The 72089-nt window shown below is 43.3% G+C and overlaps 2 protein-coding genes and 1 pseudogene across 4 annotated transcripts; 1 reads left to right on the forward strand and 2 right to left on the reverse strand.

Moving 5' to 3' along the window:
* The first annotated feature begins 6448 nt into the window (after positions 1 to 6448).
* Positions 6449 to 45995, forward strand: LOC147880412 (ankyrin repeat domain-containing protein, chloroplastic-like). Its single transcript, XM_087370720.1, has 8 exons — positions 6449 to 6671; positions 6797 to 7475; positions 7597 to 7679; positions 19243 to 19341; positions 19454 to 19552; positions 45047 to 45145; positions 45257 to 45355; positions 45534 to 45995. Exons 1-8 carry the CDS (start codon positions 6651 to 6653, stop codon positions 45672 to 45674), a joined length of 1320 nt encoding a protein of 439 aa, XP_087226846.1. The 5' UTR covers positions 6449 to 6650; the 3' UTR covers positions 45675 to 45995.
* LOC147880413 (uncharacterized) lies at positions 35342 to 36504 on the reverse strand. Its single transcript, XM_087370721.1, has 3 exons — positions 36151 to 36504; positions 35859 to 36020; positions 35342 to 35770 (listed from the first exon to the last, which is right to left on the reverse strand). The coding sequence occupies exons 1-3, from the start codon at positions 36439 to 36441 to the stop codon at positions 35342 to 35344; spliced, it is 882 nt and encodes a 293-aa protein (XP_087226847.1). The 5' UTR covers positions 36442 to 36504.
* A 20445-nt stretch (positions 45996 to 66440) lies between the features above and the next one.
* On the reverse strand, positions 66441 to 69784 carry LOC147880414 (putative polyamine oxidase 5 pseudogene; annotated as a pseudogene). Of its 2 annotated transcripts, none has more exons than XR_015540565.1 (2): positions 69654 to 69784; positions 66441 to 69354 (listed from the first exon to the last, which is right to left on the reverse strand). The product of XR_015540565.1 is annotated as a putative polyamine oxidase 5 pseudogene, transcript variant X2 (transcript). The 2 variants fall into 2 exon arrangements; XR_015540564.1 differs by having other exon boundaries at positions 69543 to 69784.
* Positions 69785 to 72089: the final 2305 nt, after the last annotated feature.

Below are 72089 nucleotides of genomic sequence, written 5' to 3' on the forward strand. Positions count from 1 at the left end.
ACTAAGAAAATTACAACAAGAAAATAGGAGTTGTCAATGCCATGCGGTGTCCACTGAATTCTACACAAGTCGACATAGCAAATGAACCACTTGTTCCCTAGGCAACGTAGCATAAGGTCGATTGTCATTAGACAATTATCATCGAAAGTTTGAATTCGCCTTAAAAATGTCCATTTTCATTGATAGGAAAATTTCCAATGACAAGGTTGAGGTAGGAAGTGACATACAAGAAACATATTGTCTTGTTTTTCTCCTTGCTCCAAAAAGATGATATTATGTTTTGAATTTCACATAATTAAGACACATATATGTTCAAAACTTTAAACGTTATGCACTTAAATTTTTTTTTTTTTGAATTGATAATTATTTTTTAAAATTATGATGCTCAAAGAAAATAACACAATGTGCTTTGAATTCAAATAAACAAGATTTGTATTTGTTACTTTTCGGCCCAATGCCAAGTCGATGAAGATGCCTCTCCATCAAGTCTCTTCCAAGAGCCTTCGTGAAGATGTCCGCAGCATTCTCTATAGCGGACAATATACCAAGTCGACCTCTCCATCCATGATGAGCTCGCGTACAAAGTGATATTGAATCTCAATGTGTTTTGTGCGAACGTGGAACACAAGGTTCTTTGCAATCGCCATGCAACTCTGATTGTCACATGATAACTGCGTAGGCTTGTTCTGCATTGCACCCATGTCCCCTAAAATCCTCCTCAACCACACTGCCTCACAAGAAGCAAAAAATGCTGATTTGTACTTAGCCTCGGTAGAAGAAAGAGCAACTGTAGGTTGCTTCATACTGACCCATGACACAGCTCCAGATCCAAGTGAGAAACAGTAACCTCTCACTGATCTCCTGCTGTCCATGTCTCCAACCCAATCCGAGTCACAGAATCTGGTCAAGATGTCGCCCTTGGTATAGGTGATGCCATAATCAAGTGTGCCTTTGATGTATTTCAGCACATGCATCCCTGCCCTCCAATGGTTCTCTTGGGGCTTATTGGAAAACCTGCTTAGTACACCAGTCGCAAAGCTGATGTCCGGCCGCGTGTTGCACAAGTAAATCAGGCTGCCCACAAGACTTTTGTACTTTGCTTCGTCCACCAGTGGTGATGAATCCTCATTTGAGAGCTTCATGTCAACCTCTATAGGGGTGCCAACTGTCTTGCACTCAGCCATGCCAAATGCCTTCAGTATCTCTCCAGCATACTTCAGCTCATACTTCAGCTGTGAGATGAAGATTTGTTTTGGCTCTTGCCAAACTTCAATCCCCAAACAGAAATGCATCAGTTCTGTCATTTCAAACTCTCTTCCTAGCAACTACTTTGTTTGCAAGATCTTTTTTTCATGATTCCTTGTTATGACAAGGTCGTCCACATAAAGGACCACGATCATACTCCTGCCTCCTTCTGTGAAGATATACAAATTTGCATCAGATGGGCTCCTCCTGAACCTGTTTTGTAGAAACTAGGCATCAATCCACTGGTACCATGCTCATGGGGCCTGTTTTAGCCCGTAAAGTACCTTCTTCAGTTTACAGACTTTACCTTCTAAATCAGGGATCAGAAAACCTGGTGGTTGTTCCATGTATACCTCCTCCTTGAGATCCCCATTCAGAAAGGCGGATTTTACATCCATCTGAAACACGGGCCAACTTCCCTGTGCTGCTAAAGCCAAAACACTACGAATTGTGGTTAGTCGAGCTGTGGGAGCAAAAGTATCTTGACAATCAAAACCATGTATCTGTGCGAATACTTTTGCCATGAGCCGAGCCTTGTACTTATCCAACGTGCCGTCGGACTTGTACTTGGTCTTATACACCCACTTGGTGCCGATGACCTTGCGTTTTGGTGGTCGATCCACAAGGTCCTAAGTGTTGTTCTTCATTATGGAGCCATACTCCGACTGCATAGCCTCCATCCACATATCATCACCCTGTGCATCTTCAAGACACTTGGGTTCTTCAGCACGAATCACCTCTGTCATCAAAGCATATTTGACCAAGTGTTCCTGCGCTTTTCTTTGCTCCTCTAATCTCTTGGACCGGCGGTGTTCAGATGGTTCCTCCTTAATGGCTGGAGGTTCTCTGCCATCCAAAAGCTACTTTACCCACTTCGAGAATGGCTGTTGCTCTTGTGGTTCTGCAAGCTTTGCCGTTGCTATTGTGGTTCTGCAGGCTCTTCTTCCTCTTCTTTATCTTGAATCCTCTCAAGCACCATTGGGGGAGTTCGGTTTGCTGTTTGTGGTTGTACTGGATGGATATCATGGTCCTGGTTGTCTGGGAAGGAAGCATCCTCCTCCAATTGACGTGGCTATTCTGAGAAGACCACATCACGACTTACTATTACCTTCTTGGTAACATGGTTATAGAGATGGTAACCCTTCGCCTCTTCACTGTAGCCCAAGAAAATACACTTCCGGCTCTTCGATTCTGATTTGGTCCTGTTAGCATCAGGAACATGCACAAAACCGTTCACATCCAAAAACTCTAAAATATGCAGCTGAAGGTTTCTTACCAGAAAAGGCCTACAGTGGAGTCATCTTGTTCACAGCCTTCCTGTAGCTACGATTTAGAATGTAAACTGCCGTGTTACATGCTTCAGTCCAGAAAGTCTTTGGCAAATCTTTCCCTTTCATCATACTCCTGCCCATTTCACAGATGACGCACATCTTGTGCTCTGCTACTCCATTTTGCTGTGATGTATGTGGCGGGGGTTTTTGCCTCTTAATCCCGTGACTTTTGTAGTAACTTTCGAATTCACTTGATGTGAACTCTCCATCTCTGTCTGATCTCAACTTCTTCACCTTCCTCCCCGTTTCTTTCTCGACCATTACATGCCATTCTTTGAACTTACTAAAAGCCTCATCTTTAGTCTTTAGAAAGTATATCCATATCCTTCTACTGTAGTCATCGATCAGCGTCATGAAGTAGTAGGAACCACCCAAAGCTTCCATCTCCATCTTTCTGCAAAGTTCCGTGTGAACGAGCTCTAGAGGAGCCTTTGCCCTACTGGCCTCTTTAGGAAAGGGATGCCGATGTTGCTTGCCCATCATGCAAGCTTCACATACATCGGGCATATCTATAATTTCTGATAGGCCTGCAATCATTCCAATTTTTTGCATCTCCTTTAAAGAACTAAGGTTTAGATGACCAAACCTCTCATGCCACAGCTTAGTGTTCTTCACATCGGCTCGAGCACTGAAAGCTGAGAGGTCGTAGATGTTGTTGCGTCGTGTACCTTTACCAACAACCTTCCCTTGAAGATCCAAAATCTGTGCGCCATTCTTATCGAATTGAACTTTGAGGTCCCGATCCATGATCGCAAAAACGGACAATAACTTCCTCTTAATATTTGGCACATAAAGAACATCGGACAACTGTTTTACAACTCCATCTGACTTGAGAGCAATCGTACCTTTTCCTTTTGCTGGACATTTTGCATCATTGCCGACTGCTACCAGGATGTCATTCCCTAGCGGATGTAGAGAGGTATACCAATCCTTCCCATTGGTGATGTGGTGCGATGCACCACTGTCAATAATCCAAGGTTCATCTGTAAGTACATGAACTGCCTCCGTGCAAATCTCCTCAATTGCTACGAACAGCTCTACTGGTATTGCCTGCGCGCTGTTGCTGGACTCTTTCTTTACTCCATTCTTCTCATTTTCAATCTTCTTCAGGCACTCATTCTGCTTGTGCCTTGCCTTGTTGCAATAGAAGCACTTGATCTTCTTCTTTATCTTTTTATCATCAGAAGAAGATGGGTTACCATAGTCCTTACCCTTACCTTTCTTTGATCCAGCATAGAAAGCCGAATCTTCTCCATGACGCATCTCCTCCTCCAGAAGCATTGCGCTAAAATCCTGAAAGTTGAGGGGTGGATTTCTGTTCTGTGTATTTAGCGCTGTAACAAGACCATTGTACTTTGGTGGGAGAATCCGTATGCACCTTTGTGCTAGATTCTCGCTAGTGATGGTGATGCCAATCGCAGTCATCTGATCGCGCAGATTCTTCACCCTGGCCTTAATCAAGCGCCTAGAGAATGGTATCAAAAGTTTGATGCTTTCATTCGGTCCCAAGGTTTCAGAAGAAGTAAGATTGATCACTGCCTCTACTTTAAAAGGGCTAAGGATAATAGCCTGATACTCTGGCACTTTATGTAGATGATATGCTATTGGCTAGCAAGAACACTTATGAGTTAGATGCATTAAAGGCCAAGTTGCATGAGGCCTTTGACATGAAGGATTTGGGACCTGTAGGTCATATTCTTGGTATCCGAGTAGGAAAATTTTTTGGATTTCACAGAAGGAGTATGTTTAAAAATGTTGTAGCATTGGTGCAGTGAGCATTTCAATATGGATGGGGAAAGACAATAAGTACTCCATTTCCTTCATATGTGAAACTGGTTAGGGAGATAGTTCTAGATCAAATGAGGAGAGGGCCATGATGGCCAAGGTTCCTTATGAATCAGTGGTTGGGAGTCTTATGTATGCTATGATAGCTACTAGACCGGACATTGCATTTTGTAGTGGGAGTTGTTAGCCAGTATATGGCTAATCTAGGAAAGAGGCATTGGGAGGAAGAAAGTGCATCATGAGCTACATGAAGGGTACCAAGGAGATTATCTGCTTTGGCAGATGAGAGATGCGTGTACTTGGATACACAGATTTAGACTATGCAGGGCATGTGGATAGCAGGAGATCCACTTTTGGTTATGTATTCACCTTTACAAGTGGTGCAGTATCATGGATGTCTCGTGCATAAAAGTGTGTTACTTTGTCTACCACAGAGGCCGAGTATGTTGCAGCCACAAAGGGTTGTCAGGAGGCTATATGGCATGATCGGCTAGTGGGAGATTTGGGGATTCATACAGGTGTACCAACATTGCATAGTGATTCCATGAGTGCTATTCACTAGCATGGAATCCGGTTTTTCATTCAAAGACCAAATACATTGAGGTCAGGTACCATTTCGTAAGGGAGGTACTTGAGGACAAGCACATAGAGCTTGTCAAGGTTCATACAGATGATAACCCTGCAGATACACTGACGAAGAGTCTATCTAGTCATCAGTTTGAGTATTGTCGCATATATTAATGGGCATTGGATTGTATGCTCACTGGTTGTTCTTCCTTAAAGGCACATTGGTCTTTAAATGGGAGGTTGTGGGGGTTAAAGGCAACTGTACCTTAGTCTCAGTTATGTACAATACTCAAACACATATATAATTGATTGACAAAAAAGATTAGGGTGTTTAGCGCCCTCAAAAACTAGTGTGGCTCTCTCTTCTGGTTCTCCCTCTCTCTCACCTTCTTCTGTTCTGCTTCCGTTATTGAGATCTCTCAAAAACATGGAAGGATGACAAGTGTCCTTCTCCCCATGTGGTCTCGAAAACACATGAAATGATGCCATGTGTCCTCTCCCACCTAAACCCATTCCTAGTTCTTTTTTTTGTTAACATGTGGTGGGATGGGAATAGGATAGAAATATCCATGGGGGTTTACCTTTTCCTAATTCTTCCCTGGGACCACATTTGGATAGATGTTAACGGCAGCGAAACAACTATCTTAGGAATAAATAATTGCTATTGGTCGGATGAGTCAAGAAGTTACATTCTTCTTTGAAAAGAAATACACCAAATGCAAATATCTATCCCTTACTAAAATCACTAAACCTAACACCCATATTTGGAAGGCCTAGTGAGAATTTCACCTTGTTTTCACAGCCACTAACACTTATCTACATTGTTTTCACGGTTTTTTTATGTGCATTGTACTGAAATTGAAAGTTCCAATAATGCCCCCATACAGGGTGACCAAGATAGAATCTTGAGCTACCCTTGGGGCTTGAATTCAGGACCCGCATGTTTTAGCCGGTTGGTCTAAATGCTATTGGCTTGTTTTCACTGTCGTATTCATTGTCAATTCCTTGTGAACCATCTTGTTTTCAGTGTCATTTAGGGGCTTATGTCATGGAGGGGAAAGGAGGGAAATAATGATGGCTATTTTGAATGTTTTTCCCTTGCAAGAGCCTCATTTGGATGTCTTTCCCATGATGCGTCACATAGGGAAAATAAGAGAGGGCTATAAGGAAATGTCACATTAATAGTAGAGAAATGCCACATCAATGGTTCTGGGGAAATAGCACCATGAGGTCTATTTCCCCCCTATTTCCCCTTGTGCATTTGCAGGGCATTACAAAAATAGCTATTTCCCCTCTTTTTCCCCTCCATGACATAAGGCCCTTATCTACATTGTTTTCACTTCCTTGTGAACCACCTTGTTCTACATTGTTTTCACTTCCTTGTGAACCACGTTGTTTTCAATGTCAGTTTAGCCCTTATGACATGGTGGGAAAAAGGCTTTAGTGGCAAAGGTCAATTCCCCATGATGAATATCATCATATTGTTTGGTGGAAAACTGGAGTAGATGTAATTTTCAACCTTTAAAAGCTTCACTAATTCCCTTTCCCCACAAGTCCCCTAAGCTCAAGAGCTCCACATGCCACTTGGCATCAAAGTTCCCATTTCCCACAAAACTCCTTTCATGTCATAAGGCCTTATCTTGTGAACCCATTTGCTCTTCCTTGCTGAAGCTCGCTTTCTTATAGTAAGTTGAAGACTGTGCTCTTCCGGGTGGCAGCATAATGCTTTCGAGCATGGCCTTGGTTAGTGCCTCTCGTCTTTTCCTTATTGGATCTCGATGAACATCTCACACATCTCTAGATTGGGCGCGCGCAAACGACAGAGTTCATTTGAGTGCTATTTTAACAGCCCTTGATTATTATTGCAGGACATCACATTACGACCAATGAAGCATCTCTTAGACAATTGTAGTTTGACACATTGGGACAGCTGTGCTAAAGAAATGTCTTGCTCAGTTTGGAGCTTGCAGTCAACAGGTTTTTCTCAATTAAGGCTCCCCTATAGGAAATATTATGGGCGTTTATATTGCAGGTCTAAATTGAGCCTTGGTGATTCTTTAAGTGGTATTATAATTGAGGAAGGGATATTTGAGGATAATTTCAACTCAAAAGGACCGGAAGTATCGGAAGGTGGTCCTAGTGAAGCTGATAGCAATATGGAGAGAGATGGTTTGATTCCTGAAGGATGGAGATCCTTGCAGCAGGAACTTTACAAAACAAAAGCTGATAAAAAACAGGAGTTGCGTCTACAAGAACTGGAGAATGCCCAGCTGAAAGAATTTAGAGCTCATTTGAGGAGACAGAAAATTGAAAACGAACCAGAGTCCTGGGATGAGAACAGTAATGTGCCAGGTCAGCCATCTACTGATTTGCGTGGCAACGTCAGGTTCAAATATCAGTCTCAGTATCTCTATGAAAATGACCAGCAGGAGTCAGATCTTGATAGCATCACACCCAGCTATCTTGACTTTCAAGTGCACAAAGGACATCTAAAAGAGACACAGAAGCAAGAACAAAGGTCTCAGACTGTCCCAAGAAGCGATTCTGGTAAAATAATCTTTTGTATTTTCTGTTGGGTTTGAACAGATATCACAAGCTTTGTGCCTTGCTTTGTGATAAAAGCTTATTGACAGTTATTCTAAAACTTGGCTTGTGTTCTCGTAGGAAGACTCAAGACTTGATTTGTGGTTCACACAGGAAGAAAAGTTCTGTCTAAAAAGGAGTACGCCAGATTTCAATAAAATCTATTCTGTGAGTCGTGATTGCAAAGATTTTTCAGCTTAGGCATCAAAGCTTAGCATTGGCTATTTTCATGGTGTGCTTTTCATAGTTTTTTTAAAATAAATGAATAAAATCATTTGTAAATAAATAGATAAATAAAATACTGTAAATACAAATTTAAATAAATAAATAAATAATAGATAGATAAATAAATATAAATATAAATGAATGAATGAATGACCCTCTCTCTCTGTATATATAGATCTCTCTCTCTCTCTCTCTATGTATGTATGTATGTATGTTTGTTTGTTTTTATGTATGTATGCATGTATAACTTGTCCACATGGTTGCTACCTGTCCATGTTGTAGTCCAGATGGCACACAGTGCCATATTATCACACAGTGCCACCTGAGCACAGTTTTCACTTTGCATATGACACATTGCCATGTGACACTGTACTCTATTAGCAGAGTGCTTTATAGCTACACACTTTGCATGTGCACCTGATTACCACATCATCCTTAAAAGAAATAAATGAAGATATCTTTTCTTAAGTTATGAGATACTTGAATCCCAAGTCATGAGTGTCCCTTATCTTGCTATCTTTTAAGCACAGAAACCAAGCACTACTCCCAAACCAGGCTCTTCTTCTGTGTATGAAAGGATACGACTACATTACATCTTGCATGCCAACTACAAAAGCATATGCATATCACAACATTAAACTTTCAATCATCCCAATTGCCTCGAATTCATGGAGTCTAGTTGAGAAAAGCACTCTCAAACAAGCTCCTAGAACTTGGTATGAGAAGGCACACGCCTACTTGGTCAGTCTTGGCTCCTTGGTGTATTGGATCTGAGCCATCAAAGCGAAGCTCACGATGGGTATCCTTTCTAGGCATTGAGACCCCCTCATCTCCAAAAGTACTTGAGCGGATCTCCATTGCTATTGAATCCTTGAAGATCTTGATGTACCATCTTGGTAACTTTCGTCACGGCCTTCGTAGGTGGCTCGGGCACCTTTGGTTATAACTCTGACTCTTCTTTATCTTGAACAGGCACTCCTCCTTTTGCATTATGGATAACCTAGATGCATTTGAGGGTGTTGCTAGAGCTTCTAGGGCAACTCATTTTGGTGGGAGTTTGTTTCCCGAAAAATAGTATCTCTACTCACCACCAGCTTTCCTAGGTCATATATCCAAGCCTTTTACTCCTGACTATAACCAATGAACCACCTGAAAATTCCTCTGGATAAAAGCTTATGGCTTGCCAAATTTTGATGGAAAAGAGCAATATACATATGCATTTTGTAGTTTGACATATGGGGGTTGGATCTTGTATGAGGGGAGTTAAGCCTCTTGCTCTAAGGTATGCGTGCTTTTTATACATACATACATATATGTATGTATGTATGTATGTAGAGAGGTAGAGGTAGAGAGAGAGAGGGAGAGAGAGAGAGAGAGAGAGAGTTTATTAACGTCTACGAAAGACCAAAGGGTCTATAAGACTGAAAGAAACCATATATAATGAGACCTGAGGGTAGGGCCACTAAAAAGAGCTCCTCTACCCAAGGCTGATGCCTGTGATGGGAAATAAAAGTAGCACCTTGTGCTATCTTTGCAAGAGAAACCCACGAAAGGGGAGCAAACATTGAGGTGAATCCCCTGATCGTCGTCTATAGCCGGTCACCCTCCCCCGAGTGACTGGACGTGTATATGTTGTCTGTGGGATCAACACGATTGGACTACTGAGGATAGACAAAAGAGCTCATCTGATAGTGGCTCAGGATTTGGCGAGGGCTGGCATCCATAGGGAAATAAGTGATAGTATGCTGTTGTCGCTTGGCTATCTAGGTCCATCTCTCCTTCTTTGTAGTGTTCGTGATATGGCCCCCTGTCTGACAAGTACTATCGTCACTCCAGTGGTCTATCGCCCCCACTTCGAAGAGAGAGGAAATGTTTGTGGCTCTCATGTGAGTGCCACTCGAGGTCGGATCTGACGGGCCGTGTCCTCTGGGTCTCTCCAATGTTTGATCCCGTGCTGTCTCTGGCGCGGATCACTGGTGAAAAGTCCATGATCGTGCTCTAATTGGGATCGGCCAGCCCTCAGGTGCTCTCCTTTGTGCCTGCATGAGCTAATCTATACCGGTCGAAGGTAAACTGCTCTCTATGTGTGGCCGCCCGAGATGTGTTGAAGATCACACCCTTGGTTTTACCCAAGTTGACCTTCAAATCATGTGTATCGCAGAAAGATTGGAGCGCATCTAAATGTGGCTGGAGACCCTCAATTGAGGAGGAGCAGGACCATGTCATCTACGCATAATAGGATCGGAATCAAGGAGCAAACATCTGCCTCCTAGAGTCTTGATGAAGGACTCGACCTCATCTATGCACATGCCAAACAAGGTCAGTGATAGCGGACAACCTTGTTTGACTTTGATTGTGCTCATGATCTCCTTTGTTCACCTCGTCATAGTCCTGACTCTACTTGATACCTGCTCGTAAAGTGCTCGGACTGCCCAAGTAATGTCCTGACTTTACCTGTCACTCATCTTCAACCTATATCCACTTGCTTGAGGAGAAGGCTAATCAAAAAGTAGTCCACATTCTCTTCAGTCAAGCTAGCACTGCTTGTGAAGACTAAAAGATTTCATTTTAGTCTCTCCCAAATGAGCATCAAAGCAAATAAAAAGTGCTTAGACAATCTAGCTGATAGGGCAACACACCACTTAAGATAGAAAGAATTCATCGCAATATCAGCAAGCCGCAACATGGACGAAAACTTCACAAGGTGAAATTTGCACATCCGCTAATACGTCAGAAGGGACACATCACTTGACATATGTATGTGCCTTCTGGTGTATCCTTACAATTATCTACAAATCAGAAATTTTGACTATTCATAAAGAATGTAGAAAAGCATATGATTACACTTAAGGGTGTCCCAAGTGAGACTTCCCATTTAAGCAAAGCTACCCAAAGGAGCACATCTGTCCACACACAACTCTTTCAAGCATTTATGTCTGTTTTCATTCATGTATTTTCACACCCTATTTGATGGGTTCTTCTCGGCTATATTTAACTTGCCTTTCTTATATTTACAAGATCAGATAGCTGTACAGCCACCTACAGGACGGTCGAGTCTTAAAAGCTTCTGCTCTTGCTGGCTGGCTAAGGACATTGTTTGAAGCAAAAGCCCTTGCCATTCGCATGTGCAGAAGAGAAAACAGCGGGACTGTTGGAATGGTCGCCTCCCCACATCTGGGAGCCCCCAAACGAGGAGTGCATCGGGGGGGGGGGGCGGGACCATAGGTGGAATGGCCTGCCACATGGCCAGCATCTTTGCTGTCATGTGGGCAGGAGACTCATGGTGGAGAGGCACATGGGCAGCACCTCACAGGGAAAGGGCTGAAGGGGCTGCCACATGTGCAGCACACAGGCTGCCAGATGGGCAGCTAGCAAGGCAGGTAGTCTCAAGGAAGAGTCGCCTACATGGTGGGCCAGGAGGCAGGGGCTACGGACAAGTATGTGCCCTGCAACAGGAGCATGGTGTGTATGTACGGGCTGGAACAGGCGCCTGGCAGAGGCGCAGCATGGCGTGTATGTACGGGCTGGAACAGGCCCCTGACAGAGACGCACAGGAGGCAGAACAGAGTCTGCATGGCCTGCAAAGGGCAGCACATGGGCTGCAAAAGAGCCTCAACAGGGCAGCAATATGCCTACACCAGTGGCGCGCTGCCACATGGCAAGGCGGGCCAGAAAGGGGCAGCCAATGGGCTGCCCACTGGTCGGTTTGCAGACCCATTGGGTCGGTGGGTAGGGGCAGTTTGGGTCGGCCCAAATCTCCCTACCAAGTCGGTCCATATGGAGAGCCTTGGGCCCTATAAAAGGAGGGGCCTTGGTCCTCCTCACTCATTCTCTGCAGCAGCAAAAGACAAGCAGCAAGGACCAGCAGAAAACCTACTCTTGGAGCCTATTCCTGAAGAACCAGGAGAGCAGGAAGAGCTGCAGACTAAGCTGCCTACCTAGGCTGAGTATAGGCAGTAAGGTAGAGAGAACCATTCTGGACAGAGAGTCTACTACGCTCGAGGTGGACCACGCGGGCTCAGTGTACTAGAGATATCCGGCAGATAGTAGAAGTACCTTGTGGTAAGATCAAAGGACCATGCTCTGCGGGACTGTGGATCTCTCTCTTTTGTATTGTGTCCATAGCTTTGGACGGCAATATATTCTTTTGGTGGTTTCTATATCTCGTTGGATCATTGTCTATTTACTAGTCTGCACATCTATTTGATGCACATAAGTTAAAGAAGTTTGTGATTCCACTCCCCACACAAACTGTGTGAGCTCCTGGGCTATTCTATCAATCTTCCGTTGTGCGTACCCTCTGCTGGTCGATTTCTAATATGGTATCAGAGCCCAAGTAGGAGGCTCACAGGTGTGGGAGCCTGAAAGCATGGACCTTGCTAAAGGACGACCCTGATTCAGAAGCTCTTGGGAAGCAACTTCCCACGACTGGAGGACAGTGCCCTTGCGAGAAGGAGGGTGACTCAGTTTCAGTTAGGTGCATACAGAGTTCTGGTCTACAGAAGGTTGAAATTGTTCGACTTTGTTGTATGGTTAAGCAGCAGAGACGTCGATTTCAGAAGCCTCTTCAGCCCCTTCTCTCCCTTCCTCCTCTCCCAGATTTCTTTCTTTCACCATCCCTAACATTGGAGAGTCTGGGAAACTGGATGGTGTTGGAAAGGTCACCTCCCCATTTATAAGCCCCCATATGAGGAGAGCATGGGGGGGGGGGGGGGGGGGGAACCTTGGTCTTGAGAGACTGACACATGGGCAGGGTAATGTCTGCCATGTGGACAAGAATCAAAGAATGAAGAAAAGAGAGGTACCTGGAGGAGCCATGGGAGGGCTGCAACAAATGGAGCTTATGGACAGAAAGTCGGCTATGGCTGCTCAGCTTGGATCAGGCCTGGCAGAAGCATATTTGGAGCAGCACCAGATGGCAGGGTATTCCCAGAATATGGGCGCCTGTGTGGCAAGCCAGGTGACGGGGTACGTGGGCAGGAAAGCAACCTACAACAGGCCCTGGATATGGCACAGCATCGCAGGCAAGAGAGAGCCTGCAGAGGGCTGCAAAATGCAGGGGCAGAGGGCAGGCGAAAAGGCCTGCAAGAGGCTCCTACAATGGCAGAAGCAACAGCCCAAAAAGGGCCTGACAAAAGCCCTTTTATAGGGCTGGTTGGACCAGCCAACCTGGTCGGATTTTTACAGACCAGTCTGATCAGCCAAACTGGTCAATTTTTGCAGCAGCCCTTGGGGGCTATAAAAGGAGGGCCTCCAGGCCCTCATTTCTCATCTTCTGGAGCAGCCTTTCATAAGCAGTTTGGAGCAGTGGAGCAGCTGTCTTGGGGCCTACATTCAGGAGGACCAAGAGGACCTGTGTGCTGCAGACAAAGCTTGACAGAGGCTGCCTACCTAGGCTGACACGCAGGGCAGCAAGGTTGAGAAGATCATTCTGGACGGGAAGTCTACAGACGCTCGAGGTGGAGCAGGCGGGCTCAAGTCTAGTGATAGCCGGCAGATAGGAGGAGTACCTTGTGGTAAGATCAGAGGACCACACCATTGGTGGGACTCTGGACCTATCTCTTCTGTATTGTGTCCATAGCTTTGGACAGAAATATATTATTTTGGTGGTTTCTCTATCTGGCTGGTTCATTGTCTATTGATGAGTCTGCACACCTATGCTATGCACATAAGTATAAGAAGTTTGTGATTCCACACCCCACACCACACTGTGTGAGCTCCTGGGCTATTCTATCAGTCTTCCGCTGTGCGTACCCTCTGTTGGGTGATTTCTAACATGGTATCAAAGCCCAAGTAGGAGGCTCACATGTGTGGGAGCTTGAAGGCAAGGACCTTGCTGAAGGACAACACTAATTCAGAAGCTCTTGGGAATCGACTTCCACGACTGGAGGACAGTGCCCTTGCGAGAAGGAGAGTGACTCACGTTCAGTCAAGTGCGTTCAGAGTTCCGGTCTATTGAAGGTTGAGTTTTGTTCGACTTTGCTGTGTGGTTTAGCAACAGAGAGGTCGATCTCTTCATCCTCTTCAGCCCCTTCTCTCCCTTCCTCCTCCCCCAGATTTCTTTCTTTCACCATCCCTAACTTTGGAGAGTCTGGGAAACTGGACGGGACAAATTACCCGATCTGGAAGGTGAAGATCCGGAGTCATTTAGTGGCTCGGAAGCTGTGGAAACTGACAAAAGGAGTGGAGGCCAGCCAGAGGATATGGTGAACAAGGAGGGGAAGATACTCATGCTGCTAGACGGAGAGGAGCTCGAAGCTTGGGAAGACAGAGATGCCCATGCCCTGGCATTGATCATAGGGACTACAGTGGACTTTGTGCTTCCTCACATCCAGATGGTCGAGACGTCAGTAGAGGTGTGGGTCATTCTGAAGGATCTGTACGAGACAGACAACACATCCTGGAACTTGCTTCTTCAGCATCAGCTCTACAATTTGGATATGGATGAGGGAGATTCGGTACATGACTACTTGACGAAGGTCAAGGTGGTGAGGGATCAACTGGTATCAGTTGGTCAAAAGGTGGACTCGTGCCATTTGGCCTTGATGGTACTGAGGAGGCTAACTCGGAGTTTCAAAAGCTTTGTTACGATTGTGACAGCAGGACACAAGATCAAACCTCTAGCTTTTGAGGAGTTGGGTTCATTACTGCTACAGGAATAAGCTAGGGAGAAGCTCTACAACAACGACAAAGATGACAAGCGTTGTTGGCAAAGGATTACACTGGCAAAGTAAAGGGCAAGCATGACGGTGGCCAGACGACTCTGATGATGAGGACACTTCCAAGAGGAAGCAAAAGAAGATGTGCTTCTATTGTGACACGCCAGGTCATTTTACGAAGGACTGCAGAAAGAAGAAGGCAGATCAGAAAAACAAAAGGAAGGAGTCCACCAACTCAGATTCAGAGGGTGACACAAAAGCCAAAGCAAATGTGGTAATCGAAGAGTTGTTCCTGGTAACATCTCCGTGTGTTACTGATGTCAGATATGCAGAGCTACAAACCACAGTGATGATGTCTGACATTGAGATGTGGGTCAACGAGGAGTCAGATGCCTTTGTGAAGGCGACCTAAGGCTGAGAGACTGACTTACATAGCTTGTGCCTGATTGTCCCTAGACAAGGGGTCACAACATACGACAAAATCTCCTATTAGGGAACTATTAAGCACTTGTCGATGTAGCCAGTGTGTCACTTTGCACCTAAGTGCACGAGTGCATGTGACAGCAGATTGTGGCAGTTTGTTGATGCATGCAATTGTGGTTGATTGGTCTCTCCTTGTTTATAGGGAACGAAGATAGTTCTGGCATACTACAAGTGCCCAGACTAGTGTTTTGTTCCGTTCTGATTTGGAGGTGAGAATTTTCGAGTTCAATTGATTCTTTAACATCCTTTTCATGAACTCCACTTTGTTCGAGGGATATAGGACAATACAGGGTATTTTCAACCGTATAGTAGCAACATGAAGATCAATAATCTTTTGAGGATTACTGGACAGAGACTTACCAAAACAAATCAAGATTTCCTTATTTTGTGAACACACAAGAAACACAGGAGGTACAACCGAAAGAAGAAGGAATTTGCACTCAAAGTGCGCACTGTGCTTGAAGGATGATATGTGCTGATGGAGATCGTGTTGAGGGGTCGTGCCCTGCGTGGGTAACTCGTTTTTTATGCCATGCCCTGTGTGGGTGGCATCTTGTTATCATGCCTTGCGTAGGTGGTAACTTTAGTATTTTTTGTCTCTGTCAGTGTTGTTAATTGCAACATCTCATCAATTATTTTGGCATGTTTTTCACTTCAGTATTCCAGTATGAGTTTCCCTGTTCAGATTTCGGGGGGGGATTGTTGGGGAAATCCTCTCATGGAGGGGTGGTTTAGCAATTGGATAATTGGCCAGAGAATGTAGCAACTAGATTATGATTGGTCCATGCAATGGAAAGCATGGATGGTTGGCAGTAATTGGTCGACTGGTGCATGCATGGCCACTTGGCACAAGGTGATGCAATTCTTTACATCAGCATGGCGGTTCTGAGCAAAGGCATGGCAGTTTGAACAGCCATGATAGTTGCTGAGGCGGTGACACAAAAGAGTATAAACATGCGAAAGGAGGATCAATGCACTCTCTTTGTCTAGCCTGTCTCCATCTTGATGAGAGTCGCATTTAGGGTCTTCTCCTAATGCTATGTAATGTCAAGAGCAGTTGCTCATAGAGTCTATGTTAGTCCTTTAGATTTTAGTGTCGAGTCAATCAGAATTGTATGCAGCAACAAGCCAGGTATGGATGAGCTGCAGTCCCTGAGTCGTAGCAGCCTCATGGTGTATAAGAATCATTGTGTCAACAGATGAGTCGCCTATTCAGTGTCAAATAAAAGAGCCTTCTCCTTTCAAACGTTGTCATTATCACGTCCTTTCTTGCAATGCGTGGAAGAATAGTTATCATGAGATTTCTGATTAAAGCTGTGATAAATAATATTCAATGTGATCATCTTCTTCATTATATGCATCTTGTATCTCTAAAGATAACACCAGCTCCCCTTTTGGTAAGGAAGAAAAGTTGTGCCGCTTTTTGGTATGAGAGCAAGAGCTATGTCCTATTTTAGAAGAAAAAGTGTTGGCCTCATTTGGAATGCATGGAAAAGTCTCTGCCACCTCATGGATGGTAAGTCAACCTGCCACATCAGCCTGCCAAGTCAGCGTGATTCACCCTAAGACTAGAATCGAAAAATTGTGATAACTTAGAGGCAGGCTGCAGCTGTATGGTGACCACTGATGTTTGGAGCAGGTAGAGGCTGCACAAGAGCTAGAGATGAAAGGTGAAGGGCTGAGGGGAACTAAGTGTTGAAGAATAGGGCGAAGGGCTGCTTATATAGGCCCTTGAGACAACAAAGTCGGCAAGAAAAGGGAAGATACGGACGAGTCGGGTGTATGGTCAAGTTCGGGAGCATGACAATATGGCGTACGGAATAAAAAATGCGTCGAAATCGTTTTTTATAAGGTTTGGGATCCCAATTTCCCCCCCCAAAAAAGTCACGTGCAGATGGCCGTACGGAATACCATCCATCCATACGCATACGGACCTAACTATGGTCATAACTTCACCCCAAATCAAATGCATGTTCTAGATTTCTAGAAAAGAGAAAATTTCAATGCCAAAATGTACAGCAAACAAACAATGCTCAGACTCAAACTCCCCTTCCACTTGTGCTCCCTTGAAGATGGAACCCTTGGTGCACTTGCATCCCCTCTTGCTTATGCGGGTGAAATCTTGGGGCTGGAGAAAGAAAAACTCTGAAAGGAGTGATCCAAGGAGGAGAGAGAAAGCCTTAGAGTGGAGTAATGGTGTGGGAAGACGGTGTTGTAGCTGCTCCAAGGTAGGGGGGGGAAGAGAAAGAGATGTGGCTGCTGATCTAGGGATGAGAAGAAAGAGAGATTTCTGTAGGAAGAGAGGGCTGAAACTGTAGAGAGAGAAATTTTGCACAGTATAGAGAGAAGACTGCACAGTAGAGAGAGAAATACTGGCAGAAGAGGAAGAAGGCCTGCTGCACCACCAAGAGGGAGCTTGTCTGCACCAAGAGGAAGAGGAGAGGCTGCTGCACCAAGAGTAGGGGAGGAGCTGCTAAATGCGTGGGAGAATGTGTAGGAATGGGGTTAGGAGACTCTTCTTTAGATGTAGGAGGGGCCAGCTCCCATTTTGGTAAGGGAGAAAAGTTGTGCCCCTTTTTGGTAAAGGAGAAAGAGCTATGCCTTGTTTTAGAAAACAAGAAAAACTGTTGGCCTCATTTGGAATCCATGAAAAAGTCCATGCCACCTCATAGATGGCCAAGTCAGCCTACCACATCAGCCTGCCACGTCAGCATGATTCACCCTAAGACAAGAATAAAAAATTGCAATAACTTTGTTAATATAACTCCGATTTCACTTCGGATTTCACCATTGGAATCTTGACAACTAGCTCTACAACTTGACATAGTCCAAAATCAATTTGGTTGGCTTTCTCGGACAACCTATAAGCCATTAGTTTGTCGTCTTATCTTGTATCTCCATGCCTCTTGGCATGTTTCCTGGCTCACCCCCAAGGCCTTGAAACATTCTCTTGGCTGGTTGTTAGGTCGGTCTGCAATCTATGCATTTGATTGGTTCCAAAATGGATACTCAGGTGGAGTGTGATTTCTGATGTCCCTCTTGAAAGAGGGCATCTCTCTTGTGGGTCATTAATGCCCATAACACCCTTCAAATGCTAGACCTAGCCCCCATGACCTAACTGAGATAATAGGAATAATTTTTTTTTTCATTCTTGCAAAACATGCTATTTAAAAAAAGAAAAATTACCATGCTAGCCTTTGTCACGTTTGAGTCTGCCCTTCACCTTTGGAGTGCCAACAGAAACTCAGTACGAAGACCTTTGTATTGATGGAAGCTCAAGTATGTGTGGGTATGTGGATTTGTATTTGTGAGAGCATGCGTTTATACTATGGTCTACACCCACTGTTGGGCGCTGATGACATCAGTGGTGATGTCATAGTAGCTAGTCCTTGCTCTGCGTGATGGAGTTTGTGGTTTTCAACCTTATGAGTGACTATCATGAGATTGAAACGCACTATGTGTTGTGTTTTTAGAGGATGAGTTCGGGTATGTTGTGGGATATATCTAGATATGTCCCTTGTGATGAGGTACGTACTTTTATTGTCTCTTGGCTGATTACAGTTGTGTTTGCATGAAGATAGGAAGGAAGAGGTCACAGCATGACACACAATGTACACATGAATATCTGCTTGTATCTTTCTGTAATATATTAGACATTTCCTAACTCTCCCAAGCAGCCAATCTTAGATAGGGATTTGTGATCTGACATTTAGAGTGCAGGTTTTTTTAAGTGATGATGATTGGTTTTATATTCTGTGCTCATGTATCTCATTCTATGTTATTTTGGTGTCTGTATGTGCACTACACACGCATACACACACGCCCGCGCACGCACGCACACACACACACACACATACACACGCGTGTGCCTGTGTGGTAATGTGTTTGGATTGCTTATTTATTTGTCCTCGTGGTATTTTGTGTTTTCAAGGTGGCCAACGTTACAGGATGGTTGGATTTTGCACATGCACGGCATGTGTTCTCTCCCTCTGTTACCAGTGACCATTCACCCACTTTTTCTTATTTTATACATCCAACTTCCCCTCCACCCTCAATCTCAGTGGTTGTCAATCAGAGTCACTCGTCCTCTTTTCAATTTCATATTCTTTTTAGCTCTCTGGGTAATCTTGCAATCTCATGCAAAACTCACATCCACTTATTGGAGTCACACGTATATTCATACTCACACTCCTATTCATATTTATATTGCAGCCACAGTGTTGGGCTTGTAAAATTATTTATGGCAATGTGGAAATCATGGGATGCTTGCTTTAATTTGCTATTTAAGGAATTTTTTTGTTAAGCAGGCGACTGTTCGTTGGGCTGTTATTCTGATTGCTTCAATTTTATCAATGGGTCTGCAGGAGAAATGGCCGGCACTGCATGTGTTGGTAGCATCAGGCCAGTTTTTCTTCTTGGATCAGTTTCTCAAAATGGACATTGATGTCAATGCTCTTGATGAGGTATATGTCTCATATGAACTGGAAGCAGAGCTCTTTGAACCTCTCTAACAGCAGAAGGATTTGATGCTAATTATTGCCAGTCTGACCTTCCTTTTGGTGCCAATTCTAACAGGATGGATACACTGCCTTACAGAGGGCAGTGCTAGGAAGGAAAGAGACTGCTGTAACCCAGCTTTTGAGGGCAGGGGCTGATGTGAATGTATGTGACAGGGTAAGTCAACATACATTACCAGTATAAAGGCTCCAATCAACGTTTTCAAGAAGCAAGATCTTGTGTAGCTTTTTAATAAATGCTAAAGCTTTACATTAATTCCAAATAATACACAAGCGCAGGGAAAATGCCCCTTCATAAGGTATCCATAATCATAGTTTTCAGTAATCTGGCCTGTTACATTCAACGAGGATAAGTATCACTTTTGATTTTTCCGATATTGGCCCAAGAAATCATCATTTCGAATAACCCACTCCCTGTAACATCACAAATTTGCTATGATGGGGTCACTTTCATTCCTATACGTCTGTCCATCCAAAATGAAGCACTTGCAGGAATGAATTGTTAAGGTAGCTTTTGACAGTCTGCCACTACAAAATTTTCAGATCCTCGAGTCAGTTGCTTCTCAAGTCAAGCATCCTGTTTAGCAACCAGACTCAGAAAATGCATGTCAGCACAAACGGATCCTGAAGGATGAAACAACATGATGGTTGGTTACTGGAGGCCCACCGGAAGTCCCAGGATTTTACTTATCTTTGCCATTATAACATTCACATATGTCAAAAGAGATTCCAAGGTTGGTTACTGTACATGACCATTGGCTACATCCAAAAGTACCAATTATGTTCGCGGAACGTTTTGTTACTTGCATATGGATCATCGAATCTTCCAGATGTCTCACTGGCAGGGATTTTCTATTGAGCCTTGAAGAGGAGCTCCTTAGACACTCTTTTTGCAAGTATTTAGATGACTTCACTTCTCTAACAAGCTTCATTACAAAACCTAAAGACTTAGCAAATTGTCTATGTCTTGTGTGTAGATTGAGGAGGTTAGCCAAGTCATGCATACCCATTCAGAGAATGATGAAGACATAATAGGAAAAATGAATAAGGTACCTTCAAGGATGGGGGACTCTTCTCACAGGAGAGAAAAATGAAGAAGAAAAAGAATTTAGTGATATGCCTGGTCCTTGTGAGAAATTGCAGGAAGTAAAATACAGATCAAAAGGAAAAGAGGAGGAGAAGGAAAAGTATGAACAAGAGTCAGCTGATGTGTGAGAGCATATGTTTATACTACGGTCTACACATGCTGATGATGTCAGTGGGGATTCATAGTAGCTAGTCCCTGCTATGCGTGATGAAGTTATGGTTTCAACCTTATGAGTGACTATCATGAGGTTGAAACTGCAATATGTTTTGTGTTCTTAGAGGATGAGTTTGGGCATGTTCCTCGATTCATCTAGATATATATAATGTGACTAAGAAGAGCTGAGGATGAATTTGGGCATGTTCCTGGATTCATCTAGATATATATAATGCGACAAAAAAAAAGCTGTTCTTGGTGGTGATGCGTAGTAGCCCTGAAATAAGATATGCAGAGCAGGTTGTGACAGTGCCTACGACCGACATTGAGCTGTTGCTAAAAGATCCAAATCCTTTTGTGAGGGGGAAGGACAGCAAAGGTTACTCAGATTGTGCGGAGAATGAGGATGTCTCCACTAGGGGGGATTATGACCTCTCTAGGTGGAGTCTGACGACATTGTTGACAATGGCAGGAGCATCAGCTCAGAGGTTCACTTAGTATTGATGTGGAGGGTGCTTCTGGGAGGTACCTGCCTTGCTGCAACTTAATAGAATATAAGATAATGCTCACGCAAGGTCCGTATACCAGCCAAACAAGAGAGCTTGCAGCGAACATCCCCTAGATCACACAACTTAACATGAAACAGTAACTCACTCCATGTGCATGCATGTAATGAAATAACACTTCAGATCTGAAAGAAGTACACTCAGATGTACAGCCAAAAGAATAAAGATAGATGTACAAATACAGGTACGCTGCACCTACTGAAGTAGACTCCTCTCAACCACATGCCTTCAGTAGGCTTCAGTAGTTACAAGCATCATCACTCCTACTCCCCTTTAGTGCACCACCCACGGTGACATACGGCTCTTCTACCTTGCTGTAGATCTTTCACTGTAGTAGGCACCTGCAAGGTTATGCTGTTTATCACTAGAGCTCTCTGCCCTTCACCCTTGAAGGTGATCTCAGGATGAGATGCTGGATCTGCCTCTACTCTTCACCCTAGAAAGTTATATGCAGGCTGAAATCCTGAATGGGTGGAACCCTCAGGTGGGGCTCCTTATGTAGGGGATAAACACCCCATATCTGGCCGACCTGCAGTTTGCAGCCAGCCTAGCCCAGCCGACCTCTAACGGTCGACTGGCATGATCTGCTGCTGACTGAGCCTGGCCCACCGTGACCTGCCATGTGGCAGGCTGACCGGTCTGTGGCCTGCTCTCTGCCCTAATCACTCCTGCAGCTGCCGACCAGGATGTTAGGCCTATAAACGGCCCCTCATAGGCGCCTCTGTTGCTGGCCTTTTCCCAGCCTATCAACTAATGGGCCAACCAAATATTTTTGGCCTCCCAGGGCATCTGTTTTGTGTGCAATCTCTATGACACTCTTCTACATGATGTCCCTCTACGATTGTGAGAACTTTATCAATGAAAGCTGGGTGTCCTCCCCTGTTTGCATTCATTTGCTCTACAATGCATTTCAACAGGGTATCAAAAGTTTATTGGGATAAGAGAGAACTTCAACAGCGAACAATTTTCACATTAAGAACCTGCTTCTCATAATGGATTGCAAAGGGAAGTCAAGAGCATCCAGATGTTTTTTGCAGAGTAGAGGCATGTCCTCTGCAATTCCTTGCCTGACAAGAAGGGTTTTGCAGGTTTGAAGCAATTTTCAGCTTGCAGGAGATGGAAGTAGTAGTCAGGGACATGCTGCTTTCACACGTGAAAATTTGCTTGCCTCACGGATTTGTGAGAGGTTGTTGGTGGTTTAAAGAGGAAAGAAAAAAAGAGCAATTGTTATCATCAATCTCTTAGAATGAAAGCATGTGGTTGCTCAGATTGAGAAGATAGATATTGCAGGATGTAGCTTGGAATACATCACATATTCTAGCCTTGAAAAATAAGCTTGGCTCAATGAAACACAGAAACAGAAGGAATAGAGATTTTAGTTCCAGAATCAAGGAGATTCAGCATTAGATGTGAAAACTAAAAGAGTTACATTTGGTTTGGGTAGTTCTTAATTAGCCCGAGCCACTTCAGTTTTATGTAAGTAGCCATGCTGCATCCTATGAGGATAAGAAGAAAAAGGGATTTGCTGGAAGCTAGGTTATTGAGCATCTAAATACTGGAAAAAGAAGGGAGACATGGGTGAAGGCACTTTCACAAGAGTAGGCACAAGAAAAACCAATGGTAGAGGGAGTAGTAGAGGAGCATTTGCAGGAAGAGACAGACACAAACATGGTTATGCTCGATGATATGCAGGTGATTAGATCCAAGATATCCAGGGTTCAATTGACATGGATGGGTATGATTTTAAGTATGGCATGGAGTTGCTTGTACTAACATTTCATTTTATTTAATTGCTCATTTACTCATAATTTTGTTTAAATTTGCTTACAACTCCCTTCTTTCCTTTGTTCTAAAAATTTTAATTTGTCAAATTGGATATATTCTAGTCTTATGAAGGTAAATATGATCCTGAATTCCCATGTGGAAATGGTCAGACGTTTTTAATCAAGGGAACCGGTGATATCCCTACATAGTTTATTGTAGTCTGTATTTTACATAATATATTATGGTCTTAAGATCCCATATATCAAACATGTTTCTAGGCAGAACTTCTCTTAAGATTTTGAAATGTTTTTATTCAAAACCTACCAAACACGTTTCTAGAAACGTCTGTGGTAGCATTGACCTTGTTTAGTAGCCTAAAATCTTGGAGGTTGTTCCACATGCATCTTCTCCTCTAGGTGTCTATTAAAAGCTGATCGCATTTCCATATGAAGTACTGGCCAGTTGGTATTTGCACCTAAATATGTGGAACCATCCCGATGGTTGTCATCCTTGCGATTGGAGCAAGTGTTATTTATGGGTTGAATTTTTATGCATACGTGTAGCCTTTGGCTACCAATCTAGCCTTGCACTTACCTTGAGAGCTGCTTTGGAATTTTAGTTGACTTTGATCTCAATTGTCATGGCCTCCTCCCAATGTGTTTTCTTTTGTAGCTGTAAATGTCTTCGTTTCCAAAATGTCATTCAGGACAGTCATTAATTTGGCTTGGTCTTCATGAGTTTGGAGTCTCTAAGATCTCTTGGCAGCATCTGAACTAGACTTACAGTCATCAACCAATGCATTGCACTCCTCCAAAGTCCTCTTGTACCATCATGAAGTTTGTCTGTTTTTGCTAGAGGTGCCCCTTGTGAGGTTGTGTTGGCTTTACCTCGTTGGCTTTCTTCTTTTCCACTTCTGTATCTTTGTGGCCTGCCTCTATGAGAGTTGGAATGTCTTCTTGGAATCCACCACTGTAGGCAGGCTGCCAACTCAGCATTTGTACAGCCAAATGATGGCCTGGACTTGTCAGCTATTTATGTGGCAGTCGGTTGTATGTAGCAAACTGCATGTGTGGCTGCAAGTCAGTGTTGATGTAGCAGTCGGGTCACATGGCAGGTCAGCCTTTTACTGGTCGGGCTGTTCCTAAACCTGGTTGGCCTGTTCAGGGCCTTCCCAAGGTCTATATAAATTGAGGGTTTCTCCCCCCACTCCATTGCAACCACCACTCCACTCCTTCCATCACTGGAGAACTGAAATGACCTTAAGCATTGTGCCCATATTGTCCATGACAACTCCTGTGTTAGGAGGGTGCTTGGAGGCTACTGACATCCAATAGAAAGGAGAGCGTGGCTACTTGATATTATAATAGGAGATGGAGCTTCTAATTCCTCAATCTCTGGTTGGATCTCATTAGGCATATCCTCTGGCACATCACCCTTGAAAGGTTTAAAGAGACTCACATGGAAAGCATTGTGAATTCTCCAGTGATCTGGTAGCTTCAACTTGTAAGCTACATCACTTAGTTTCAACCTGTAAGCTACATCCGGTAGCTTCAACCTGTAAGCTACATCACTTAGCTTCTCTGAAATCTGAAAAGGCCCATAATATCTCATGCTGAGTTCGGTCTTTGCCCCTTTCAAAACCCAATCACCTTCATTAAATATCAATTCACGACGGTGATGATTAGTTGCCTTCTTTTGCTTTGCTTGAGTCTTCTGGAGAGGCTGCTTCACCTTCTTATATGCCAGATCCATGTTTTCAACATACCTATCAGCTTCAAAAATCTTATCTTTTGTATGCAAGATAGGTGGAACTTTCTTGCCTCCTTCCACTATCTCAAAAGGAGCTTTCCCAGTGGAAGTATGCATAGTATTGTTGTAAGCAAATTCTACTGAGGGTAGAAACTCCTCCCATTGTGTCTTATGCTCAGACACATAGCATTTCAGCAAATCAAGAGCATCAAATTAGCCTCTTCGGACTGCCCATTTGACTGAGGATGGAAAGAAGATCTTAGCGTAGTGCCCATATTTTCGAAGAGCCCTCTCCAAAAGACGTCGTGCGCGGCTCTGTGTAACTTACGATAGACTAAGGCATCCCCATGGTATTTGAAAATGTTCTGCTTGAACAACTTTGCCATATGATCCGCTGTAATTTTCTTCCTTACTAGAATGAAGTGTGCCTGCTTACTGAACTGGCATATAATAGTTCAAAGACCATCATTCCTTGTAGGTGTCCTAGGAAGATCAAATATAAAATCCATGGCAATGATTTCCCACGGTCTATCTGGGATTGGCAATGGCTGCAACAATCCAGGTGTCTTCTGCCTGCCTTTGACCTTAGCTGCTTTGTGACACAAAGGTGTCCATGCATCATAATGAAGCCATCTCTGAGAGTATAATGGTCATGCCGCTAATCATTAGATAGCTGGTCATAAATCCGTGAGAAATCCTGTGCATATCGGTCCTTCATTGCATCCAACTCACTGTGGTAAGCAATGGTTAATGCGGAAACCTGAGGCTTCCTTGACAATGCATCAGCCACCACATTCTTTTTACCTTTCAGATGCATTATCTGAAAGTGAAATATGGATAAGAAATTGTCCCATCGCATATGCGTCTCAGATGACTTCGTATGAGTGAGGAAGTATCTCAAAGATTGATGATCTGTTTGCACTGTGAAATCAACCCCAAGCAAATAGTGCTTCCATGTAGCAAGGGAATGAATTACAGCCAGCAATTCCTTCTCATAAATGCCTAGATGTCTCTCATCATCCTGCAAAAATCTACTCTCATAGGCCACTACCCGTCCATCCTGCATAATGACCGCTCCAAAGCCATTTTTTCCACATGCATTAGCTTGGACGTGAAAAGCTTTCCGAAGATTTGGTAAGATCAATACTGGGTCTGTGGTTAGCTTTTCTTTTAGCAATGCTGCAATTTGTTTTTCAGCCCACACGAAGGATGCTCCCTTCTTCCGCATAGCATAGAGTGGTGAAGCAATTTCAGCAAAATGGCATATAAATCGCTTGTAGTACGAGCATAAGCCCAAAAAGCTTCGTACTTCATGCAAATTCTGAAGCTGTGGCCAGCTACAAATTGCTTTAATCTTCGCGGGATCCATGCGCACCCCATCCTTTGAGATAATGTGCCCCAGAAAGTGAATCTCAGGCATAAAGAATTCACTTTTCTTTGCATTTACAATCAGCCTATGCTTGCTGAGCTCTGCAAACACAATTGCTAGATGCTTCCTATGCTTTGCCTCATCTTTTGAGTACACATTTAAGTACACAATACATCTCTGCCCTCGCCTAGTACCCAGACCACACAAATGTTGAGATATCGAGCTCCACTCGCAATATGCCAGGGTGACCGTTGTGTATTTATGTCACCGACTTGTTAGCTGGAGATGCGGTTGGTACACCGCCCATGAATAATAGGTGGATGACAGCTATCCTTATCTACACTAGTTCGTGGCTCAGTTAGTATGCCACCTTAGTTAGTTGAGTTTGGTTTGAGACCCACATATAGGGTTCTTCTATTTCTTTGTACAAGAGTTCTTTTGGCTTTCACAACTAAGAAGAGGAAAACTGTTTTCAGCCTCCACCTTTGTGTGTATTCTCCCATTGTGCTTGTGAGAAAGCCTTAAGTGAGACTCCTTCTCTCTCTCCCACTATCTTCACATGGTATCAGAGCCTTGTTCGTGGTAAGGAGCTCAAGAAAGCAAACCAAGTTCACGGTGTCTTGGTAAGAGGACCAGTGTTGCTTTCCTATTTCAAGTTTGGGAGCAAATCTCTGCAGGTAGCACAGCCAGAAGTGCAAGAGTGCATTGTCTCAGATTGAGACGCCCTTCGCGGTGTGGCGAGAGCGCAGTATATGCTACGGGAGTAGGCGAAGCCCTTAGTGACTTTATTTTTCTGATTCGAGGCTATCTCGGGGCCCGTTTTGAAGGCGGAAGTTCTTCGCAGGCACTCAGAAAAAGGCCCTGTTTTGGCTGTGCGACCACTGCTCGGCTAGTCTGTGAAAAGTTGCCGCAGAAATTGCATCGTATGCCTGTGTGCAGAGATATTGGGAGTTGCAGATTCATGCTTGTTGCCTGTCGATGCAAAATCGTCACTAGGAAGTGACTGTGTGGTGAAATACCACTTTCGTCAGTTTTGCAGATCTGTCCGTGTGAGGCAAAAGCTGTGTTTTTTGCAGTGACAGAATATTTTGCGGTGTTTTGAAATGGCATCTGATTTTCTTTCACAGATTGTCATTGAAAAGCTTGACAAGAACAACTTCCAGGCATGGAAGTTTAGAATGACGAATTTCCTGACGAATTTCCTTATGGGAAAAGGCTATTGGGAGTTCATTACAGGAAATGAAGAAGAACCTGTTCTTCCTAATGTTCCCAATCAACAGGAAATGCAGGCATTTAAAGGATAGCATGAGAGAGCCAGGAAAGTTATGTACTGGCTGTCTATCAGTATTTCGGACTCCATGATTGTGCATATTCAGGATGCAAGTACGTCGATGCAAGTACGTCAGAGGAGGCATGGGATACTTTGGCAAAAATGTACAGCACAAATACGCAAGCCAGGAAAATGCAACTCAAGCAGGAGCTGCACAAGTGCAGAGAGAAAATATGAGCATCAATGACTACCACATGAAGGTGAAGAAAATTGCAGATGCACTTGCTTCCATTGGGTCGCCAGGGGATGATGACGATTTAGTTTCTGTGACCTTGAATGGTCTAGGAAAGGATTATGCACAGTTCCGGACATCCATTGCCGTCCGTGAAAAATTTCCTGATTTTGAGGAGTTGATTGCTCTTCTAATTTCTGAAGAGCAGAGAAATGGTGGTGCATCTTCTTCAGCAGGAACTTCAAAAGAAACTGTCTTCTACTCAAATGCTGGCAGAGGTAGAGGCAGAGGTAGAAGAGGCCGATCTGTAGGCCGTGGTAGAAATCAGAATATGCAGCAAATGCAAGAAAACCAGTCCTATGCAGGAGGACGTGGTAACTCTAGAGGCAGGGGGAGCCAAGCCAAAATGCAAACAGCAGTGTTGAATGCTACTACTAAATGGGGCATATGGCTAAAGACTGCTACAAAAAGCAGAATGACATTATGAATGGAAAATTGCAGCAAGGCAATTATGCATCCTCTAGTAGACAGGGTGATGACAGAAATGAGCATTTGTTTATGGTGCAGCATATGACAAATTCTGTGACAAGTGCAGAAGAAAGCAATGATGTGTGGTATGTTGACTCAGGTGCGTCAAACCACATGACAGGTCATGCTGAATGGATGCAGGATGCAAGGAAAATGAAAAAACCAGGATTTGTGGAGACTGGTGATGATACTGCACATCCTATTGTGCAGATTGGCAAAATTCCTTTGTCTATGCAGGATGGGAAAAAGAAATACTTGTCTGATGTATTTCATGTCCCGAACATCACCAAGAATCTGGTTTCTGTTGGTCAGATGGTTGAGCAGGGCTTGCAGGTCAGATTTAATCCTCATGGATGCTTTGTTGAGGATATGAAAAATAATGGTCGCTTGATAGCAAAAGGAAAGAAGAAGGGCAGGATGTTTACGTTGGATGCGGACATGCCTGAATTGAGTGCAGCAATGTTTGCACATGGGACCGGTGTAGTTGCAGATATTGATATCTGGCACAAACGCATTGGTTATGTTAATATACGACTTAAATCAATGCAAGCCCAAAATATTGTTGCAGGATTGCCTAAATTCAAGGTTGCAGAAATGCACAAGGTTTGTGAAGCCTGTCAATTTGGGAAACAGGCAAGGAAACCTTTTCCTAGGCATGTTCAACCTAACAGTAAAAAGCCATTGGAATTAATCCACTCTGATGTGTGGACTACTAAAGCTGCATCTATTGGTGGCTGTCACTATTTTGTCACATTTATTGATGACTTCAGCAGAAAACTTTGGGTGTATTTTATGAAAAAGAAAAGTGAAGTGTTTGGGCACTTCCAAGCTTTCAAAGCTATGGTTGAAAAAGAAACAGGCCTGCAAATAAAATGCCTAAGGTCAGATGGAGAGGGAGAGTACCTCTCAAATGAGTTTGCAAGGTTCTTGCAGGAGCATGGTATAAAGCAGCAATATTCATGCAGTCATACCCCACAGCAAAATGGAATTGCAGAAAGGAAAAACAGGCATATTGGAGAGGTATCTCGGGCTATGCTAAATGAAAAAGATCTACCAGATTATTATTGGGCTGAAGCAGTTGCTACAGCAGTTTATATAATGAACATGACTCCCACTGCAGCAATACATGGCATGACGCCAGAGGAGATGTATACTGGTAGGAAACCAGATATTTCTCATTTGAAAAATTTTGGTTGCATTGCCTATGTCCATGTGCCAGATGAGTTGAGGTCCAAGTTGGATCCAAAAGCTGAGAAGTGCGTCTTTATTGGTTATTCTTTGCAGCAGAAAGGGTATAGATGCTATAACCCTTCTACTCGTAAGTTTACAGTGAGCAGAGATGTTGTTTTTGATGAGATGAGCAGCTGGTATAAACCAGTAAATGTGATGATTGATGTAGATGCACAAAATGGTAATGCTACACAAAATTCACAGCAGCAATCACAAAATATCAGTGGACCTGCAGTGTCGTCTAGCAGTGGTTCACATACTTCGCCATGGACAGGCAGATTGAGATCAGGAGAATCTCCTCAAAGCAATGCAGAGAGTGGTATGCAGGTATCACGAAAAGGAAAAGAGAAGGTAGATCAGCCCATGTTTGATGTGAATGCAGGTCACTCTTGTGTGGATGGTGAATCCAGTGGCTCAGAACAGAGCATTGATGATGAGTTGGGTATTCCTTCTGTTGTTACACCTGGAGTAAGGAAGACCAGGGATGTTTTGAGAGCACCTGGAAGTGAGCCTATTTTGCGCAGGTCTACCAGGGTTAGGTATCCTGTGGATAGGCTGAAATATGATGGATTTACAGCCATTCACTATGCCTATATGGTCAAAGTGATACAGGAACCAGAACCCACTTCTTTTGAGCAAGCCATGGAAAATGAAAAATGGGAGAAAGCCATGGATGAAGAAATGGATGCCTTGGATGCAAATGCTACATGGGAATTGGTGCCTTTGCCTAAAGACAAGAATGCAATTGGCTGTAAGTGGGTTTATAAGATCAAGCACAATGCAGATGATTCTGTGAATAGATACAAGGCAAGATTAGTTGTCAAGGGATATGCACAGACATATGGCATTGATTATGAAGAAACTTTCAGCCCGGTTGCAAGGATGGCAACCGTAAGAGCAGCCATTGCTATGGCCACATCAAAGGGATGGTCTTTACATCAGATGGATGTAAAGAATGCCTTCTTGCATGGTGATTTGCAAGAAGAGGTCTTTATGGAGCAGCCAGCAGGTTATGTTCATGCTATTCATCCTGAGTTTGTTTGCAGGTTAAAGAAAGCCTTGTATGGCTTGAAGCAAGTACCTAGAGCATGGTCTGACAAGATAGGACAGTATCTTGTCACTATTGGCTTTTAGATTTTCAAGGCAGATTTCTCACTCTATGTGAGAAAAACAGAGAAAGGGATTATGCTGCTTGTCATTTATGTTGATGATTTGATCATCACAGGTGATAGTGATGAAGATATCCTTCATGTGAAAATGCTATTGAGGCAGAAGTTTGAGATGAAGGATTTGGGAGAGCTGCATTATTTCTTGGGCATTGAGGTGATTAGATCACCAAGTGGGATACAGCTCTTGCAGAGGCAGTATGGATTGGACATGCTGTCCAAATATGGGATGACAGGCTATAAGCCTATTTCAGTTCCTTTGGAGCAGAATGTGAAGTTGAGCGCAGATGCAGGTGAGCTTCTGGAAGACCCTACTATGTACAGACGCATAGTAGGAAGTTTGATTTACATGACTATTACCAGGCCAGATTTGAGCTATGCTGTTGGGTTGGTAAGTCAGTTTATGCAGGCTCCAAGGAAACCGCATTTGGATGCAGCTAGACGCATACTCAGGTATGTGAAGTCCACATTGCAGTATGAACTATTTTATGAGGCTGGGGTTCAGATACAGTTGCATGGATACACTGATGCTGATTGGGCTGGTAGTAGTTCTGATAGACGATCTACCAGTTTATATGTGTTCTTTTTTGGGAGTGCTGCAGTCACTTGGAGCAGCAAGAAACAGCCTACAGTTGCCTTGTCGAGCACAGAGGCTGAGTACAGGGGTGCAGCAATGGCTGCATGTGAGGTAGCTTGGTTGCATAAGCTACTCTATGATATGCATCAGTCTACAGATGGGCCAGTTGTCATTTATTGTGACAACATGAGCAGCATATACTTGGCAAAGAACCCAGTCTTTCATGCTAGAACAAAGCACATTGAGGTACATTATCACTATGTGCGGGAGAAGGTTTTACTAGGTTTTATTGATCTAGTTTATGTCAGCACAGAGGATCAGGTAGCTGACATATTCACGAAAGCATTGGGCGCAGAGAAGCTGCGCAAGTTCAGAGACCTGCTTGGTGTGCAGGAATTGGGATTGAGCTCGAGGGGGAGTGTTGAGATATCGAGCTCCACTCGCGATTCCACTCGCGATATGCCAGGGTGACCATTGTGTATTTATGTCACCGACTTGTTAGCTGGAGATGCGGTTGGTACACCGCCCACGAATAATAGCTGGATGACAGCTATCCTTATCTACACTAGTTCGTGGCTCAGTTAGTATGCCACCTTAGTTAGTTGAGTTTGGTTTGAGACCCACATATAGGGTTCTTCTATTTCTTTGTACAAGAGTTCTTTTGGCTTTTACAACTAAGAAGAGGAAAACTGTTTTCAGTCTCCACCTTTGTGTGTATTCCCCCATTGTGCTTGTGAGAAAGCCTCAAGTGAGACTCCTTCCCTCTCTCCCACTATCTTCACAACAAAGGCATCCTCGCTCCCCACTCGAAGCTCAGTTCACACAAGCTCAGACCTACATGAAGCCAAGAAGATCAAGAAAACTCAGATCTTGAATCAAAAAACGGAGAGGAGGATGCTTCAACCACGCATGAATACAATGCAACATTGAAAAACAAAGACAAGAGACGAGAAGTCAAAGGATACATTTCAGCATGCATGAAGGTCACTCAGGACAGCAAAAGATTAAGGAATATCACTGTTTCTGCACTATCATACTTCTGCAAATAAACAGGGTCAAACAGTGAGTTTGCAAAATGCCTACATGTGGTTGTGTTGAAGATAAATGGGGAAAACAGGCCCTAGATGTTGCTATGGCAACCTACTCATTAGGGACACCCAACAAGGTTGCAGAAAATGTCCTTACCAGCTTCCATAAGACTTGCACAGTCCTCATGGAGAAGATGGATAGTCTGGAACATGGTTGACATGTACGATCACGTTCGATGCGTGCCGTTCGATATTAGTGCGGTACTAAACAAACTAAAAAATCTTAGGTGTACGTCCTATGGTACGTTCGATACAAAAAAAATAGAGTTTTAGAGTAAGTTGAAACACAAACATGTCCATGACTTGATTGTTGAAAGTTGAAACACAAACATTCTAGAATCTACATGTTGCATAGGTGCAATTTGCAAAACTGAAAAGGACCAAAGATATATCATGATTCGTGACATAAAGTAGTGTTGGGGTAAGTATGATCAAGGGCTTGCTCTATGGTGCATGTGTGCATCTAGGGGAGTCACATGTGTGTTTGTGTGTGTTGTAAAGGCACATCAAGTGCTATGATGTGTCTAGTGTGTGTGACCTAAGTGATGATGTAAGACAAAGGCAATCCCACTGATGTAGGGATTGATTCCCACTGATGTAGGGGCTGATTGCCACTATGTAGGGAAGGTATTACCTTCTCCCCTTTTCTATAAGAGAGAGTCCTCTCTCTCACAATCATAATAGAGATCTACGATCTTTCTTTCATCGTGCTCTCACACCTCTTGCAAGATGCATCTATTCTATCCTACGGGATCCTACAAATGGTATCAGAGCTTTAGGTTCTAGATCTAGCCTAGCCTAGCATTAGATGCTCTCTCTAGCATAAACTACTAGTTTCTCATCTTCTCAATTTTCCTTCTTCTTCCCCAAATCTTTGAGAGCTCTGTTCTCTGCCTACAAACGACCATTGCTCAAACCCTTTGAGCTGCAAACTCCTCACGTATGAGCGAACTTCCAGCTTCAAGCATTTAGGGAAATTTCATCTGTATGCGCAATGCCAACACTCACACTCCTCGACGAACTTTCGTGCAATTCCGCCTCTGTACCTACCTATCTGCAAATTCCTCTGAGCCCGTGCTGGACGACATTGAGGGCAAGCTGCTACTAAAATCTGAGCTCATTTGGACAAGGAATGGAGGCGCAACAGTGGAGGCGCAACAGACGAAAAACCAGTCGGTCTTCTCAAGCTTGGCTATGGCGACCTGACGCAACATTGCGTCCCTCCTTGCTGGTAGAAGGCCCTTCTTCCTGCATTAAAATCCACTTGAATAGAGCTATGAGCTGTGAGAATTGCACCCTCCAAGTTCTGGTCTCTGTTTTGGACAGTTTTGACAATGTTGTGAGTTTGATGCTACATTAGATGCTACTTTAGCATTTCTGATGTTTTCACGTGTTGAATAGCTTCAGTTTAACTATGGCTACAGCTTTGCTTTAAGTTGCTACACCTGGATTTGCTTGGAATGCTTTCATTTAGCCACCTCTATGAAGCATGCAAGTGAAAGCATCATTTCCATTATGTTTTGTAGTATGGAATTTGGTTGCAAGTCTTTGCTACTCTAAATCTCTCATGGCTACCATCTTGAATATATATAAGTTCAATGGTAAAGGCTTTCACACATGGCAGATGAAGATTAAGTTTGCATTGATGAGGGAAAACCTCTGGGGGCTTGTCAAACCGGCTTCAACTTCTTCTTCAATAGCCTCTAATGCTGGAGAATCTTCAGCTCCGACACGCCCGGCAAGAGATCCTGCTAGAGAGGAGAAAGCCTATGGCATCATTGCTCTTGGCTTAGGAGATGACTATATTCATCACATCTCTGATTTAGAGTCTCCTTCTGAAGCTTGGCAGAAGCTTGACATTATTTTTTGTGCTAGCTCTCACATCTCAAAATTGTCACTTAAGATTGCTTTCTTTGAATTGAAGATGGTTAGTGGCACTCCCTTGGCTGCCCATGTCAATTACATGCGGAGTCTCATGACTCAACTTGCTTCTATCAACTCTCCAATCACTACAGATGATGCAATGGCAGTATTGCTCAAAAGTATGCCTGAAGATTATGATCATGTTGTTACCACTTTGAAAAATCTTCCTAATCCTAATCTTGAAGGTCTTATTTCTGCTCTTCAAGAAGAAGAAAGGCACATGGAACTCCGGAGAGGCAATGACACAGCCTACCAGAGAGGCAATGACATAGCCTATGCCATAAAAAGTCAAAGGGGCAAGTTTTCACCTTGCAAACATTGTCAGAAGACAAATCACCTCTCAAAAGATTGCTTCAAGATCAATCCATGCAAACATTGTGGCAAAAACAATCACCATGAGAAGTATTGTAAAGCCAAAACGGAAGAAACTACAAAGTCAGAAACTGCCAATCTACTTTCATTTGATGAGTCTCCACATGATGAAGACTATGCTTTTTAGGCACTTTGTTTATCATCACTTGGTCAAAATTTTGAGGTTCTCTGCCTGGAGTAGTACTCCAAAAAGAATATGTAAATCACCTCTGGTCACCATATGATGTAGACCATGTGATATGTGTTTTGACTATCCCATTTCTGTAAACCTCACACCCTTGGGAACCCTTCCTAGCATGAGATTCTAGCCATAGATTAATCCTTGACCACCATGAGATGGCATGAGAAACTATGAGACTAGATGTATCCTTGACACTGCAAGAGGCAATCCCTTGAGGGGGGTTTGTTGGGGTAAGTATGATCAAGGGCTTGCTCTATGGTGCATGTGTGCATCTAGGGGAGTCACATGTGTGTTTGTGTGTGTTGTAAAGGCACATCAAGTGCTATGATGTGTCTAGTGGATGTGTCTAGTGTGTGACCTAAGTGATGATGTAAGACAAAGGCAATCCCACTGATGTAGGGATTGATTCCCACTGATGTAGGGGCTGATTGCCACTATGTAGGGAAGGTATTACCTTCTCCCCTTTCCTATAAGAGAGAGTCCTCTCTCTCACAATCAAAATAGAGATCTTCCATCTTTCTTTCATTGTGCTCTCACACCTCTTGCAAGATGCATCTATTCTATCCTACGGGATCCTACAAGTAGTGAGTACAAAAAGGGGGACCAAGGTCTAATATAGATGGAAAAAGTTTTATGAAAAACTTTACTACTACAGGCAAGAGCCTAGGGCCTAGGCCCTAGGTCCTAGCCTCTAGGTACTCCCATCACTGTCAAATCCAAGACTATGATCACTCTCACTAGAGGATGATGAGGATCCATGAGACCCCTCACCATAGTCACCCTCACTAAGAACATTTCCCTCCTTATCATACTCCGGCTCTCTAGCCACAGGGGTGTCCTCAGCAACGGATGTGGTTGATATGCTCTCGGAGCCACGCCTCACATAGGTTCGGGGAGTTGATGTCACGGATGTCCTGATACGGGTTGTGGATGCTCTGCTACCACGAGTGCCACCAACTGGAGTGGTGATCCTTCTCCCAATGCGAGTGTGTGACACTCGTCGATCTATCTCCTCCAGCTCCAAGTAGAGGTCCCTGAAAATCTGGTCCTGCTTTGGATCATGCTCTCTGGTAACACTTTTAAGCTTATCTGCCGATAGCTTGCACTCATCCACATTTACCTGAAAATTTGATGTGTGCACTGTAGTTAGAACTTCCTAGTATGGAAAGCAAATATGATTTTACAATATAGGAAGTTGAAAAGTCTACCTGTCTAGCCATAGGCATCTCATGCATATTGCGCAACATACGTAAGTTAGAGCGACAATAAATAAGCCGCTCCAATTGTTTTGTGCTAAGCTTGTTGTGTATCTTTGTGTGAATGAGAGAGTAGGCAGACCAATTCCTCTCACATGCACCAAAGGAGCAATCCTAATGTACATTAAGATTCAAACATTAATGTTAAGTAAACGATTTCAAGATTGAAGAGCCTAGAGGTATGAATTTAAATATTAGAGTGTAACGTGTTCTAGCTTTAGATTTCTAATTACCAGTGCAAGACCCTCATAGCTACTTTTTGTAGATGGGGCAATTGGTACCCAAAAGACTCCCACCAGAAAAGAGGTTTTTTGACTAAGGAGTCCCTCTTCCAACACACGGTGGAAGCAAATGCGGTTCCCCTTTGGTCGTTGTAGTTAATAAGTTCTTGAAGAAATGCACCATGCTTGTTCTCATGCAAGGATTTAGGAAGATATGCATCTTTATCAGAGGCCAACTCCGAGTCCGTAAAGAGAGAGGGGGCCTTGAAAGCGGGATGCATGAGGGCAGCAAAACCATGGATGGGTCGTTTCATCCACTTCCACCTCTTGTTGACATGAAAGAGGATATCATCCCGCTTTGGTGTGGTATCCAAGATATCACTAATATCCAAAGCATAACGATAAGTTAGAGTCTAGATACTGTTCACCAAAATGGGGATCAATCTTACTTGCGAGATAGCATAGAGGATGGGCAAGCCCGAGGCACTTACAAAGCCACTAGTGCTGAAGTTCCGTATAGCCATGTACAAAAAGACCCTCATGAGCACGAGAGCGACTTTGAAGGGAACCGAGATCTACCTGGATGACGGCCTCACACTTCTACAGCAGGATCACCGAAGGGAAGGTATGGTACGAGTAATGGCAGCGAGGGAAGCATGGAAATGGGCTGCATACAGGGATGGTAGGGTGGTCATCTGAGATAGAGGAGACAAAGAAGATAAGGAAGAGAAGGAAGAGGGAGAATTATGACGGTGTCGTTCTCATGGGATGGGTGCACACGTCGGACTGAAAATAGCAGTATGGAATTGTAATGGCAACGATGGTCTGACCTAGGAGGCTTCTTGGAGACACATAATGATAGAGATATGATCTTCTACACCAAGACACACGAGAGCCCAAAGAGAGGACTGCCCACAGTAACAGGATACACATGGGAGTCAGCTCACAGGAGGGAATTGAAGAGAGAGAGCGGAGTACGAGGTTCCGAGGAGTGGCGGTTCTTTTCAGATCACACCTGAGACCACTCATATATGTGGTTTGGAGAGAGGAGCACGCACGACACATGTGGATACGAATTCAGCTTCCAGATGCCTGACCCATCTTCATTGCGGTGTGTTGCTTTCCTCCACGCTTCCCTCCAATTGTTCTAGTGGCACACCCAGCTCCTTGTAGATAATGTTACATCCAGGAGCTGAGAGGGGGTGTTGGAGGTCAGCATCTCTTGATGTACAGGTTAGTTCATGAGTGAGAGGGCCTTTGTTTTGGGTGTGTCCGCCCCTTGTGAGGATAGTGTAGAGTAGGTTGTGGGCAGATTTGCTTATGTGGTGGCCCCACTTGGGAGCTTCAATACGGGGATTGTGTGGCTGTTGGGCCTGCTTGTTCCCACGTGGCAGCCTCAGTGAGGTCTATGGGGGGGGCCTGTGTGGCCACCTTATGGAGCTGCAGACCCGCCCCTTGGAGGCCTTTTATAGGCAGTGGTGGCGTCGGCCACCTAGGATGCCTGTCGGCCTATTTGTGGCAGGGGGTCAGTCACATGGGAGATTAGGGTGGCCTATATAGGGTAGGAGTCATCCTTCTAGAGTTTGTTAGTCGGTCCATCCAGAGCAAGGGGTTGGCCTGCTGTGCCAACCGACTAAGAGGGGGGGGGGGGACTGCCTATATATATAGCCCCCCCCTCCTCACTTGTTGTTCATCTTAGTGGAGCCTCACTTGTGCACAGTGGAGGTTTCCCCCAGAAGCTCAGGGGGTTTGTCCCGAGATCCCTTGCAATCTCGCTCAGTTTGTGCTTGGTTTGGTTTTCTTTCGCCTTTTCTGGTCAGTTCTACTGCACTTCTCAGAGCTTGAGGGGCTGATCCATAGCAGCCAAAGAAGACTACCTATAGCAAGCATTGCTTGCTGCCTATAGGATGGATCTACAAGAAGGAGGGAGCAATGTGTAGGCCATCTTCTGTTGGTTCTAGTGATGCCCTATAGGCCATGGTATGTGCCCTGTAGGCATAAGTGTAGGCACTTATAGTGTTAGTGCCTTTTAGGCCACAAAGGACACTTAGTCCTATGTGACACCTTAGGACACTTAGTCCTAGGTCTAGGTACAAGTACTTTGTACTTGTATGTTTTTGACTATCTAAGATTTTTTTGACGTGACGGCTGTTCTACTTCAACTCTTTTGTACCTGTACTCTCTCTCTCTTCTCTACGATCCTACAGTGGTATCAGAGTAGGTTTTGCTCTTGTCTTCCAGCTCTCCTCAGCCCCGAGTCCTCCATTGCTCATTGGGAATTTGCTGCCCTGCTGGTCGACACATCTCTAGCTGCTGCAGCTTTTTCGAGTACCTGCGCCGTACAGCCCGTACGTGAGCAGACGTACAGATCCTGCACACGTACATCGCCGTACTTGCGCGTCGTCGTACGTCTGCATCATCGTACCTACGCGTCGTCGTACATCTGCATCGCCGTACATCTGCGTCATCGTACACGTACATCGCCGTACCTGCGCATGGGAGCCTCCGTACAACTGTAGTACTTCAGATCCCCGTACAACGTACTGCCGTACTTGAGGGGATCGTACAGCCGTACACCGTACTTGAGCTGTCCGTACAGCTAGTACTTCTCTCGAGACCTCCGTATAGGTGTTGCACGTGTGAAGTCTCTTGCAGGACATTGGCAAAAATTTGGGGCTTTCAATACCTTTCATCTCCTCTAGTTGCAACCTCTTGCAAGAACACTAGAGATTCGGGATTTGGTCTGCAATTTCTTTTTCATTGCAGTACATTGAGTCACATTTGCAGGACATTGAGTCATTTTACAGAACATTGAGTCACTTTTGCAGGACATTGAGTCAGATTGCAATAAATTGGGTCACATTTGCAAAATCTCAGCAAAATTTGGGGCTTTTCTGCATTTGCCCTCTTTTTGGCCTATTTGCCCTCAATAAATTTGGGGCTTTTGCCAAATTTGCTGTTTTTTGCAGTGAACATTGCCTGTCACAGTCACATTTGGGTCAGATCTGCATTTGCCCTTTGATTTGGGTCTGAAATTTGTAGATATTTGCTGTCATTTTTTGGGACAGCCAGCTTTTTGCAGTGATAGCCTTGAGGCTTTTGGGTTTTCAGGTCTTTTTCAGGGTATCACATTTGCTATGGCTGGGAACAATGAAGATTTATTTGGAGTTCTTTGTGAAGATGATAAGTTGGATGGCACCAACTATCCGATGTGGTCTTATCTCATGAAACATATTCTTGTTGCAAAGCATTTGTGGAATATTGTTTCTGGAGCTGATCTGAGGCTAGCCAATGCTACAGTGGTTGCCTCTACTGCTGGTCCTTCTGCAGGGGGTACTCCTCCTGATGCCTCTTCCTGAAGCACTCCTGCTGCTACTCTTTCAACTCAAGAACAGTCAAGATGGGATGCAAGAGATGCAAATGCACATTCATGCATTGCTTTATCATGCAAGAGAATCATTATTCCACACATCCGGTCTTGCAAGACAGCAAAGGATGCTTGGGATAAATTGGCTTGTCTCTATCAGATTCGCAATGAAGCTCGTGTTGCATATTTGAGAAGGCAGTGGCCATGGGTAATCCAGACCACTATTCTTTTGATCAGCTAGTTACTTTGCTTTTGCAGGAAGAGCAAAGTAGAGCTAACAGACAAGCCATTATTCCTGATTATGCATTTGCTTCACAGCAGACAGGAAGAGGCAAGGCTTCCAAGCCTATGGGCAAGCCAAAATCTGTGCATAGCAGCTGCAATTCCTCCCATGCATCTTAAAATACAGCAGATAAGCCAAAGAAGAAAAGATGCAACTATTGTCGCAAGCCTGGACATGACATTTCAGAATGCAGGAAGCGCATTGCTTCGGAGAAAAAGAAAGCAGGATTGACAGTTAATGCCTCACATGCTATTGAATCCCATGAGCCAGCAGATGCTTCACACGCACATGCTCTTCAGGATGATTGGGCATGGGCTGTCCATTGCTCATTTGATCCCTCCAAAGCTGATGCACTCTTTACTGCTAATGATGCTCAGTCCTGGTACTTTGATAGTGGTGCTTCCAAGCATGTCACATCTTGCAGACAGTTGTTTCATTCTCTAGCTGATGCACCTCAGGGGGGACTGTTACATGTGCTAATAATGCTTCATATGCTGTAAAAGGAGTTGGAGAGGTGCAGCTCACGTCCATTTCCAGCCATCCTGTCACTCTGACAAATGTTCTTTTTGTGCCTGGCATTGAAGTCAACTTGATTTCAATTTCAGCAATTGCTACTTCAGGTTTCAGAGTAATTTTTGATGGCTACAGATGCCTAGTATATGATCTTCGTGATGACAATGCCATAGTTCTCACTGGCACTTTGCAAAAAGGGCTTTATCACCTTGATCATCATCCAACTGCACTTTCTATTGAAGCATTGGCTATTTCAGATTCACAACTTGCTGAAACTCATCTTTGGCATGAGAGAATGGGCCATCTCAATTATAGAGCTCTTGCAAAGCTACATTCACAGCAGATGGCAAATGATGTATCTCAGATTCACACAATTTCCAAACGTGTGTGAGGGTTGTCTTTTGGGTAAAATGCATCGATTTCCTTTTCAAAAGAATTGTCCAAAACTCTCACAAAGGAAATTGCAGCTAGTACACAGTGATGTCTGTGGCCCAATGAGGACAAATGCCATTGGAGGATACAAGTATTTCATGACTCTCATTGATGATTTCACAAGGTATTGCTGGGTATATCCTTTAAAGGCCAAATCTGAAGTTTTCTTATGCTTTCAGAGATGGCTGAATATGGTTGAGAATGAATCAGGAAGCAAGCTTGTCACCCTCAACACAGATGGGGGGGTGAGTATATGTCAAAGGAGTTTGATGCATTTCTGTCCTCACGGGGCATTATTCACTCATACACTCCTCAGCAGAATCCTGTTTCTGAAAGGAAAAACAGGTCCACAATGGAGATGGCCAGATTCATGCTTAAGGTCAAGTCTTTGCCCAATAAATTTTGGCTTGATGCAGTAATGTGTGCCAACTATGTGCTGAATAGATCACCTACACGGGCATTGAAGACTATTACACCTTACGAAGCATGGAAAGGCAGGAAGCCTTCACTTTCACACATGAGAGTTTTTGGGTCTCTTGCATATGTTCATGTACCATCTCAGCTGAGACATAAGCTTGATGACAAGGCAATCAAATGCATATTTATTGGTTACAGCCAGGAGAGCAGAGGGTATCGGTTATATCAACCAAATACTAGGAAGATTATTGTCAGTAGAGATGTGATCTTTGCTGAACATTCAGCTTCTCCTCTTGTGGACTGCAAAGCAAAGCCAGATGTTGACATGTTTGATGCCTTTGAATCTTGGTTACCTATGCCATCATCAGAAGAGGATTTTGAGTAGCAACATGAGCCTCCTGCAGGCCCTCCACTAAGCAATAATCAGCCTCAACCTCATGCTGATTTGCAGGTTTCTCTTCCGGCACAAAATGATCCCACTACTCATGATGCAGTCATTGAAGAAAGAGTTGTCAATAGATAGCAAAGGCAAGTTCCCAGATGGCTTCTTGATACATTGAGGGACAGCAAACAAGATCAGCCTTTTGCTGCCCGGACAAGATCAGGGAATGGACAGCATGGTCACTTTCTTGAGTTTGCACTCCTTGCTACAGCTTGCAATGAAGAGCCTTTGTGCCATAAAGATGCTTTTGACAGCAAAGAGTGGATGGATGCAATGAAAGCTGAGTTGCAATCTATTGCCAAAAATGACACATGGGAATTAGTAGATCTCCCACCTGGCAAGCATGCCATTGGAACGCGGTGGGTCTACAAATTAAAAAGGAAATCTGATGGCAGCATAGATCGATACAAAGCCCGTCTTGTTGCAAAAGGGTATGCCCAACAACAAGGCATTGACTTTGAGGAGACGTTTGCTCCCACATCCAGGATTACTACCATTCGATGTGTCATTGCCATTGCAGCCCATCATCATTGGCAAGTGCACCAACTTGACATCAAGACCGCTTTTCTTCATGGGGATCTGCAGGAAGAAGTCTATGTCACACAACCTCCTGGCTTTGAGGTTGTTAATTTTGAAAATAAGGTATGCCGGCTTAGAAAAGCCCTTTATGGTTTGAAGCAGGCACCCAGGGCATGGTATGCCAAAATTCATGCACACTTACTATCCCTTGGTTTTCAGAATAGTTCCACAGAACCCACTCTTTATGTCCGTGGGAGTGGATCTGATTTTTTAGTGCTGATTTTATGTGAATGATATGCTCATCACGGGCCCAGATACTCAGCAAATTGCAGCTTTCAAGGCTGATTTGCAGCAGATTTTTGACATGTCAGCAGACATGGGACGGCTCCATTATTATTTGGGCATTTAGTTTGCTCATGTTGAGGGGGGTATCATGATGTCTCAGTCCAAGTATATTGGACAGCTCCTTTATCGTTTTCAGTTTGAGGATTGCAAGCCAATATCTACTCCAGTGGACGCTAGCTTCAATTCTCAGCTCATGATGGGAGCCCACCATGTGATATCACTCTTTATCAGCAGGCTGTTGGATGCCTTATTTATTTATGTCACACCAGACCTGACTTGCAGTAGTATGCAGTATCTTAGCTCAGCAGATTCATGCACATGCCTAGCTCACAGCATTGGCAGGCAGTGAAGAGAGTCTTCAGATATCTTAGAGGCACTCAGGATTTAGCCCTCTTCTATGGTGATTAGGGTTCACTTACCATGCATGCTTACACGGATAGTGACTGGGCAAGATGTTCCGACACCAGAGTGTCACATAATGGTAATTTTTTTTTGCTTGGAAATTCATGTATCTCTTGGCTCAACAAGAAGCAACCAACAGTTGCCACGTCTAGCTGTGAGGCTGAGTACAGGGCAGCTTTCACCGCTACAGTAGAGTGTGTTTGGCTTCGATAGTTACTTACAGATCTTGGTATTTGCCAGACATCCTCCACTATTGTCTACACTGACAGCCAGAGTGCTTTGGCCATTGCGCGTAACCCAGTGTTTCATGCGCGTACCACTATCATTATGTTTGGGAGCGGTTGTCAACAGGAGACATAGAGTTGTCCTATCTTCCCACAGAGGACAACATCGCAGATATGTTTACCAAGGCACTTCCTCGTCCCAAGTTCGAAGTCTTCCGAGAGGCTTTACACTTGGTTCCCTTTGTTACATGATCTGACATTCCTTGTACATTCATAGGTGGCTATATCCTTTTGGATGAACATGTGCCACCATGACCAGAAACTACCAGGTATTCTGAGACGTTTCTAGAGTACTTCAGCCCATCCCATGGAGGGGGGTTTGTAGGCCATCTTCTGTTGGTTCTAGTGATGCCCTATAGGCCATGGTATGTGCCTTGTAGGCATAAGTGTAGGCACTTATAGTGTTAGTGCCTTTTAGGCCACATAGGACACTTAGTCCTATGTGACACCTAGGACACTTAGTCCTAGGTCTAGGTACAAGTACTTTGTACTCGTATGTTTTTGACTATCTAAGATTTTTTTGACGTGACGGCTGTTCTACTTCGACTCTTTTGTACCTGTACTCTCTCTCTCTTCTCTACGATCCTACACAATGATCCTCGAAATCCATCTGTCATTTCGACAAGAAAGGTATTTGCAGTTTGCTCCTTGAAATCCATTGGTCATTTGGACAAGGAAGGTATTTTCAGTTTGCTGGTTTTTGGATAGCAATGTCACAGTTCTAAGTTCTTCTATCTGTCACAAAGAACAGAGATTTGAAGATTACCTAGAGAAAGCATTGCTTGCTGCCTAGAGGAGGGATCTACAAAAAGGGGGCAACTAATTATCCTTGAGATCCATGTGGCTATTTCTTTTTGCTGTTTGCTCTCCCACTGTGGAGTTCTCTTGCAGCAATAGCACGATGTGCTATTTTTATTTCTCATCATAGGCATCAGACTTTGGTAGGGGTGCCTATTTTAGCGGCCCTCAGGTTTCATTGTATCTGGTTTCCTTTCAGTGTCATAGATCCTTTGGTCTTTCATAGATGTTAATAAACTCTCTCTCTCTCTCTCTCATTTCTCTTTCTTATTTTGGTTAGTCCTCAGGCTAGCACACAGGGTAGCTAAGCAAAGACTAACAACATAGCAAGCTTTGTAAAGATTTCTTTTCACTGGATGTAAAAGACCACTATTAGTTAATAGTGTCCCTCAGTGTCCCATTGATCCTGAACGGTCTCAAGCGGATGGAAAAAGATGCCAAGGGAGAGTAGAATATGCCAACTATGTGATCAAGGTATGGTTGAAACAGAAGAACACATGGTAATGATATGCCCTCACTATGCACACATTAGGGAAGAGTTCAATCACCTCCTTGAGGGACATAACAAACTGGCTGATTTGCTGCATAAAGGGTCACCTTCAGCTTTAGGAACATTTGTGTATAAGCTCTTCAAGCATAGGAATCCACCTGAATCCTAGAAGGTGGTTTCTCTTTCCACCCTCCCATCTTCGGGAGGAGCTTTCATGTACTTGTGATATTGTATTGCCCAGGTCCCATAGGCCGGTTTTGGTCTTCAGAGGACGATAATATATTCTTCTTCTTCTTCTTCTTCTCTGTGTCTCTCTCTGTCTCTCTCTCATTCTCATCTCTATTTTTATTTTCTGTTTTTTTTTCGCTGTTGAAGTTTTGGTTGTTAGGGTTGTGATTCTCAATACTTGAGATTCCAGAATCTTTCAAAACACAGATGGTTGCTTGGGTGTTGATGAGAACATAAGCACAGCTCTGCTTGCAAACTCCTTTTTTCCTTTTTGCCTTTGTTCTTTTACTTGTTTGTATGATTGGATATATTCTAGTCTTATGAAGGTACATTTTGATAGTAACATTACATTTCCTTTTACTGTTTGTGACATTACTTCCAAAATGCTCTTATTATCAGAATGGTGCCACGTTGCTACACTATGGTGCCCAAACTGGCTCTTTGAATTTAGTGAGGCTATTTGTGAAACGTGGAGTTGATGTGAACCACGCTGATGAGGTGAGATGTTCTATTGCAGTATCAAATTCTTCTTTGTACAGAGTTTGCTTCAAGGGACCGCTTGTGGCTAAGAGCTAACTGCCTCATTTGCTGCTTGATGAATGTTTGCAGGATGGATGGACTCCTCTGCATGTTGCTGTTTTGAGTGGAAAGGACGATGTAGTGAGGCACTTGCTTGTCAGCGGGGCAAATAAGTTTTTGAAAAACAAGGTTGGCTAGTTGAAGAAATCTTTTGCAGACGTCATGGCACTTTTCTGATTTAGCCCAAACCTACCCATTTCTTTATTATTTGCTTTTCTTGATAATGTGCTACAGCTGAATCTATTTGTGATAATACTGAAGTGGACATAACAAAATTAAAATTTGACATGTGGGTGCATGTGTGCAGGATGGGCTCACACCTCTTGACATTTGTCTCGCATTAGGAAAGAACTTCAATGCACATGCAATAGCTAAATCCCTGAAGAAGCTGCCAAAAGTTGACCTGTCATGTGCCATGTTTGATGATGTTGAGACAACACATATATAGAATGCAATTTTTAGAGTTTACAACTTCAAGGGTTTGAAATGGGGTCTGAATGATGATACCAAGCATTTCCAACGGAGCAGAAATCTGCACTGGTTTCAGTGGAATGCTATGAAAATTTGCCTAGATCTATTTCTTTTGTCTCTACAAACACCTGGATTTGCACATTCTATGCATATGAATCTGAGGATGAGTTGTAGGACAAAACAATGTTAAGCATATGTGATGGGGAGGATATCCTATATGCATGTATCTGTAACTTGGGTAACTGAAGGTAGGTTTGGTGTTTCCATGAAACAAACAATTCAATTCTTGATATTGAGTTTGGCCTATGATAAGTTTTCTGATATAAATATCACAGGTTCATTGTCTTGGTTGTAGCTTTATGGTGATTCTGCTATACCTGTACATGGTCATGGATTTAAACTAGTTTCGCTCGTGCACATACACCCTGCTCCTAAATGCCTTTATGTATTTTGTTTGCTTGTCGTGAGTTTGCAGATCAACAGTATCTGGAAGAGCTGAAAAGAGTGCCATTATTTACCATGTATTTCTGTGGGACCTGATGGCTCCCACGAGGAGACAACAAGGGATAGAATGGTGTTGTTAAGCTTGAGTGGTAGAGTTAATGCGTTCAAATGGCTGGTCACGCCATGCGGGGAGGTTCCACGAGTGGAGAAGAGAATCAGATCGTTTTCCCAATTGGGGAAGTGGTCTGCTCTAACAGTGGAATGGAGATACTTTGAGGGAAACACATTGATGGGAGAATAAGAGGGTAGGAAAGAGCGATATGAGGGGTTCATGTGGTAGCAGACACGAAGGGTTCATGTGGGAGCAAACACAGGGCAGCGATAGCATCTCTAAATCTAATTTGTTCTTCTCACTTTGTTATGTACCCTCACTACTTCCACTGATCCTATTCTACCCTTTGCTAATCTCATCTTAGCTCATTTGAGTTTCCATCTGTAAACCTTGTTTTGAATCCTCTCATGGCTCCATTACAAGATCGCACCACAAGTCGCAAAAAAGCACCTTGCACATTGAAGTTCCACCTGAGTACGCTACGACCTGTCAATGCAGTGGCCACAAGATTGCTGACACATAAAATTATACCAACTACGACAACAAGGAGCAAGGCATGTCGACCTTCGGAGTGTCGGTGGACTCTATCCAGTGGATCCTTTGACAGGTGCTCCTTCTATGTTTGAGAATTTGTCAAGTTTACTTCAATATGTGGGAGATGGTCTTCAAGGCTTACTTGGCTATTGCAAACGCATTGGTCATACTGATATTGAAGCCCAATTTGCCAAGTTTTACTTATTTAGGATGAAAGGAGAAATTATAAAACTTCTAGATAGTATGCACATTTTCTGTGAACAACTAATCCAAGAGCAAATAGCAAATTCAACTCTCAATTAAAAACACATTTTGAAATTGAGATTAAAAATTATATTGATGCAACAGAAAAGTCACAAGACAATTACACGATTAATCAATGAGAAGATAAAATTGTTCAAAGCGACTTGGTTCCTCCAATAGCAGCCTGCTACATTGACTATTAGATTGGAGAAAATTAAAGAGCTCCTCTTGGTTACAAGCATAGGATCAAGGCTATGCAACCAATGGAGAGCTTGACATGTGGTGGTGGAGCAAGGAAACGTAGAGTGCAAGCTATACGTTATGCTTGTTTTGGACTACTTTGCAATTTTGATGTTTTTCATAAAGTAATTTAATGATATGTTTTTTCTAATCTCATCCATGTTTTTTGTAGGAATTTCATGGCAGAGGTTGTTGGAAGAGACGCATCCTACAAACCTTGTGCGGTAAAGAGTATAGTAAAGAAGAGAGAACTCATTGCCATTCTTAGGGATCCACGTCGACGTGTATGAAATGTGGGTGGGCTATATCTAGTGAATTCTATTTGAGAAACACATGCAAGACAGACATGGAGTGGGATGACAAATGGTGTAGTGGGAAAGAAAGGTTTCACAATTTTTATATCATTTTGAAAAGCAAGGAGGGAATACTAGAAGAGTGTAGAGGATGTGAACGGGAAGGGACCTAGTGTGCAAAATTGTCTTGGAGGTGGGGGAAAAGTGATTGGGCCTGTCCACTATCCGGGGAAAATCTTTTGGCGAGCTTTTTAATGTGAGATTTTTTACCATTTCCTTTGTTTTTGCGAGCTTTGTTTAGAAATCCATACATGTTTTTGTTATAAGAAAGATAGGGAGGTTAGAAAGAGGGGGATGTTCATTTCATAGCATGTGGGAGGGGTGGAAGAGTGTATACTATGCACAAGGGGGGGGGATATGAGTGGCAGTAGGAGGCAAAAAATTGTGGAAGATATGTCCATATTCAAAGTAGAAGGGAGGAACTATGGGAGAGATGCTCAATTTAAAAGTGTATAATTTGAACTTTTGACCTCATATTTGGATTCCTCGTCGAATTTTGGCCATTTTGAGTACTAGCATGATCATATTCTGATAAAAATTGAAAAAATGGCATTTTTGTCATTTTGACCTGTTTTGGGCCTATTTTGAGTCTGCGCTAGTGTAGACTCAAAATAAGCCCAAAACGGCGGGCCAAAACTGAATTCATGACAAAAACACCATTTTTTCAAATTTTATGAGAATATGGTCATGTTGACGAGGAATCTAAATATGAGGCCAAACCTTTCAAATTATACACTTTGAAAATGAACAAATTTCCCACATGCTCTCCCTTCCCCTTTGCATTTAGTAGATGAACATAACTTTCACATTCCTCATCCTCTCTCTCCTCCTTGCACTCCTCTTTGCATACCTTATAAGTTCCCCCTTTACGTTCTCCACTATGATAACGAATATATGTTCCAACTCCCCTCCCCTCCCTTCTCCGTGCCACCTTACCCATGCGCCCGGTCCTTGCCCCTTTCCTTTATCTCCCCTCGTCCCCCTCTCTCCTCTTAACCGCAACCACGACCCAAACTTTCAACCCACCCCACTCCATGTCGCCCCCCCTCCCCCCTCCCCTCTCTCTCTCTCAGGTGAATGAAAAGCTCGCAATATTCATGAAAATTCAAAAAAAGCTCGTGACAAAAAACTCACCAAAAAATCACCCCCCACTATCCTAAAGGTTGAACAAACAAACTTGGGCTAGAAGTGAGGGGGAGCCTAGCTTATGACTATGCAGCTATGGATTGAGGAGAAGAAAGCTTGGGCTAGCAATGAGGGAGAGCCTAGTTCATGATTATGTAGATGTGGCTTGAGGAGAAGCAATAACTCAAAATTTTATGAAAGAATGGGTGGATGTAGTCACTAAAGGAGCAAAAGGATTGGGAGGGATTGATGTGAGGTCTTTCACTAGTTGAAAAAGGGTGGAGGGAGTTTTTTTAGGGGATGGTTTTGATAGAGAGGTTCTTGATGGATAATCAAGTGGTGATGAAGTGCGAGTAGCAGACATAGAGGTCAAAGTCCGGGCAAAGATATGAAAAGAGAATGGAAGAATGTAGGAGGCACATGAGAGGGGGTGAAGAGGATTTGGAGGGGGCGTTAGGGGAGGGGGTCAAGAGGATGGTGGAGGAGCTACAAGAGGGGGGAAAAGGAGCTACCATGGGTGGAGGTGAAGCAGGTGAAGGGTGTCTCACAAGAGGTTACACAAATAATGCAGAAGTGGATGGAAAACTATCAAGATAAAGTCAAACGAGGCAAGTCAAGAGGGAGCCCAAGTATATATTTTTATGGTTTTGGGAAGTGTGGTGGAAGTATGAAAGCACAAAAGTTTAGCAAAGGGGGATCGATTATAGTGTGCCAAACAGAATTATGCATCATAGTGGTTTGGGACAAACTAACATGCATTAGCCAAGGGAACTAGACGAGGTATCAAATATTCCTAGAGGCTAAAAAGTAGGTTGTCTATTTAACTCTATTAGTTTTTAAACCATTATTTTGTTGGTTTTCAAACCATGAGAGGTTCCACTTTAAGATCTTATTATTCAAGAAAATCTTAATGACTTATCTTTGGTACGAACACATAATAGCCAAATTAGGATGGATAGTGTATGGAGTGCACATGGGGGCAATACATGCAGCCATCATGACTAAGAGTGAGGAAGCATTGAAGATAGGAGTGAAGGATCCCAATAATTGAAGACATAATGCTTGTTGCACTCAAAGAGAATGTAGCAAATGCAATATATCACATTCATCACACTAGAAAAATATTTCCAAGGGATACTGAAACAAATTTCAATGGGAAGATTGCAAGTCATCAGCCAATCCAATGGAGGTTAGAGAAAAGTTGAGCATTGAAGATGTTACTCAACTGGCTGGTAGAATGGACCAATTATCAAACAATTGGACAAAATTCTACTACATTTTGTAGCACATTCATCATACTAGGGATACTGAAGCAATTTTAGATGGTAAGATTGCAAGGCACCAACCAATCCAATGGAGGTTAGAGAAAATATGAGCATTGAAGATATTACTAAATTGGCTGGTAGAATGGACCTATTATCAACAATTGGTCAAAAGTCTAGTACATCTTGTACCTGACATAGCATTCATTGTTAAACTACTCTATTAATTTGCATCTAACCAAAGGAGACATAATGGCCAGCCTGTATTTGTGTTCTTTAGTATGTAAAGGGTACCACTAAATATAGAACCACATTCCAAAGTAGAATAGACTTCCCATGCATAGTTTGATACAAATTGGGCTAGAGATGAGGATATTTAGTGATCTACTTTTGGATACTACTTGAGCCTATTCTTCTCCTATCCCAGACCTTACCCTCTCTATTATGGGACCATGGGAGAATGTACCTCCTTGCTATCACAAACTTGTTGCCCTATTGCTCATTTCCACTCCACCTTGCATCCGTATGTGCTGCGTCATAGACAACAAAAATTAAGGATGTAGCAATCGTTTGAAATTAAGTGGATGTCTTACTATTATTAGATCCTTGGGCAGGTCACCATCTCCCACAATTAGCTCATCATATTGCTTGTACGAATCCCCCAACTTTATGATGGTGACGACAAGAGTTGCAAAAGGAAGTCGGTTTCCCTTGCCCTTATTTTATTACTAGATTCCTACACTCTCCTTGTATTGGCAGATGGATCCTTGGGGATAGATTTCTGGCACCACAACAAATGGCTCTATCCTTTTGACTCTAGTGGAGGGGTCAAAGGCAATGCTATAGTCGTTACTTTAAATTCTTCTCTCTCTCTCTCTCTCTCTCTCTCTCTCTCCCTCCCCTTGATGATTTGTCTTTTTTTTCCACCATTTTTGGCAAACGTTTTAGCCCAATAGGGCTTCAAGAGAAGATATGTAATTTCATGAAACTAACAAGAGAAATGAGCTCATTTGATGTGTTTCAATTGTTTTGATAGCAAACATGTCTAAGTTTGAACATTTCTAGCAAAAGTTGTCTGGCGGGCGGAGAGAGAGAGAGAGAGAGAGAGAGAGAGAGAGAGAGAGAGAGAGAGAGATCAAATAAATTTTTTAAATCCCAAATTGCCATTGATTTCTAAAAGCTTTATTCTATAGAATGACCTAGAACATTCAATGAGTCGGGAAGTGCAATTAGCAGAAAGGGTCTTGGATTTTCGTACATTTCATTAAAAATGTTCAAAACTGTTGTAGGTCAAGTGGTTTAAAATGGGATCAAGATGGAATTACAATTCCAAGCTTAATTCACTATAGTTCCAAATCTAGTCGGAGTAGCATGTGCGATCATTTTAGCGAAAGAGGGCTATATTTGGGAGAACTCAAGAAATCATGTATAGGGCCATCTCATGGCTCAACAAGGGGCAACTTCATGGAAGTAGAGCACTAACCAACATGCATGGCATCATGTGAGTCTTTAAGGCTCAACTAGATCCTAGAAGACAATAGGTCTTCCAAAATGATGAAATTGTGTAGACCTATTGTGATAACAAATGTTGCATAATGATTGTGAAGAAACTAGTGTGCCATGCCAAGATCAATTCATCAAAGAATTATTTAAGGATGGGTTGGTAGAGTCGATCTATTGCTTGACCAATTCACCAAGGCTCTATCTAGAGAACTAATGGAGCATCTTATGTAACACTTAGGCATAGGCACACATCGAGTCATTAAGAGAGGGAGTGTTAAAGATCATTGCATCCCCAGATGAGGAGGACAATGAACTAGGTGATAGAGATAATTTGGTCTTCTTTGTGACACCAAAGGAGAACTATTAATTTGAGCTCCCTTTGTGAGTACCATACTATAAATTGTGGTGGTGTCACTAATGCCCCAAATCTCTCTTGGCAATCATGGAAGATTCCTCTTAATTTCCAACCAAGGAGTTAGCTATTGGATTAATGCTATGCTTCATTATCTAGGTTCTCAATAAGATTATATATATTTGGGACCAACCTGGGGCTGCTGCTCTTCTAAAATCTAGTCTAGATAGTCTATAGGTTTACTTGTCATCTAGGTAGTATATTAGTTTTCTTGCCATCTAGATCAAATCCAAAATGCCTACTCGAAAATGCAATTCGATAATTCCACATACTTTGCCTTTGTCCAAAATGCCAAACGTGTCTGTAATTAGGCTTCACTAAGAAGACACTCCCCCCTCGCCCCTCCTCCCTCCCCTCCACCACCAAACCCCCCCTCCACCACCACCTCCCACTCCCCCCTCGTCCCCCCTCGTCCCCCCCCTCCACCACCACCCCCCCCTCCCTGTCCCCCCTTGACCCCCTTACCCCCCCTCCCCAAAAAAAAAACCACCCCCACTCCACCCTCCACCCAACCCCCAAAACAGCCCCCTCCTCCCCTCTCAAGGGTGGAAATGCCAATCTTCATGGAAAGCGTCGAGTGGGACACTGACACTAAAGAGGCCATAATAGAAGGTTACGGTGCAGACATTGATTGAAATATAGAAACGGAAGCTGATAATGCCACCTTGGAAGGCCAAGTATTCAACGATGACTTGGCGATCTTGTAGGCACTCATGGCCATAGAATAACCCAAGATAGACCCTTTAGCAATAGCCAATAGCAATTGATCCAGGAAAATGGAGGGTGTGCAATGGCAAAGGCCCAAGATAGAGCACTTCAATGAATTTGAAAGAATGCATATCAGAGTGGTGGAATTGTATTTCACTAAGCCCACAAAGGCACTTGAGTCCCCAAATTTTGAATGGGATCCTAAAGGGCTTGAAGGTGCAAGTATGGCCGAAGAACCACTCCTTGGGAGTGTAACTTCTATTGAAAATCCATCACTAGTCTCACAAAGGAAAAAGCTTAGAAAGTTCAAACCCAATGTGAGAATGAAGAGTGAAATGGTGAATAGTAACGAAAAGAAGAACAAGGGAACACAACTGAATTGGACCAAATATCTTCCAGTGGAGCTAGCAACTAAGCAAGCACCTCAAAGTGCCATGAAGACCTAAGGAAAGTTCTCGATTACTTCAAAAACTACACCAGTGGAGAAGCAACAATAGCAATGCCTAGTCTAGTAAGGGAATCAGAGCTCACAAAAATAGATTTATGTAGGACCAGCCAAGAAAAATAATTAAAAGCATTGCTGATGGAATATAGAGATTGCATAGCTTGGTCCTACAAAGAAATGAAAGAGATTTCCCCTAAAGTTGTAGTACATACCATACCAATAAGGGAAGGATCCAAACTGAAGGTATGCGGACCCTATGGGACAAATCCCAAGTACAGCACCCATGTATATGAAGAACTAGAAAAATTACTAGATGTTGGTTTCATTTATGAGATCGAGCATACCGATTGGGTGTCACCAATTATGATTGTTCCTAAGAAAAACAAGAAGCTCAGAATATGTGTGAATCTCAAGAATGTCAATGCAGCAACAATCATGGATCACTATCCCCTACCATTGACTGAAACAGTTTTAGAAAGGGTAGCAGGTTTTGAAGTGTATAGCTTCTTGGATGGGTTCAGCGACGGCTACAACCAAGTAAAAATTGCAACTCAAGATCAGGCTAAGACAACGTTTGCCACAGAATGGGGCTTTTCTGCATACACAGTCATGCCATTTGGCTTATGCAATGCCCCATCTACTTTTCAAAAGGTCATGTACACTGCCTTCAAGGAATTCCGCCACAGGTTCCTACAGGTCTTCCTTGACGACTTGTGCATACACTCAGGAAAAAAGGATCACTTGAAATGACTTGAAGAAGTACTAAAAAAATGTAGGGAATATGGAATCTCTTTGAATGACCTAAAATGCCAATTCTTGGTCACACACTAGGTAGTCTTGGGACACATAGTTTCTCGACATGGGATTGCAACTGACATGGACAAAATAAAGATCATCATGGAACTTCCCCCCCCCACTAAATGCCAAGGGAGTCCAAGTCTTCATGGGCCATGCCGGATATTATAGAAGGTTCATACTGAGGTATGCCATGATTGCAAGACCCCTATATAAGCTCCTAGTCAACTTCATCGGGATAGACGAATGCAAACAAGCATTCAAAACCCTCACATGGAGATTGACCACAACCCCTGTTATAATGGCACCAAATTGGAACATAGAATTTCACGTACATACTGATGGTTCCAATTATGCACTAGGGAGTGTGTTATGTCAACCTGGCAAACACAACAAAGACTACCTAGTATACGTTGCAACAAGCAGATAGCTAAATGATGCGGAGGTGAATTACACCACAATAGAAAGAGAAGCCTTGGCAATGATCTACAGTGTGAAGAAATTTTGACACTATCTATTGGCTATAGACTTTATCTCTTAGACAAATCATCAAGCCTTATTATATCTTGTGAATCGGCCATGTACCACAAGCCGGATCACTCGATGGCTTCTACTGCAACAACAAGAATTCAATTTCAAAATCGCGGTGAGAAAAGGAGCTCAACATTTCATTGCCGATCACATGTCATGATTAAGGACAGGAGAAGAGCCGAGAGGAATAGAAGATGACCTACTAGCTGCCACATTATTTCACATAGATGTGTGCCTAACTGGTGTGCAGACATCATTGGGTACTTAATGGTAGGAAGAACACCTCCTGAAATGAAAGCAGTAAATGCTAGGAAACTAATCCTAAAAGCTGCACCCTATCAACTTATTGTAGGGCAATTGTACAAGATGGGCAAGGAACATGTTTTAATGAGATGTGTAATGCCACATGAGATCATGCCAATCCTCAGTGAATCACATTGTGAGTGGACATTTCCAAGGGAAAGCAACATCAAGAAAAGTCCTTCTCGTAGGATATGCATGTCAAAAGCTGTGATGTATGCCAACGGACTACTAAACCACAACACAAAGACTTCAATCCCCTAACAATAGTCATTGTGCAAAAAAACCCTTTGAAAAATGGAGGATTGATTTTGTGGGTCCCATCCATCCAGCAACAGCAAAGGGAACACAAGCACGCTACATCGCCCACCACCACTGATTACTTTACTAAATGGGTTGAAGCTAAAGCAGTCAGAAAGATAGATGCCAGAAGCACAACAAGGTTCTTGTACGAGAATGCGATCACCCGATTCGGATGTCCCATTGAAATTGTGTCAGATAGAGGCACACATTTTGTCAATGAGGTCATCCAAGAACTCTTGTCTAGCTTTATGGTAATCCATAGAAAGAGAACACCTTAATACCCCCAAGGGAATGGACAAGACGAATCCACCAACAAAATATCATGCATTGTCCTCGCCAAGGTAGTAGAACCAAAGCATTCTGATTGGGCAGAGAAACTAAATGCAGCCTTATGGGCATACCGAACCACACTCAAGGTCAGTTTAGGAAATACACCTTTTTAATTGGTGTACAGACTTGAAGCTGTGGTTCCACTAGAATTTGTAATACCTAGTCTATGCATAGTAGTACAAGAACATATGGGAGATCATGCATCCCTGAAAGAAAGACTCAGAGAAGCATACAAAGACCATATTAGTTGCCTACCATGCCATGACAACAAAAGAATGAAGAAGGAAGGCATGGTTTGACAAAAACCTCAAAGACAAAGACATCAAGGAAGGTGACTTGGTTTTAGTGTACAATACCAAAGTCCACAAGGGCAAACTCAAAGTTCTAGGTCAAGGACCTTATAGAGTCAAAAAAATGAACCCCATTGGAGCTGTGGTGCTAGAAACACTGGATGGAGTCCAGTTCATAACAATAATAAACGGAGGTGAGTGAAGCGCTACTACATCAACATGCAAGCCATACCCAACAATAATGAAGATTTGGGGGCCCCAAGTCTTCCATAGTTAGGACTACATTGTATCACGAGCACTCACTAGCATATGTTCAACTTCACATTTATAGGTAGTTTTAATCGATTTCAACCTAGGGCTTAGAGGTGATGACTGAGTCTTAGCTGCCCTATGATTGCCTTTACAAATCAAGCATATAGGAGGAATGCCCGCCACACTAGTCATCATATAGGAGGAATGCCCACCTCACTAGTCATCCATAGTGCACCCACATGTTTCGAGCACCACTAATAAATTGCATGAATAAAAGCCCCAAGAGATACTTGCTTTGATCCACACACATAGCACCCTCATCACAGAAAGAGTAAAATGCATTAGCCACTCACAAAAGAAACAGGCACTCTTAGCACATGGTACTATATTGGCACTTTCAAATTCATGTGTGAAATGTCAGGGTGAAGACAGTCCAAGAAGATAGAAAAAAGTTCTACAACGCCATCGACAAAGCAACACCATGCCAAACGGCCCAAACCTCAACCTTAATAGCCATCCTCAAATCACCAACTTGAAGAAGGACAAGATCTAGAATCACGAACCCAGAGGTCAGCACCAAAACAACCATGGCTAGTGGTTTTGGATAGTGATACTGATGAGCAAATAAATACAACATGCTAAGAAGAAATGCGATAGAACCTAAGGACCCTAGAGTTGTGAGAAATTGAGGCAGAGCAATTGACTATGAAGGATGCAGGTGCAGAACACCTTGATGACCAAACCAACAAAGAGCTAGCAATAGATGAAACAATACAACTTGTATGGCCATGAGTCTCAGTGTTTGCCATGTCACCCGATGCATACAAATTCTTGTAGTCAAAGGGTCTAGGAAGTTTTTTTGAGAAGCTAAAATCCTTCTTACCAACACCTGCTATGACAGAATACATTTGTTAATTCATAACATCATATAAAAGTAGAGAGTTAGAGAAAGATAAGTATGGCATAGTAACATATAAAGAAAAGCCCTTACAGATCTACCTCAGTAGATCCACTATGTAGGAAGCTTTCTCATTTCGAGAGACACAAGAAGAATATCCAAAGAAACATTTGGATGCAAGATTCTCTGAGATTCAGGATTTATTCCCACCTAATACAAAGTCCCAAAGCAGGGGAATATGCCATGATATGATTCTAGATCCCATATGCAAAGAGGCTATAAGAAAACAATATAACGTCTGTGCTCAACAGATAATAGGATCTCGTATGCAAGAGAGAAAAGCGGATAGTATGGAGAATAAAAAATTTTATTACTATAAAACTGATACAATAGATGGCGCTGCCTCCCAGCTGTGCGCTCCTATGAGAGAAGCTTCGATGCATGCTGGAAACAGTAGAGTACGGAGGCTGGATGCTAAGGAATCAGGGTTGCTGTAGCCAATGATGATAATGGGCTTCACGGGCTTGCTCTTATATAGCCACTAGTCGTATGAATTAGACCCAATTGGGAGACCGACCCAATCTGCCCAAATCGGCCGACTGGAAGTCGGTCCCGAAATAGGCCACCAAGAACACGATAGAACCGTGGTACAGAATAGAGCAACAGACCTATGGTTACCGTTTGGCCCACAGCCATTCGAGATCATCTGGGGCTCCAAACGGGCCCCGCAACCTGAGAGTGGGCTGCCTCGGGAAATGCTCTATCTACCCTCAGTGCGGTCAGTCATGGGATGCCTTCTCGCACTTACATGTAGCCTAGTTAGCAGTGTGCCAACTCTATCTGAAGCTGTCTAGCCATCAAGCCACACATGGACCCCATCTGGTGTCCAAATCAGGACCTACCGGATAACCGAGCTACTCAAATGCCTTCTCCTCATATGGGGGGCTTACAAGTAGAGTTAGCTGGTTCTCACGTAGTTACACGAGAGTGGAGCATTGATATCTCACAGAGGCAGCTAAGTTTTTGGTTGAAATTTTTAATCATACAGGAGAGAAAAAATTATATGTCAGTAAAACCTCTTACACTTCTTTGTAGAGCAAAACTACAAGACTGGGCTCAATTCATATCCTTGCCTGCTAACCAATTATGTATCCACTACACATAATGGCAAAAGCTACATGGCCCATCTATTGGCCATTATAATTGGGTTTGTAATAGAGCAAGAGGAAGACTCTACACATCTCTCAACACAAGATATAGAGGACTTTGAAACATTGATATTATCGCCAGAATGGGAATTAGAGCCTCCACCTACTCTCAATGTGGATAACTTGGATGGGAGGCAATCCGAACACATTCCTGAGAATGACAATGTGGAACTTTGCCAAAGAATCCTGCAACTCAGTTCAGTATTGCTACCGCAACAGAAGGACTTGAGCATGGAAATCCAAGAGGAGACCATGCCACATAAGGACTTTGCAAGTGAGCCAAATAGTACGCCTCTTTAAGAATCACAAGTCACCAACGTTGACGAATCCATGACTCTAGAGTCACAACCCCCAAATGTCTCTAATAGCACCATACAACAGACTGCTTTTCAAGAAATAGATCAAAGTTCCATATGGGCACATGGGAGTCAACTGTATGTCCAATACAAGCAAGGACATAGCAATTTCTAGATCATATAACATCACAATCAATAGTTACAACAATGGTCTCAATTATTTGCTACCATGGCATCATATGAGCAAGAAAGAGAAATGGAAAGGCAGATGCTCCCATCACTCCAAACTAAGTTGTAAAGTGTTGAGAATGAAATTCATAAGCTCAAGGAAAGCATGGCAGAATAAATGTAGCAATAGCTCCTTGCACAAAATGCTCTAGTAGAAAGTAGAAAGGATGCCCAACAAGCCATGGTTTCTCTCCAAGAAAAATACCTACAGCTATCTGATGCCTTAAACAGAAAGAAGAGGTCGAGTTATCCCTCTCCCAAATGCAAGTCACTTGTGATGATATCAAGAAGGAAATGGGTCACTTAAATGAAAGATTACTACTTAAAAAGGATCAACTCCAAATAGCATGCCTCTTCAAGAATCACAAGTCACCAACATTGACGAATCCATGACTCTAGAGTCACAACCCCCAAATGTCTCTAATAGCACCATACAACAGACTGCTTTTCAAGAAATAGATCAAAGTTCCATATGGGCACATGGGAGTCAACTGTATGTCCAATACAAGCAAGGACATAGCAATTTCTAGATCATATAACATCACAATCAATAGTTACAACAATGGTCTCAATTATTTGCTACCATGGCATCATATGAGCAAGAAAGAGAAATGGAAAGGCAGATGCTCCCATCACTCCAAACTAAGTTGTAAAGTGTTGAGAATGAAATTCATAAGCTCAAGGAAAGCATGGCAGAATAAATGTAGCAATAGCTCCTTGCACAAAATGCTCTAGTAGAAAGTAGAAAGGATGCCCAACAAGCCACGGTTTCTCTCCAAGAAAAATACCTACAGCTATCTGATGCCTTAAACAGAAAGAAGAGGTCGAGTTATCCCTCTCCCAAACGCAAGTCACTTGTGATGATATCAAGAAGGAAATGGGTCACTTAAATGAAAGATTACTACTTAAAAAGGATCAACTCCAAATAGCATGCCTCTTCAAGAATCACAAGTCACCAACATTGACGAATCCATGACTCTAGAGTCACAACCCCCAAATGTCTCTAATAGCACCATACAACAGACTGCTTTTCAAGAAATAGATCAAAGTTCCATATGGGCACATGGGAGTCAACTGTATGTCCAATACAAGCAAGGACATAGCAATTTCTAGATCATATAACATCACAATCAATAGTTACAACAATGGTCTCAATTATTTGCTACCATGGCATCATATGAGCAAGAAAGAGAAATGGAAAGGCAGATGCTCCCATCACTCCAAACTAAGTTGCAAAGTGTTGAGAATGAAATTCATAAGCTCAAGGAAAGCATGGCAGAATAAATGCAGCAACAGCTCCTTGCACAAAATGCTCTAGTAGAAAGTAGAAAGGATGCCCAACAAGCCACGGTTTCTCTGAAAAACACCTACAGCTATCTGATGCCTTAAACAGAAAGAAGAGATCAAGTTATCCCTCTCCCAAATGCAAGTCACTTGTGATGATATCAAGAACGAAATGGGTCACTTAAATGAAAGATTACTACTTAAAAAGGATCAACTCCAAATAGCATGCCTCTTCAAGAATCACAAGTCACCAAGTTGATGAATCCATGACTCTAGAGTCACAACCCCCAAATGTCTCTAATAGCACCATACAATAGATTGCTTTTCAAGAAATAGATCAAAGTTCCATATGGGCACATGGGAGTCAATTGTATGTCCAATACAAGCAAGGACATAGCAATTTCCAGATCATACAACATCATAATCAATAGTTACAACAATGGTCTTAATTATTTGCTACCATGGCGTCATATGAGCAAGAAAGAGAAATGGAAAGGCAGATGCTCCCATCACTCCAAACTAAGTTGCAAAGTGTTGAGAATGAAATTCATAAGCTCAAGGAAAGCATGGCAAAATAAATGCAGCAACAGCTCCTTGCACAAAATGCTCTAGCAGAAAGTAGAAAGGATGCCCAACAAGCCACGGTTTCTCTCTAAGAAAAACACCTACAGCGATCTGATGCCTTAAACAGAAAGAAGAGGTCGAGTTATCCCTCTCCCAAATGCAAGTCACTTGTGATGATATCAAGAAGGAAATGGGTCACTTAAATAAAATATTACTACTTAAAAAGGATCAACTCCATGCCACAATAGTCACAAACAATGAGTTGCAGAGCAGCTTCAAAGAAGGTAAACATCAAAATCAAGCACTAGAGAAGTAATGCATGGCATCAAGGGAGACACTTGTGAACACCAAAGTAGAACTAGATGCTCAAGAGCAAGATATACTCCAACTCCACATGCTTAATGATCAATTGCCAAGGCATCCAAAAGCAGCTCAACAATTCAATAGTGTAAAGCTTGCATACACCTCCACACTGGGTAAGTAAAAAGAAAAGTGCATAGAGTGGAAAAATCAAAAGGTAATAATTTCCAAGTTGGAACTCCAACTACTAGGTCAAGCCGATGATGACGTAGAGGGATCGGCACAAGATCTTTTACTATAGGGCATCACTACATTATACCAAGAGCTTGTTGCAGTCCTCCAATAAGAGGATCACCTTGAAGGAAGAATATGCATACCATGGAAACACTTGCAAATCAAGATGTTACATGCAGTATCTGGTCTTGATTGGACCAGGCTAGTAAGCACAAAAACTCTCCGAGATCTATGCCAGTAGATGGATGAAGATGAGAAGAATTTGTTCTGTCTCTCAGTGCATGCAAGTCTCATACGGTTAAAGGATGATGCAATACTACTATATGAGTGCTTGATGGGAAGCCCCCCTCTTTAGGTAGTAGCTAGCCTCCTATCCGTACTGCAACAATCACCAGCAGCTTCCAACATTATAACTCTCAATAACTCCCAGAAAAATCCAACATTAAAGCTGTCAATGCCTACCAGAAGCGACAAAATTTACTAGAGGAATATGTGGTCTACCTTCAATCTAACCCCCCTATCTTGCCAATCTCTATTCTAATCTTCTCACATCTCTCCCTAACTCTAGTCTATCCTCCATATCTTTCCAGAAATCCATGCTAACCCATATTCCTTGCCATGCCTCTCAACACTACCACCTAATCCAAGAATCTAACTCCTATTATCCATTTACACCTTACTTTTTTCCAACACTTGACAATAACAATTGACTAGAAGCAAGAAACTTTTATAAGATATACTTTCTTACAAGGAAGTTCCAAGTGCTAGCTTAGTGCCATGAGAGAGAGAGAGAGAGAGAGAGAGAGAGAGAGAGAGAGAGAGAGAGAGAGAGAGAGAGAGCAGGGGGTGGAGGGAGGGAGGGAGAGAGTCATAGAGAGAAAGCAAGATGAGGGGAAAAGAGAGAAAAAAGGAAGGAAAAGGTAGGAGTCAAGTGGAGAAGAGGAGAGCAGACAGAGGAGAGAGAGTGTGCTTGCCATCGTTGACGTGCATGCTCACCAAAAAGTCACATCCTAGAGTAATCTCTAGTATCATGGATGCAATTTTGAAGAAGATAGCATAGTCAGTGTGGGTAGACTGAATCCAGGGGCTATAAAATGGCTAGGGATGAATATGCAAGTATGATACTCTGGTCTATTGAAGAGCATTGAAAAACTAACAAGGCATGGTAACCTATGTGCTTAGTTATCATGACTTGATAGTGATCTGATATGTGCATGGCTAAACATTTGTCAACATAGTATGTAACATATGTGACAAGCTCATAATGGCATTAACACTATAAAGGCCTAGAAACCCAGAATGCAATTGAGAATGCATAAGATTTCCCCAAGGCATGTGGGATATTGAATGATGCTCTGGCAAAATAAATCTACGGTCCTGGTGGATTTGGAACATGTAATCTACATCAAGTATGGACTAGATACATGATAACCATAGGGGTATGCTAGAGTATTGAAGTTCCCCAAGTTGTTATATGACAAACTTGATAATGTCATCTGCACTATGGAAAGACTCCAAATGACCTTGTATAGAGGAATGATCTTTTGATATGGAATGATGGTGATCACTAGATCCAAGGTGGTGCAACACAACATAACTGAGCCACTACTATAAGTGTCTTGGAGAATGATCTCTGTTGATCTGAACTAGTAGTGGAAATCCATGGTCATAGTATGCTCCATGTCAAAGGTGAAAGCATTAGTAATGGATAATGGAATCAAATCACTAAGACACATATCTTTACATGCTACTGGAGATGTGAGACCCTCATACTGATGACTAACTTGCATGTTATTAGAGATGTATGCATAGGGGCATATATCTCTACATGCTACTATAGATGTGGGAACCTCATACTAAGGACTTACCTACTAAAAAAATGCATGGTCAATGTTGAACCCTTGTTGAGTGTTTGCATTATCTGGGGTGGAAATAGCTGGAGCCATATCAATGCATAAATGTGATGGGCATACTTCACTAGATCAATCTATGCTGATATTGATGAAAGTGCAGTGTGCTAAGGGCTTTCCAACAAATGTTCATGATAAAAAACTATGGGTTGATCCACGCTAGCATATGATGTATTCGTGTATGCTCTCTCAATTCCAATGAGGTTCATGTCAGCATCATAAACCGGTACATACTCTTTGGCAATGAAAGGTCAAAGTAGGTTCTCTTTTCACTCATAGATATCATCCAGATTCATGATTGGTGTATCATCAATTGTGTGATGTTTGGTGCTTTGTGCTAGGGCTTATCTATGTACTCTTGAGAGTGTCTAACAATGAGAACAGTGTGTGAGCCCCATATGAGCCACCACTATGGGGCCTTTGCTTGAGCTACCACTGTGGGCTTATGTTAAATTATTATTTTGGTACTCCCTCTCAAAACTAAGTTTTTTAGGCATTGTCCAACCGTGCGGATGTGAGAGGACAACTGAGCTAGTGCACATGGTTAATGTAGCAATGTGCCCACAAGCCAACCAACAAACATTAGAGGAATTTTCCAAATGGGCATACAAGGAATATGTGCAATAGGATGTTTTTAAGGCTATTTTGTTGCATCAGAGATTATGTGGTGAAACGCAATGGAGCTCCTTTTTAAAGAATTTTGCATGATTTTACTCTGCATTCTATTATGCTTATCATGAGATAAGAGCACAGAATTGCAATCTTTTATGTTTATCATTTTACTGTGCAATATTTTATGCTTGTCATGAGATAAGAGCACACAATTGCATGCTACCATGTGGTAAAAAGCTACCACATGGATGCATGCTATTGGCTACTTTTACCACCTAGTAAATCCAATACACCATCATGTAATAATTTATATATGATGAAGTATATTAAAACTTTAAATAGTATGCAACATTTTCTAAGCATTTGATATACCACACGGTATTTTCTTGGTGAACCGATTCCTTCGCTCATCTCATTTGGGAATAATTATTAACCAATTAAACAGACTCTAAATCAATCTCTCCTTTCTATAACATTGAATATTCTTATCCAATAACAAAAATACCACAACTACTTTCTTGAAAATTGAGTAAACTACATATCTGCTTAGATTCAAATGTGCATGGACATAATTGATGTTGATATTTGGGTGATGTAAAAGCATTGAGAAGAAATGGTCGAGTATTACATTATAATTTAAAAGATCATATGATTATAATAGCCGATCGAAAGCCTGGTAGCTTCTGGAACAAAGGTTACATTAATTGCACTTTTGGCCCTCCACGCCCTCGAGGATCCTAGGGACCTACTAGAGAGCTATATGTAGGTTGCAAAATAAGGTATGCCTTACTGCTTATTGAGCTAATTACCTCCTTTCGAATGCTTTCCATAGTATTTTTGGACTAACTGCGACATGCTCTTCCTTTTGAAGTTGAACATCTGTTTACATGAAGTGCTACACTGTTTCCAAAGGTTCAAATCAAGAGGGGAAGAAAATAAAGTTTAATTTTCATGGTGTATAGACTATTAGTCTTGATCAAATAATTGCATTGGCTATACAAAGGAGTATAAGCATATAGCAAGTATAAGCCATTGCAATATAAGCGAGACATGCAAAGGCATAAGATACCAAGCAAGGTATTGTTAGAACATGCAACACAAACCCATTATTGCTAGGCTAAAACACATGGTTTGTTGTACCATGTTTGGAGTGGGAATTTAGACCATCCTTTATCAATCTCAAATCACCCATACAATCCTAATCATGTATTTATGTATTTATGTTGTGTAGGATGGCTCTAATATCTATGTTTAGGGTGGCAATTCATTGAGCCATAGCCATGCTCAAAAGTTAGTTCTAGTGGATGTCACTCCATGGCTACAATTGTCACAACATAAGATCAAGGCATTTACACACTATGGCCATTGCCCATGCATTTATTAAATCTCCACCGACAGGCTACGAGCGGGAAATCTTGCCCGTCCATGAGCCTTGGGCACGTCCAAGGGCAAGGAAGTTTGTGGACATCCTAAATTAGTCCAAGTGAGACCAATGCTTGCAAAAACCTTTCTCCTCAACGAATCCAAATAAAGACTCCACATCAACCGGTCTTTGAATCTCAAAACATATATATCTACTAAACTTTACACTAAATTCTAATAATGAGAAACCTTAGCTTGTTTTTCTCAATTTCAAGTGGTGCAAAATACACTAAAAGGTTGGTTTATTCAGCATTATTGAGATAAGTAGGTAGGTACTTGGCCATGATTCCATCTAGCTTGTGTACACCCCTTCTATCTGATACCCCTCGAACGGGTCTTGTTCATGTCTCTCTGGCTTGACCACACTTGAAAAGATAACAAGGAGACTATGAGGAGTGTGATGACGTTGCAACTATGAAACCATGGAAACTATGTCTCTACACGGACCTTGCTACCAAGCTAAAAGGTGCTATTGAAAGGAAAGACATCTCACTTACTCTTAACCTCTACAGTAGATGGAATGTCAAGACAAATGTGCATGATCACACTCTGGAGTTGATCCATATTGGCTTATGATGAATCTACATTGAGAAATGGACTGTCCCAAACTCGAAACTTGGAAAACTACACATCCCTGAGGACTACTAATTGCCGGTAGCTACTTAGAAAAGATAGCTACTAATTGCCAAAGATAACAGCATCGCCCAACCTGCAAATTTTGAAAACTAGACATCCATGTGTGGATTACTGACCGAGATTAGTGCAGGTAGCTACTCAGAAAAATGTCTAAACTCCGCAGGAGAAGTGTAGAGCAGCAGTCTAGCGACAAGGGAGAGGATTTCACGTTCAATGCACATGTGGGATGAGTTGAAAAGATAACAGCATCACTATATTCTGTTGATATGATCGGTAGAAAGATCCGCGTATACTTTACAGAGCTAGCATCAAAAAAAATTGAAGGAAAGAGTTCCTTCTACCAAAAAAGCTGATCATGTTGCTCCGGAAAAAGCAGCTGACAACAAAAGGCAACTGCAGGATATTCGTGATGGAAGAGAGACAAAATAGCATATACGTGATCTGGGAATCCCACTCCAGAGCTGGGAAATGATAATTCTATAATTCTCCGCCCTCAGCTGGATTTCAACGGCACAGCTGCTGCAATGGAAGCTGCAGAAACGCAATGGATTGAAGAAAAAAGAATGGAGAACCACCTTTAAATGAAAGTCCGTCGTCAATCCTGCATATGTTGTTGATGGGAAGCTGCAAGAGGGATTAACAGCCACTTTATCAGAGAGTGTCTCGTGTTCAAGCATCTTTGAGTGTCTCAGATGAATTCAAGCATCTTCCTTCGAGCCAACTTATCAGAGGGTGTCTCATATCCAAGCTGCATATAATTTCTTCTACGAGGCATTAGTAAGAGTACTCATTCTTGCTGCTGCTGTTATCATCCAAAATTCTTGGCCGCAGGTGAAGAAGATGGAGGTACAAGATATAGACAAGCGGAAAGCAAAAGAATTTTGTACACGCAGCATGGAGATAGATTTATGAGCCGGGGAGGAAGCTAAAGAAAGTCATACTGGAGGGGGAGAGAGAGAGAGAGAGAGAGAGAGAGAGAGAGAGAGAGAGAGAGAGAGAGCAAGCTAGCTGTTTGTTGTAGAAGATGGAATGATGAAATCAATCTGCAGTGGAAAGCAAGATTGAAATCAATCGGCTGTAGCAGAGAGCAAGCCGTAATGGTGGAGGAGCCGCTCAGCTTCTCTGAGGCCACTGAGGAAGGCGCCATGGGTGGTGGAGTAGCAGAATCTATGGGTGGCCTCGCCTGCAAAGAGCAACTGAAGTGGAGAAGAAGATGAAGAAGATGAAGAAGAAGAAGCAGCAGCAGGAGACGACGACGACGAAGAAGAAGAAGAAGAAGAAGAGCTAGACATTGTAGCTTCAAGCTCTTGTCCTCCATAGTTGCCAGCTTCAAGCTCTTGCCCTCCATAGCCACCTGCTTCATCTCCAGCTCCATCTCCATCGCCATAGCCGATCCTTGGCAATGGCTCTGCGAGCTTGTCTATATCCTCGCCGCTCGATCCAACTGCTACGTAGCTGTATGATCCTCTAAACAGTGGATTCTTCCCCCAGCTGCTCCTCACAATCTCGCACACCTCGCCATTCCTGAGCTTGCTCCTCCTCCCAGCTTCGACCACTTTCTGAGCTCCATTCATCTCTCTCGCAGTAGCTCTATCCACCACCTTGCTGCTGCTGCTGCTGCTGCTGCTCCCGTTCATCTCCCTCCCAGCTCCATTGCTGCTCGCCGCTTCCGGCTTCCTTTCCCTCACCTTCTCCTTGAACCCAAACGATTCCATGCACCTCTTTACCCCCTCCACCACCTCCTTGTTCGTTAGCCCTTCCATCTCCAGCGCCTCCTTCCCCGTAAACCACGTGCACACCACATGCGACCCCTTGTGAATAGGGTACAGCGAGAAATTCTTGCGCATCCACCACGGTATCCTGCAGGAGGCCGCCGTTTCTTCGGAGCTGTCGCGGAGCAGCGCATTCTGCTGCTGCTGCTGGTGGAAGACCAGCTGCGTGTGAGGATAAGTCGCGTCGGCTTGCGAGGGATTCATGCGCATGAAGAGCTTGTCCACCACCCCAAATCCAAGCCTGGCGATCACATCCTGTTTCCAACGAGGCAATGGAGGCTGGAATAGACCACTGTCATCCTCCTCCTCTTTCTCGGCTACTGCTGCTGGGCAATGCTTGCTGTTGTTGATGTTGTCTGCAAATCTGCGTCGCTGCTGTCCCAGCGCTTCGGCTTTCAACACTCCCAGCGAAACAGTGACAATCACATGGTCTGCTTCAAACACGGTTCCATCCTCACAGTGGATGCGAACTGGGGCTCCGCACTGGGATTTTGCGTTTAACCACTCGATCTTCTTCACCTTCTTGCCAAACTGTATGCTCTCGCCCGGAATGTCGGCAGCCATTGCATTCACCACACTCGAGTATCCTTTCCCAATTGTTCTGTGCTCGCCAGGATACTCCCAATACTCTTCGTTAGCCTCCAAATCGAGATCCGTCAGCGTATCCGCCGCGGTCACGCTGCGCTCCAGATTTTCACGCATGATGAACACACCCGTTAGCAGCGAGCGGAGGTCCCAAGTAGTCTTGCTGCAGTGATTTGAGGAAGCCTTCCACATTCGCCCGTCCAAGGAAGAAACCTTTCCTTGTCCATTCGCGGAGGCATTCAGTGCACTAATCGCTTGCCCATTCGAGGTGCCATTCTGTACTGAGCAAACCTCTTGTGCAGAGAGAAATGTCTTCAGACCTTCCCGCAGATAAGCTCCCACACTACCCCCTTCGCAGCCATTCCTTACACGCTCCAAATGCTCGAGCGAATCTCGCTCGCCCTCGGAATATTGCTGTAGCCCTCCATCCGTTTGCTGGATGAGCGAATAGAGCTTCCTATACAAGCTACCCATGGACCGGACGACGCTAGGATGGATTTCCAAACCTCCCTCTGCTCTAACCTCAGGCTCCTCCGGAAATCCATCCATGCATTCCCAAGGAATATCACCCTGAAGAGCACCAATGCGCTGGGCAATCTTGTGGACGGGGCTACCTTCGATGCCATGAATCCAAGTAGCGCCCATTTCGACGCGTTGGAGGGCGAATGTGGAGGAACAAATGCGGCCACCGATGCGGTGGCTGGCCTCAAGGAGGGTGAGATCGAAGGGGGGGGAGGTCGAAGAGGAGGAGGAGATACGGGAGGCAGCGGAGAGGCCAGACATGCCAGCGCCGATGATGACGACACGGGGCTTGGGGGAGGGGGGGGGAGGGAGATCCATGGCTGAGGAGGGGGGAGGAGGAGGAGGAGAGGAGGGATGGAGTGGAAGAGAAGGAGGGATGAGGGAGGGAGAAGGGACGAAGGACTGATAAACGCTGCTGGAGGAGCAAATCTAAGCGATGGAGAGCTGAAACAACCTTAAAATCGGTGATGATCGAGCTTGCTCGCGATTCTTATCGCTCGGATTAGACAGCAAAATGGGGAGGAAGGATTGATAAACGCTGCTGGAGAATGAAATCTTGGCGATGAACAAGCGTAAAATTGTCGATGATGGAGCTTGCTCGCGATTCTTATCGCTGTGATTAGACAGCAAATCTGCAGAAAACTATTTGCCCGCTGTGATTCCCATCTACGTACTACGTAGTTTTTCTACCACCCTGCCGGTTGCAGCACCCCGTCTCCCAGAGCACTGCAGTTTTGTCATTCCCATCACCCTCCTCATCACCCCATCACCCTCCCTCATGACGTCCCTTCCTCTTCCCATCCGCACCACCGCCCTGAAACGACAGAGACACAGCCTTGATTCACATCTCAACGGCAACCAGAAACAGCAAATGTTTATGAACTATTTTGTACACCCGAACTGCAGCTTCCAACGCTTTGAAGATTTTTGGAGATTGGACTCTTGGAAAGACGGATTGAATGTAATGAAATAATCATCGTCTTCGCTGGATCTGACTGCTGACCCTATGAAAAGCCCAAACAATGAGATAAGTATGAAAGGCGCATTGGGAAGATACACACAAAAATTGCAGCAGCTTCGAAACAAAACCAGAAATCTGTCTTGTTTTTTTCCTCGGGAGATATCATCAGGCTGATGAAGATTGCCTTGAAGGATCATCATCATGTAAATGAAGCATCATTTTTCGATTCACCTGGGGTCCTGTTTCACGGGATCTGACCGCTGACCGGATGAAAAGCCCAAGATGAGGGAGGAATTTTGGAAGCTGACTCTTTTCACTTAGCTACTATCATCTAAAACGCACCTCCCTCCATTTTGGGTTAGTGGTCCAGATCATCGGATGCTGTCAAAGACAGATCCAAAGCTTGAAAAAGGCTCCAAGACCGAAATCTGGCACTTGCAACAGCCAAAACCTGCATCAAAATGTCATCCGGATTCCTGCCTGTTCTTATTGTTAGCATGCCGCATCCAATCTCTTGACCCGCTCTCTCTCCTCAGACTCGCCCAGTACATATATATTACAGTGTACATGTTCCATCGACCCCAGCTTGCCTCTAGAGCTCCAGTTACATTTTCACTCCCGGGATCCAAGTACTGATTCAGACGCCAGAGTGACACCATTCGCTCAGTCTCCCTAGCCACCACTGCAGCAGCTGCAAAATCTGATACAGCAGCGCGCCCTCAAGGGTCCAGACAGTTTAAAGCATCCCAACATCGTCGATGCATGCACATTGCTTTACTTTTTTACTTGTTACATGGTCAACAAGTTTTGCTGTCTCTCAGGACTGGACAGTGATCACACCAACATAACTGGGGGGCAGAAAGCAGCACACATATCGTATCGACCGAATCTTTGCTGCAGGTCCTCCAAAACAGTACTGTTTTTTCTGAGTTGGGCCAGATGGGAAGGCCACTACACGTGAGCCTCAGGTAAGCAAAGCTCATGTTTTCAGTTCAAAGTGCAAACGAGTGATGATTTGGAGAAGGGGATGATTTCAACATACACTTTCCCAGATAGAACAACAAACATCCAGCTGCAGCTAGTCAACAAACATCCAGCTGCAGCTCCTCAAGCTGGCTGCGGTGTGGATGGTGTGAGTAGGGCAGAAGGTAGAGGATGGAGCTCCTTTCACCCACCAAGTGTGTAGGACAGACGGTGAACTTAGACTTGTCCCTGTGGGCTCTTACCAACCTTGTGTTGCTCGTGTCTGTTGGGTCTCCCTTTCAAGGGTCGCCTTGTTGGTTAGCCTAAGGAGCTCGATAATATATATACATTTGCTACATGTTGAGAGTTCATGTTCATCACATGCTTCTTTGAAATAGGTGGGTAGCAATTCTAGGGTCATCATATTAGTAGGGGATCAGCACCCATGAATCTATAGTCATGAGTCACCTCATCCTCTTTAGTCGCCTGATCTTATGTGAAAATGCTATGCCTTTATCGCCATGCCAGCCAGACATCCTTGAGTGAGACTTGTAACAGCTCCAAACCATGAGCAGAGCACCTGGGAGCTTAAATAGAGTCCTTGCAAGAGGAGCTTCATGATAGCCATAGTGGGGTACTACAAATGGGTTATACATTTCAACCTCTCGGCTAGGTGTATTATCGTAGGCTATCCACTTCATTTCTTTCTATTGGGGCGAGTAATCCCTCAATCAACGTTTTTTAAAATGCACTTTTAAGAAATCAGACCCTCCTCTGGGTTTACAACAAAAAATTGAGCAACCATATCATTTAAAAAACAAATGAAAATTTTGTGTTTTAATCACAAAAAAAGCAAAACTTTGACAGCCCACATCTTTTCACTGCCTACTCCAAATGGGATCATTCTACACACCAAATTAAATAGCAAAACATAATTTATATGAATAGTGTATCCATTGCACCATTTAGTAAATTTATTTTCATGAAAATAAGAGTTTTACGAAGCATATAATTTCTTCCATTGAATTTAGGGTAAGGTCACTCTTTTTAGGCTATCATTTTTGAAGAGTGGACGGTGGCATAATTGACTTAGAGGCTATCATTTTTCGAGGCAGTCTCCCCCAATACTCTCAATATGTTGGTGTTTATCACACTTATCCTAACCATCCCATGCACACATGCTAAGCCATCTTCATCTATGTTCAGGCTTGATCTCCTGTATGTTGTGCCATCTTCATGTATAGTAGGTGAGTGATCTCCATATGATCTCCTAGTATGACTAGTCTCCATACATGAACTTTCTCTATTCCTTATGGATTGTCCACCTCATTCCTAGCTTTTGTAGGGCTAAGTGAACCTTGTATTTGTTGGGTGTACTTGCCATCTCAGTGGCATGTGTCTTATCATAACCTGAGGCTTGATTGTGCTTGAAAGTTGAGACTGACATTTATTGTCATGTCGTGGACCCCTCTGGATTCAATACTAGCAAACCCTACTTGCATTTCCTCTTATAAATTTTAAAGTTTTTAATAAAGTAGAAATTTGAAACCCCTTAATGGTGCTTGCCATGTAGTAGCCCCTAACTCTTTAGAGGGCCTCATTGGTAGATATTATGGGGAATTGTACTATGTTCTCATCTTTCGTTTAATGGGCAGATTTGGGACTAGCATTGAGCTACCATACACCACCCATCACAAACCCAAATGGGTGGACAATGCTAATGCATCTATGTGCTAGATGGTTAAATCTATAAATGGTATCTATACATATTCCACCTTAATGGTTCCGGAGAGAGAGAGAGAGAGGGAGAGGTTG

Source organism: Dipteris shenzhenensis, chromosome 32 (genome assembly GCF_047967505.1).
Source record: "Dipteris shenzhenensis isolate YYH24624 ecotype China chromosome 32, Dip_SZ_1.0, whole genome shotgun sequence".
NCBI classification, from domain to species: Eukaryota; Viridiplantae; Streptophyta; class Polypodiopsida; order Gleicheniales; family Dipteridaceae; genus Dipteris; species Dipteris shenzhenensis.

Excerpts from the sequence above, each read along its gene's own strand:
- LOC147880412 (XM_087370720.1), top strand. The coding sequence starts at position 6,651 with ATGCTTTCGAGCATGGCCTTG. Across the intron at positions 6,672-6,796 it reads TGCTTTCGAGCATGGCCTTG|GACATCACATTACGACCAAT; the intron begins GTTAGTGCCTCT and ends TTATTATTGCAG. Across the intron at positions 7,476-7,596 it reads TGTCCCAAGAAGCGATTCTG|ACTCAAGACTTGATTTGTGG; the intron begins GTAAAATAATCT and ends TCTCGTAGGAAG.
- LOC147880413 (XM_087370721.1), bottom strand. The coding sequence starts at position 36,441 with ATGAAACGACCCATCCATGGTTTTGCTGCCCTCATGCATCCCGCTTTC. Across the intron at positions 36,021-36,150 it reads TACAAAAAGTAGCTATGAGG|GATTGCTCCTTTGGTGCATG; the intron begins GTCTTGCACTGG and ends AATGTACATTAG. Across the intron at positions 35,771-35,858 it reads AGATGCCTATGGCTAGACAG|GTAAATGTGGATGAGTGCAA; the intron begins GTAGACTTTTCA and ends TCAAATTTTCAG.